The following is a 72,089-nucleotide window of genomic DNA, read 5'->3' on the forward strand; positions in this document are numbered from 1 at the left end:
GGGTGGATGGCGCGGTGGTGGAGGCTCGGTGATGGGGCGGCAGTGGTCGTGGAGGAAGGAGGGGAGAGGGGAAGGAAGAAGAAGGAAGGAGAGAAGGGGGGTGGTTCCGGGGAGGGTGGTGCGGCGGTCCTGGTCGGCAAGGGTGGTGGCGGCGGTGCTGGTCGGCGAAGGTGGTGGTATGGTGGTTGGGGGGCGGAAGAAGAGAGGTTGCAGAGGAGGGTTGGGGGAAAAAGTGACGCAGAATGGGTAGGGTTTCACGTGGGTGGGTGTTAGTAATTTTGAATCCACGCGAACGCGTGAAGCACGCGATCGCGTGATTAGAGCGAAAAGGGAAATGACACGAACGCGTCAGTGACGCGATCGCGTGAGTCAGGTAAAATGTAAGTGACGCGTACGCGTGAAGCACGCGAACGCGTCGCTGAGAATTATGCTAAACGCACAGTTCCAGCGTCGTTTTGGCGCAACTTTCTGTTCTAATAGGGTCTATAAAATCCATGCGATGCGTACGTGGGATGTGTGTGGTGTAAGTGACGCGTTTGCGTCAGGGACGCGAACGCGTGGGCCAATTTGTGCTAAATGCACACCAACCGCATGATTCCAGCCCAACTTTCTGGGTGTTGGATCTTTACGCCGATTTTCAATCGACGCCCACGCGTGGCCTGTGCGCTCGCGTGGGGTGATATTTTTTTATGCAATTATGCAGTATGCAATATGCAATGATAATGTGGATGATATAAATAATTCCAGGTTCAATGAAAATAGAATAAAATAAAACTTAAAAACAAACAAAATGAAATGAAATTAAAATCGAAAAAGGAACGATCATACCATGGTGGGTTGTCTCCCACCTAGCACTTTTAGTTAAAGTCCGTAAGTTGGACATTTGATGAGCTTCCTGCTATGGTGGCTTGTGCTTGAATTCATCCAAAAATCTCCACCACTGTTTAGAATGCCAACATCCTCCGGGGTCCCAAACCAGGCATGTAAAGCCCTTGAGCAAATTCAAACAGGTTTTAAGGCTTCCGGGGTGCTGAATATTAGAATAGATTCCAGGATCCCAAACCTTGCTTTTATATCCGCCTTTGTCTTGATTTATATTTTTACAGCCGGGTGGTTTGGAAATTGTATTCTCACCAAAATGACGAAACATTTTCCGAGACCCATTCAATCGAACTCGAAACCAATCCTTACACTTCAAAGTGAAGCGTGGAACCTCATTGAATCTTGCATACCAGCTCTAAGCACGAACCATTTCCCTTTTACTCTTAAAGCTGCAAAGAGCTCTAAGCTGGCCATCTGTTTCAAGCAAACCATATTCAAGTGAAAAAGTAAAGATAAAGGCTAAGGATTTTACCCACTTGAATTTTGTATTGGGTGGTAATGGCCTTGGGATATGTGTTTCCAGTGGTTTTGCAAGCTCTACTCCCTTGTATTCTTCTGTGAATTCCTCCACTTCTTTGCAAACTTCTTTAATTTCAACCACATCTTGATCCAAGTCTTCTATATCTTCCTCATCACTCAAGTCATAAGTTGGAGGTTGAGAAAAATCTACCTCTGCATCATCTTCGTATTCACTTGGGGAAGATTCTTCCATCTGAAAGAGTTCACTTGCGGATGCAAGTTCATCACTAGGAGAGCTTGACTCGTGATTATTATCAAGGAAACTCGCTTCTTGGGTTGTTCCGTCCAGTTCTTCATAAGATACCTGCTTTGGGGGTTGTGCACTATCCTCCTTAGCATCAACTGCATTTTTCCTGACGGACTTCTCCATAATTCTGGATTCCCATGGAGGTTCAGCGTCTCCTAAGTCTTCAACCAATTCTTCTTCTTTGATAAATTTAGCTTCCTCCACTTGTTCTAGTACGAAATCATGCTCCTTATTGTCCATTAGAGTTTCTAGTATCTCCTTCATGCTGCGTTCTTCATTAGATTGCCCACATGAAGCCATGGGGGTTCTTTGAGTGTCCGAACGTCGGGAAGGTAGTCAATTTATCACTTGATTCAACTGGTGAAGTGTGGCATGAAATTTTTCTAATGTTTCCTTGAGTTGCTCCCTTGATTCTTGGGGTGATGGATATGGACATGGTGCATAGGAAAGTGGTGGTTCTTGGGAGTAATTGGGTTGGAATTGGGATGGATAAGGGTTGGAATCATATGGAGGTGAATGGTGGTAGTTGGCTTGTGAGTGTGGTAGTTCAAAGTTGTGTTGAGGAGGTGGTTCATAGGCATATGACGGGGCTTGTCGGTAATTACAAGGGAGTCCACCATATTTATCATCTTGGTACGCACCTCAGAATGGTTTTTGACCATAGTAATTTGGTGGGTGATGGTTGTCACGAAAGGGTCCACCATAACTATTGTCTCGACATGCATTGTTGAATGGTCGTCGTCCATGGTAGTTTGGAAGGTGTTGTTGCCTAAAGGGTTTATCAGATCCTCGTGGCTCCGTCCATCTCTGATTGTTTTGACCTTGATGCATGTTCCTGTTATAGCTTCCATTCCTTTCAACAATATTAGAACCAAACTCAAAGCGACGGGGGTGAGAACTCATAGTAACTAATGAAAATTAAAAACAAAAATAAAAACAAATAGACAGTTAAAAGAAAATATTTACAATAACCAATAATAAGGCACACAGTTGCAATTCCCCGGCAACGGCGCCATTTTGACGAACGAAACTCTCGCCCGATCTAGAATTTTCACAAATATAATCGCGTTGTAAGTATAGCTTCTAGACCGACAAGAATTCCTTTCGTACAAAAGGTTTGGTTGTCACTAAAGCAAACCCAATAAAAATAAATAACCGAAGTATTCAAACCTCGGGTCGTCTTCTCAAGGAATTGCAGGGAAGTATGATTTATTATAGGTTATGAAAAAGGTAGAATTTTTGGGTTTTTGAAATAAGGAGCAAGTAATTTAAATGGCAGCAAAATAAATTAATAATAATAAAAGCTCTTGGCAAGGTATAAGAATTGGAATTTCTATCCTAGTTATCCTTATCAGGTGTGATGGGAATTGGGTTTTCAACCCCACTTAGTCAACCCTTACTAAAGCAAAGGAAAGTCAAGTGGACTGATTAATTTAATCTTCAAGTCCTAGTCAACTCCTATGGGAAGACTAGCTTTTAGAGCGATCCAAATCAATCAGCGATTCTAATTTCAATCAACAGCTGAGTTTGATAACTCAAGTGTTACCAATCACTTAACCAAAACCAAAAGGGAAGAAAATCTACTTGAATGAAAATAATTTAGATGAATCAAAAACATCAATAACATAAATAGAATAAAACGATCTTGTATCTGAAATACCTCAATATATATTAATTAAGAAAATCCTAACATGAATGGTTCATAAGCCAAATTGAAAAGATAAATAACAATTAAAGTAATAGAATAAATAAAAGTAGAAAATAAATTAAAGGAACATTGAACCTGTGATTGAAGAGAAGTAGCCTAAACATAATAGAAATCCTAAATCCTAATCCTAAGAGAGAGGAGAGAACCTCTCTCTCCCTAAAACTACATCTAAACCTAAAAGTGTGTATTATCCAAGTTGTAATTCATCTTCCTAAGTTCTTATTTGATTTCCCCATTCTCTGGCTTATATTCTGTGTTTCTGGATTTGGAATTAGGCCGAAAAAGGGTCCAGAAATCGCTGAGGGCGTTTTCTACAGATTCTTGTATGTGGCGTCTGTCACGCGTTTGGGTCATCTGGGAGTTTTTCTGGTCACGCGTACGGGTCAGTCACGCGTACGCATCATTTGCATTCTGCTCAAGGCACGCGTCCGCGTCAGTCACGCGTTTGCATCGATGCCATTTCGCTTAGGCACGCGTTCGCATCGTCTATGCGTTCGCGTCGCTGCCTTTTCTTCAAAACTCCAATTTTGCACTTTCCTTCCATTTTTGTATGTTTTCTTTCTGTCCTTTAAGCCATTCCTGTCCTATGAGACCTGAAAATACTTAACACACAAATCACGGCATCGAATGGTAATAAAGGATAATTAACATTAATATTTTTAAAGCATAGGAATCATGTTTTTCACATATATCATAAAATAAGGAAGGGAAAGTAAAACCATGCAATTCATATGAATAAATGGGTGAAAAATTGATAAAAACACTCAAATTAAGCACAAGATAAATCATAAAATAGGGGTTTATCAATTGCCGTTAAAGCTTGCAGAGTTTAGTGAGGCTGTTCGTCAGTGTTTGGATGAAGGATCAAGATTTTTGGGGATAAGCAAATCAGAGTGCGGTAGCGGAAGCGCCCTGAGTGGAACAACATTGGGACTACTACACATTGAGATAAGAAGGACTCGAGGATTAACCTATGACCGAGGAATGGAGGGTGAGAATGTAAGGCTCAGGCTATAACATATTGACTCAGAATAAGGGATTGAGGAATTGTGTAGTGATTGAGACGGCTAAAAAAATTGAAATTGATTTCATTTAGAGAGAACCCTTGAAGGGTAAGGAAGTTTGTATTCGTTCAGAAAGTTAGACGAAGCTAAGAGTAAAACAAATGGGTATAGCTTAGGCTTGAATTTGGTTAAGTTTATGATCTTGTACCTGAGAATGGGAATGTGATTAGTATTTGAATTTTGTTGAAGAATGGCAGAAATTGGATGTGAGATTTATTTGGTGTTGAGAGAGCGTATATGAAGATTTGAAAGCAAATTTTCGAGGGCGAAAATTTCTGCAAGGGGGCTGAATGTAAAACCCGAGAGATTAGTAAATAATTAGTTAATAATTATTTATTAATCAAGAAAATTAGAAATATAATTTTATAGTTTAATATGATAAAGAAAATTAAAATGAGAATTTCGTCGCTAATTTTAAAGAATTTGGTCTAAGATTGGGCCGAACGGGCTAAACCGAGCAAACCGGGTCCGTATTGGGCCCGTGGCCCAACCCAACCTATATGAAGAGCATCAGCTCTTCTCCTTCCCCAAGTAATGAAACACGTTGCTGGTTGCATGAGGAGAAGGAAGAAAACTCCATAACCCTAACCTCTCATTCAACCACACATAACTTTTGATTCGGAATTCTGATTAACGAGCCGTCAGTGGCTACGCATTCGTCTCGGAATTCTCTACAATGCCCAGTAATCTATTAGGTAAGAAAATCACTTTTCAGCTTCGATTTTCTCCTTCCCCAGTTTCAAAATTCAATGTAAATGCATGTTGAATTTTGTGTAATTTTGATGTTTAGGGTCGAATTAGCTTGCGCGTATTGTCGGGTTTAGCTCATTAAAGCTGTGGAAAAGGTAAGCACCCTCAAACCCTTTGTGAGATGTTGATTTAGTGAATTCTATATTGATTATAGTGATAATTGTGATGTTAGATTGATATTGATTATCGGTTGGAGTTAATTTGAGAAATTGGGAGCTAGAGAATTAGCTTTAGAGGCTGGGTATCGTTGGTGCGGGGGCTGGAGGTATGAAGCTTGTGGTTCGAAAATGCTTGAGGTGTTCCGGGTTATCGGAAAATTTTTAAAATATGGTTTTGGTTTCTCGTAATTAAAATATAATGTGTCGTGAAGACTTAGACTAGTCGATTGTATGATAGGATGAATATGTGAATTGTTGTGATTAGTAAATAATGAGGATAATTGTTGAATTTGATGTATATGAATGTTGAATTAGTTGGTTGGATTGATTAGTTATTGTGTGAGCATGAGATGTGGATTTTGATGTTTAATATTGAAATTAATAATGAACCAGGATGATGATAGCTTGATGAATAATGAGGTATGTTATATAGATTACGGTGCACTTGAGGTGAGAATGATGATAGTTGGGTATATGATTGTGAATTGAATGTGAATTTGAGGTTGAGTTTGGTTAATTGTGAGTTAAAATTGTTAAGCTTATAAGGGTTGTGTATTGGGGTACTATGGAATGAATTGGGCATTGGAAGGTGATATATATATATATATATATATATATATATATATATGATAAATCTAGCCTTAGTAAATGGTTTTGAATGATTATGAATGGATAAGAATGAATGAGTTATAATGAATTTGAAAATGAATTTGTTTTTAGCTTGACCTGGCAAGGTTCGTGGTGGTTTACCGCTTGTCCAGTGTCGAGATGTATGTGGGGTTCGTGGTATTGTACCGCCCACATATTTTTAAAAAAGAATGTAATGTGGGGTTCGTGGTGGTGTACCGCCTACATATTTTTTAAAAGAAAGAGAATGTTGTGTGGGGTTCGTGGTGTTTTACCGCCCACATGTGTGTGTTGTTTTTCCAATTGAAGATCTTGTGAGGTTCGTGGTGGTGTACCGCTCGCAATAGTGGGGTTCGTGGTGGTGTACCGCCCACCGGTTTTCAAGAAGACGATATTCGGGTTAGCTACCGGATGTATCGGGTTCTAACAAAGTAACCGACACGTGAGCTCACGGCCAGTAGGAAAGGCATGCATCATATGCATTTATGTGACTTGTTTGGTTTTGCACTACTTGGGGTTTCTTACTTGAATATCTATGCTTATTTGCCGTATTTGCTATATTTGAATATCTACTTGTGCTTGCCTTGTCTACTTTGTCTGTCTGTGCATCGGTATTTCGGAGGATTGGAGAAAGGGATGACGAGCTTAGGGATAAGTTAGGATTTGAGATGGAACTAAGAAACCTTAGATACCTCACCCTATTTATGGTTTAGATGTTAGTTTTAAGTTTGAATCTATTGTCGGAGTTCTAGGATTGCATTTGGCTTTTCCAGGACATTATATGTTAGTTATGTGGACACCGTTACCATGCTGAGAACCTCTGGTTCTCACTCCATACATATTTTGTGGTTTTCAGATGCAGGACGTGAGACACCTCACCGAGGCATGCTGGGTGCTTTCTGAAGCAAAGAACTGTTCTTTTGGGTGTTTTATTTTGGTAGAGTTATTATATAATTGTATCTCCATTGTATATATGTTTGATGTTTGTCTCTCTTAGAGTTTGACTTGGAGAAACAAGTTTTATGAACAGTATTTTGGGATTCTTTAGGTATATATATGTATGTACGTATATATGCTCTGGCCGGTTTAACTTTGCAAGCCAGGTTAGGAGCTTTGATATCTGTATCATTGGGATTCTTTTCCTATGTATATGTCTTTCACTCATATCTCGTCGGTTTACGTTTATCACTTACGCGAGTGATGCGCTTTTCTGTTTAACGCTTTGTTTTAAACTTTTCTTCAAAGGCTCCTCGTATAAAATTTCTTTCAACTATTATTATGTATATATTTTATTTTTAGAGGTTGTAATACCTCGCCATCTCTGCTTTACGACTCGAGCGTAAAGTTCTGTGTGGTAGGGTGTTACATTAGCCTGGTTCATCATTAATTTCAATATCAAACATCAAAATCCACATCTCATGCTCACACAATAACTAATCAATCCAACCAACTAATTAAACATTCATATACATCAAATTCAACAATTATCCTCATTATTTACTAATCACAACAATTCACATATTCATCCTATCCTACGGTCGATTAGCCTAAGTCTTCACGACACATTATATTTTAAATACGAGAAACCGAAACCATACCTTGGCCGATTTTCCGATAACCCGGAACACCTCAATTGTTTCCGAACCACAAGCTCCACAACTCCAGCCCCTCACCAACGATCAGTGACGGACCCAGAAAAATTTAGTTGTGGGAGGAAAAAAATAATAAAATTTAGGTATAGATATATTTTTTTTTTGTTTTTCACAATATCCAATAAATTAAGAACTAATCTATCATAACTTTGAGTTTTATTTAAGAGGGTCAATGAATTACTACACACACGAAATGAAATTCGAACTCCCAACACTTGTTTAAGCGGACGATTAAGCTAATCACTCGACCAACCCAAATTTATTTAGATATATTTAAAATTTTAAATTAGAACTATCTATACATATTGATAAGAATTAGAAACATATACACAATCACTTATTATAGTATTTAAAATAAAAAAAAAATAATTTCACTCAGTATAATATTTAAAATAATAAAAAAATAATTTATAATGACTTTTTTTTATTTTTAACATGACTAAATATTATTTTTCTATATATGTTCTTAAACAATTATTTTACTTTTTATTATCTCATATTTAATTATAAAATTTACTTATTATAGTTTTTATGGTATAAATAAATTTTTTATCCAAAATAATTACTATAACAAGACTATTTTAATAATAAATATTAATAGAGTATATTAATATATAGATAATATGTTTTTTATGTTAAATATTTTTTAAAAAGTCACTAATAATTTAAATTGTATTTAATTAGAAAATTAAATTTTAATTTAATTATCAACTAATTAACTAATATAATAAAATTAATTATCACTATTTTTTGAGTTTATTTATTTTTTATTTTTTATTTTTATACTAAATCAAATTTAACAATATAATTATTATTAAATGTTAAGACAAAATATTTTTTTAACATAAAATACAAAAAATATTTATATTTTATTTTAGATAAATATAATATAATAAAAGGCATATATATATATATATATATATATATATATATATATATATATATATATATATATTAGTTTTTTTTTTAAACCCTGTAGGGGTAAATTCCCCCTCCTTCAGTGTAGGTCTGTGCCTGCCAACGATATCCCTCCCAATTTTTCAAATTAACTCCAACTAATAACCAATTTCAATCTAACATCATAATTATCACTATAATCAATATAGAATTCACTAAACTAACATCTCACAAAGGGTTTGAGGGTGCTTACCTTTTCCACAGTTTCAATAAGCTGAACCCAACATTACCCGCAAGCTAATTCGACCCTAAACATCGAAATTACACAAAATTCAACATGCATTCACATTAAATTTTGAAACTGGAGAAGGAGAAAATCGAAGCTGAGAAGTGATTTTCTTACCTAATAGATTATTGGGCTTTGAATGAGAGGTTAGGGTTATGGAGTTTTCTTCCTTCTCCTCATGCAACCAGCAACGTGTTTCATTACTTGAGTTGGGTTGGGCCTCGGGCCCAATACGGACTCGGTTCGTTCGGTTCGATCTGTTCGGTCCAATCTTAGACTAAATTCTTTAAAATTAGTGTCAAAATTCTTGTTTTAATTTTCTCTATCATATTAAACCATAAAATTCTATTTTTTAATTTTCTTAACTAATAAATAATTATTAACTAATTATTTACTAATCTCTCGAATTTTACAATTATCATTATAACTAATTTTGTTATCAACAATATCCAGACGAACATATTGATCTTATTTCTAACAATACATACTAACAATACAATTAATAAATAGGTTTACCCTACACATATGTACGTAAAACACACGTAATTAGTTAAATGTTAACACAAACACAGACCCTAAATAATAATTATCTCCAATAGCTTAATTATTAATATTATAACAATAATTTGTTCAAATTGCTATCTATTCTACCTTATACAAATATAATTTATACACTAAACTAAGAATTTTAATTTATATTCTCATACAATCTAAAATAATTAATCAAATTATCCACAAAATAAACTCTATTAATTTTGATTATTAATAGTGCTTAATTAAATTATGTCATTAACAATAAATAAAAACTACCAAGAATCCTAATATCAATTGTGAACATTAAATAAAAACTACCAATAATCCTAATATCAATTGTGATCAATAAAATTAACTACTAAACTAAATTCTAATTACCATTCTACTCTAACAAATACAATTAATAAACCTATAGCATAAATCTAATCATGTCATAACAAATATAATCTCATTTTTTCTTTGCCTACAGATTATTATTATATATATACTAACGTAAACTAACTAACTAACATTGTAAACATATATATATGTAAAACTAACAATTATCTACAAATAATATAGGTTAATACTACAATTTATTTACTATAAATTATTAAAATTACAATATAATTATTTTCATATTTATATTAAAAAAAATTAAAAAAATACTTACATAATGAAGTTGATTAAAATAGTTAACAATATAAAATTCAGAATGATATACTTTTTTTTTCTTCTTAGCCATTGTGGTTTTTATTTAATGTTAATGTTTGAGTTTGGTGGTATGAAAGATGGGGGATGGTTGCTAAGAGTGAACCAAATGAGGTTCAAAGGGATGAACGAAAAGAGAAAAAAGAGATGAGCCTCGTAATTAATTGCCATCAACCCCACTCTTCCATGTGCATGCGTTACACGTGGTTCTTGACCACAAATCGGAGGTTCAGAATTGTGGAGCATCTATTCATTGTCGATCTCCGATCTCCGATCTCCGATCTCCGATCTCCGTTGATATATCTCTGTCTGTCGAATTGACAAGAGATTAAATTTGAGGCTCAAATTTCGGACATCAAGCAATCACTACTAAAAATGGGATTTTTTTGGACGAATTTTGAGACGGAATTGAAATAAATTTTGAACAAATTAGGGACAAATTTTTCTTTTAAATAAAATTGGGACGAATTTTTTTTATCCCAAAAAGCCTTGTTGTTAATTTACATTTTGTCTGAAATTTCGTCCGAAATTTTTTTCAGACGATTTTGTGACAAATTTTGAATAGGCATTTATCTGCTAGATTTCTAACTATTATGATGTATTTTAGACGAATTTCAGACAGATTAGCCAACATAAAGACAACGTATTTCAGACAAATTTTTTTCGAACAAATTTTAGACAAATCAAATATTTCTTTTCAATTAAATTTCAGACAAATTTAATTTACATGAATTTACGTATTTAAAACAAATTTCATACAAAACAAAAAATTATTTTCGCACAAATTTTCTACAAATTTAATATAATATTTCAAATAATTTTCATACAGAATAATTTGCTATTTAATATATAAATATTTTATAAAATAAATTGTATTCGATTTGCTTTCTATATTAAGACCATCATAATCATTTTTTCATACTACATCATCGAAATTATAAACACATAATAAAGTCATGAAAAAGCCAATTACCATAAAAAGATTAAAAAAATATTTATTATTAAAATACTTGTAAATAAATGTAATCAAACTAAAATAAAAAAAAATAACTAAACTAAAACAAATAAAAAAAGCCTTTAAAAAGGTCAAATATCATGAATAAAATAAAATGTACTAACTAATTCACCTAAAAATTTCTTAATCTAAATCAGAAAAAACATATACTTTAGACATCAATCACTCATGTTATCATCTTCATCATCACTAGAGCATGTTCCAAGCTCATCATCCGCAAGAACAGACATGGTTGAAGGAAGTGGGAGATTCAACTTTTTATACAAAGCATGAAGTGTCTTGTTGAGCTTTTAGTTGACGTCCTTGATCCTTTAACTTATGCTCAGCATCATTCAACTTAACCTTTTGCTCTTTATTGATCATTTCTTACTCATTTGCCTTTTCTTCCCACATATGAAGTTCTTGCTCAATATTTAGATTGTCTTTGGATGTCTCTGAGCAATTTCTGGAATCCAACTTTGAATAAAGATCTAAACCAAAAGAACCTAAACCAAAAGTAGCTTTCTTTTTCTCCTTTGTCACAACTTTATTCCAAATAGTATAATCATCTGGTATATCTAGACCTTCCTTAGATGCCTCAACATCTCCCTCATTATCCAAGGATAAAGCTACTTGAGAAAGTTCTGTCTTTCGCTTTTTAAATTCGCCTTACAAAACCAATTAATTTTAATCACAACTAAATATGCCATGAACAAATACTAACATATAGTGCAAATTATTTTTGAAAACGACAAAAGAAGAACAAACTAGCATCACATACAATGACTTTCTCAGAAGTGTAAGTAAAAATTGCATGATTCTTTTTCTCTGTTATTATTAAGACATGAAGTGTGTTTGGGAGTTATGAGGAAAGGAGAGGTAAGGTTAAGGGTAAGATGAATTATACTAGGGATTAACATGGCACTTGTTTGGGAGTTTAACATAGACTAATGTTGGGTTATGAAATCTCCACTTTGAGTGAACTCTAAAAGTAATTAGATGGAAATTGTTGGGGGAAGTATAAGCCTTCTTCTCTCTCTTCTCTTAAATCTTACTTACAAGCATACACAGCCTAAGGAATGTCTTGTCTAAAGCAGAAAGGCCACTGATTGAATTTTTAAAAAGAGGACTGAAAGATAAGCAAAAGATATGAGAATAGATTGAGTGAATTAGATGAGTGAATTATAAGTAACAAATTTTAAGAGCAAATCAATATAATTATATTCACAAATAAATAGATTGAATGACTCATTGAAAATTGTATTTTTGAAGGACTTTAAACCTAGGTAAGAAAAACAAGCACTCTGTTTTTGTTAGCTTGTATTGGTAAACATGAAAAAATTCTTAAGTTCTGAACTCCTCAAAATTTTGGAGAAAAGCCAACCAAATTCAAATAATTTATTATGTGATTAGTTTTAGAACATAATATTAGAATTGGCAAAACAAAATGTAATCATAACTAGTAAAGTAACCAACATGACTTTATTAAAATTGAAGTTAATCATTAAGCAGATAACTTATCGAAATCGGTTATCATCGTTCCATTCTTCCTAATAAAAATTAGAAATTGAGCACAAGCACCACTTTTGCATTGAGCTGCTAGTCCACTTATATTGAAAAATTGTATTTGCTGCATTTGTGTCCTATTGGCTATTAATGAAAGATTTTATAAACCACTTGTAATTCAAAATTTTCATTCTAAAAAGCTAATTAGCACGAGAAAATATTGATCAAATTTTTTTCTTAGTAATGGCTAGTATTTCTTTCTTTCTTTCTTTTTTTCTTTCTTTCTATAATCATGTTGATTAATTCAAAATGTTAGGGACATAATACAAGCACAAATCAAAGAAGGATTTAGAACAGTGACACAGATTGAAACTATTAGCCATGTTTGTCAAAGACATGTGAATTTCAAGTTAAAAGTTTTTATGAAAAATTTGTAGCAGCATCAGAACTTGTTCAGCAGATTGGCCAATAAAAACCTTAATAATAAATACATAACATTTCTTAAACCTCAAACTAAATCTAGTAATCTACTATTAAATATTAATAAAAAAATAAATTTCATCATATTAATAAGTTTAAGACTCACTATTAGTCAAAAGGGAGAATAATAATATTTTGCTGGGAATAAATTTGTTACTTATAATTCACTCATCTAAATTGAGATTTGCTCTTTACTAGTGAAACCTCATGGGTCTTATGTTATTGAGATTCGGTGATGAGTGATGACACCGGAATATACGAGGGGTTTTAAGCCATTATTCTTAGATTTTTACTACAGCAAATTTTAGGAAATTTATTAGTGTTCAAGCTATTTAATCTTTAAGTAGCTACAACATATAAATCGAATACAAAGCATTACATAGGCATTCAATCAAACATGTGGTGTGCAATTCAGAAATTTAGCATAATCAAGCAATTTTCAGCAGCATTCAACTCATAAAAGCCATAATCCAACATTTACAAGTTAACAAAGATCTAATAAACTAATCCTAACCTATCTTAACCACTTAAATCCACTAACAACATGAAAATTCTAACTAACTAACTAATTAAAGAAAATAGACTAGAAAGCAGAGCAAAGAGAGAACCTGAGGTGATGATTAGGGTTCTTGAAGCAAAGACAGGGAAAAAGAACAAAACTGAGTAACAAATACTGTTCACAAAAATTAGAACCCTGCAGAGGACGCACAAAGAGAAGAGGAGGCACGAACAATCTAGCAAAGGGGCAGTGTCTGAGGCTGGCAGGGGCGCGGGTTCTGAGACCGGCGGAGGCGAACACATGCAGGAGGCGGAGCGGTTGTTCAGAAGTGAAGGCTGGTACCTGGGATTGCGATTGACGATGTCGGAGGTGGTCTGAGGTGCGAGATTGGAGGCTGGAGTCGTGGATGTCTGAGATCAGAGACAGGAGGCAGAGCAAGAGCAGCCAAGCACGAGCGATAACGCACAGACAGAGGCAGAGTACGCAGAAGGAGCGCGAAGCACAAGTGGCAACCACAGACCGGAGGCAGAGCACGGACAACGAGGGAGAAGGAGATGAAGAACTGACCACGAAACGGTGAAACCAAAAAACAGTTCTGATAAAAGGTTTAGTTTTGGGCAACTTAACCTAGGTATGTTGCTGTGATACGAGGGAGAAGGCACTCAAAAACTAAAATTTCCTGAACCTAAAAGGCGGTTTTGATAAAGTTTTAATTTTTGGCGCAAAGTAAATAATAAGTGGCATTGAAATAACTGTGTATAGCAAACTTTTTAAAATTAAAATTATATCTAATTTCTAATATCAAATTAAAAAGGATAAAATTACAACAAAAATATATTCAATAAGTTATAGAATAGAATATTGATATTTAAAAGATAGATATTTTAAAAAATTATATTTAATAATAATTTTAAAATATTTAAATTTTGAATTATTATAATGTAAATAATTAAAAAAATAAATTAAAAAATAATATGAGATAACTAAAAAAAATCAAAATTAAATATAAGATAGTATATAAAAATTTGTATAAAAAATTTAATATTAAATATAATAAAATAAAAGAATAAAAAAATAAGAAGATAGAATATATAAAAAAATAAAAAGATAGAGTCTTCCAAGTTTAACTAAAAAAAATATAATATAATATACAATGATATAAAAAAAACTAATAAAAATATAGTCAATTTAGTTCTAAAATTTAGGATTGGATAAGTATATTTGTTAAATTTTTTTATTTAGTACTGAGTATGTACTACCTGAATTAAAAGAGTTATGGTGAATAATAGATTAATTTACTAGTTTTATATTTTAATGGTTGATCTATAATGATTCAATTAATTATTTTAAGATTGTAATTTATTTCATATTTGATATTATATAAAAATAATTACTAACTTAATAAAAAATTAAATAATTTTTTATTTTTTAATATATTAAAAAATATATTTTAAAAATAAACCAACTAAATTTGATGGTAGCCCACCAAAAGTACCCATTTCGTTGGCGTCAAGCACACAATGGCTTTCCCCACCAGAAGTTTCAATTTGTGTGCGCGCCTCCTGAGATGATGACTAAATCCATTTCGCGGGTGCTTTACGAACAATGGTCCTGCGCGTTTTCGTAAAGCTTTCTCTGCATGCGTGTTATGGAAATTAATATATTTTATTTACTTATTTATATATAAAAAAACCTGCATAAATAAGCTCTAACGTACCTATTAATTCAATTTTTAAAAATATGTATAATAACAAATAAAATGTTAATTGGTATGATGATTATTTCATATTTTGATTAAAAGGTTTTGGAATTGAAAGGTGCAACAAAAACAGTACCTTTAGTTATATATAATTAAGGTTATTTTAGGAAAAAGAAACTTTATTTTGGAATAGTAAAAATATTTGGGACAAATCATAGACTAGTTTAAAATATAAATAATATTTTTATACTAAATTTTAAAAGTTTTCAATAAATATTTGAAATCTATTTGAAAATTGATGAACTTTTAAACTGATTTTACAAATGATGCTATTTTCGTCCCAAATTTGTGAGAAAAAATTTTGTCCACTTCGAAGGGTTAGTTATAGTAAAAGCATTTAAGACTAATTATAGACAAATTTGGGATAGAATTAACATTTTCAAAATGCGTCCCAAATCCGTCTGAAATTATTGGGCATATTCAGATGGAATACGGACGAATTATAGTTTTTGTCCAAAATGTGTTGCTAATCTGTATGAAAATTTTGGCACCATCTAAAAAAAATTTGGCGCCAAAATTTGGGACAAAATTTAGACAAATTTAGAACAGAATATATTATTCCAATATCTCCACTAAAAATTGTTCAACATTTGTCTTAAATTTGTTCGAAATGAAAAAGTCATTCAGACGGAATAAATTTCGTTTGAAATTTTCGTCCGAAAAAACCCTATTTCTAGTAGTGAATTACCGTTTGATCTTCATTTGGTCATCCCTAGACGTCTGATTGTATGTTGATCAAATCTGAGGGTTAGTTCGATTTAAGAAAAATTGATCCTTTGATTTGCGGGGCTATATATTTGAGCCTCAGATTTATCTTATGTTGTCGTCCACACTTGAGGAATAAACATACCTTGCTAATAACGGTGAAAAACACTATTGCATTCTCAGTATCCAAATTTAAAAACCTAAAACAAAGTCCTAATTACTAAAGATTCTGGTAGTCGTCGTTGTCGTCATTTTCGTGGTCCTGCTAAGACGGCGGTCGGCGGAAAAGATGGTAATATCTCCCACTAGCAACACTGCTGTCACCAACAAAACCGCTGCCACTGGTGCACATTTAAATCTAGTACACTGCTATCTGCTGCTTTATTCACTGAAACTACTCTAACTACTTCCTTCACTTCGGCCTAAGATTCCGTCACACATGTGAGAATCTCTTAATATTTTTTTTTAAGTCTAAAATTTATAATTTAGGATAGTCTAAAATTTAGTATAAACAAAATAATTAAAAAAAGTTGATTCCTTAATATTATTCCAATTTTAAATATCTCATTGTTTTTATAAGATGACATTTTGTTCTTTTATTCCTTCATAGTACATTCATAAACCTTTATTTCCCTTATATCTTGTTGTGATGCTGTGAAGATGAGTAGATGACCCTTACTTCGCAATTCAGCGGTGGACCTAAACTTTTTTCTTCATAGAATACGGATATTATATATTGGGTAATGCTACGGTGATGATACTATTTTTTTTCCTCCTGTGATGAAGTGAGTTGGCATACAACGGATAGCTACACGTTATGCTTTTTTCTTGGAACTCTTCTACTCTTATAAAGGGTGTGTCAGGTTTGGATTTAGGATAAGTAATCCATACCAATCAATATAATTAGGACTTTTCTTTTTTTTACCACACTTATTAATTATGGGAGATCAAATCCCTTTTTTGTTGGATTTTTATGATACTAGTTTAGATTTTAAGCAATAATCAAATTCAAAGATTAATACCTAAAAGACAAAATCAATCCAGAAAAAGATAATAATAATAATAATAATAATAATAATAATAATAATAATAATAATAATAAAAAAGTTTAATTACTCTATTGGTCCTTATAGTTTCGTAAAATTTTTAATTAGGTATCTGTACTTTTTTTTTCTTTTAATTGAGTCCTTACACTAATTTTTTTTTAATTGGGTCCTTATACTTTCTTTTCCTTTTATTTAGGTCATTGTACCAATTTTTTTAGGTAGATCTCTATAAAATTAAGTCAATTACTGCTAAGAAAAACTTAATTGAAAAAAAATTAGTGCAAAAACCCAATTAAAAAAAATATAAAGACCTAATTAAAAATTTTGCAAAACTATAAAGAACAACAAAATAATTAAACCTAATAATAATATAGAGTAAACTTCACTTTGAACAGAGTAGTTTTAGAAGTTTCACCTTTTTTTCCTAAATTGAATTAAATCCAAAAAGTAAGATGTGTGAAGTTTTTCGGTGTGAAAATATTCATATTATCAATAATAATAATAATAATAATAATAATAATAATAATAATAATAATAATAATTAATTTAGAGTTTTTTATATATAAATATAATACATATTTTATTTATTAATATATATAATTTTAAGAAAAATTATATTTTTACACTTTATTATATATTTTATTTTTAGTGACAATGACATAAGTATGAATATATATCGAGTATAAATAAAATAAATCAAATTTTAATTGACTAAATTTGGTTTGCAAATTGATATCAAGAATTTAAAATAAAATAAAAATATATATTTTTTTAATCGTAACTTGATATATATATAATTGGACCATAAAACAACTAAAAGAATTAGTATTTACAATATAATTTATTTCATTTGTGTTGTAAATAAGATAACTAATACTTTATAAATTAATAAATATTTCTTAAATTATATATATTTTTAAATAAAACTTTAATTAGTTTTTAGTATTCTAAAACAGAAAACATTTAATTAATTTATTTATTTAATAAAATTTTTTTAATTTGATACTCAATTTATTTTATTGACATCACCTACGAAAAAAATTTACGCACATATATCTAAACTTATTTCATTTCATAACCGATATATATAATTACTGGCAAAAATTTTAAATATTGAATCACCACAAAATTAAAACAACACAAACTGAACCTCCAATATCCATACCATAGTTACAAAATTAAAAATTAAAAATTATAAAAATTATTAATTAAGATGAGCTAAGCACATAATTTGATGACAAAAAATATGATTTTTTTTAGATAAAAACACATACTTTATCTATTATTATTATTATTATTATTATTATTATTATTATTATTATTATTATTATTATTATTATTATTATGCAACGGTGATTATAGAAATTATTATTATATTATGTGTTACGAGGATTATTTGAATTATTATTAGTATTATTATGTAACGGAGGTTATTATTATTATTATTATTATTATTATTATTATTATTATTATTATTATTATCTTTTTTTGGGTTGATTTTGTCTTTTAGGTATTAATCTTTGAACTTGATTATTGCTTAAAATCTAAACTAATATCATAAAAATCTAACAAAAAAGGGGTTTGATCTCCCTTAATTAATAAGTGTGGTAAAAAAAAAAAAGTCATAATTATATCGATTGGTATGAATTACTTGTACATGGAGTAAAAGCCTTGCCTAAATCCAAACCTGACACACCCTTTTGTAAAAGTAGAAGAGTTTCAAGAAAAAAGCATCCATTTCCTAACGTATAGCCGTCTGTTGTATGCCAACTCATTTCATCACATGAGGAAAAAAAATAGCATCATCACCATAGCATTCACCTTATATATTTTGTTAGAGTCCTACACGTATAATTATTGATGTGTAATTTTTTATCAATTTAAGTATTTAAAAAAATATTTTTAAAATATAATATTAAAATCTATTTAATTCAATTTTATTAGTCTATTCATCTGAAAATATTTACGCTCTATATAAATATTTAAGAGTGTAAAAAAGATGTATTATAAATCTCACATTAATTAAAAGAAAATTTTAAAAAAATTATAAATATAAAATATATTTTATTCTATGAATTAATTTTTGAAATTAAATTAGATTCATTTAATCTCGATTCTAATATATATCAGCTTAATTTTTTGCTAAAAGTGATTTCATGGAAAAAAAATTTTATGAAGCCCACCATTGTAATTTATAGATTCCTTCTTCTTTTTTTTTTTTTTATGGCGTATTGTTGGTGTCAAAAGGCAGTCTTATTGGATAAATAAAACCATTCAGTCAATATCAGCTTGCAGGTACATGCCTTATTTAATTGTCTGGGTATCTATGTATAAAATTGACTATAACTCCTTATATTGTACGTCTCTTTCAGATTATGGCAACTTGATCGGAATTTAGCCTCCGCCGCGCTACTATGTGGACGATCATTTCTTAAATATGAGTGAATTATATAAAAAAAATTTTAAAATAATATATAACTTATTTTTTTATGATATGTCAATTTTTAATTAGATATTATTTAAATTGGATAACTAATTATTTGTAATTTGAATTATTTTAATTTAATGAGAGTTAATATTTTAATTATTATTTAAAATGAATAATTATATAATTTTTAAAAATATTAATATTTAAATTTTTTTTTTCTTTTTCAAATCATACTTTTTTAAAAAAACTTTTAAGTTTTCGTTACAGTTTTATTTAAAACACATTATCACTCCTCAATTTTATCTTCTTCTCATAATTTTGTCGTCCTTCTATGCATCGTTGTCGCCGTTATAACAAGCAGTTTCAATGTCATCACTATCTTTTGTCATTTCACATGATTTTTTTTTCTATCGTGGATCGTCTTTAATGATGTCTGTCCAGTTATAATAATTATTGTTGTTATTGCGGCATGTAACTATTCATGCTAAAATTTTAATTTTATTAGATGAAATCGATATAAAAAATACTATAACATTGTCAAAAGAGATAATGGAAAATTAGATAGAAATAAAGACTTTATGAATTTATCTTTGTCAAAGTGTGTTCAAGCTAAGTTAATTACTTGTTGTGGTGAACGATTTTGTATATTATTTAAAAGGTAAATTTCGTTGTAAAATGTAACCACAAGGTGTAAAATAAAAATGAAAATAGCTTTCTGTAAAATGTTAATTAATCTTTCATAACTGCATGTGTTTTATTTTTCTTCTATTTTATTTACTGAGTTCAATGATCTTGAGAAAGTAGTGATTTATAATATGCAACAATAAATATAAAGGAATGAGAAGGAATGAAAGTCATTAAATAAAGAGAATTAGGAGTATTAAATTTTTAAAAAAAAAAAGAAGTTTTTCAATTTTTTTTCTGTGTTTTTGAAGAAGAATGATTTGGGAATAATAAGATTTAGTTATTAATATTTTAAAAAATTATATAATTATTTATTTCAAATAATAACTTAATTATAAAATAGTTTTATTATGGTTAAAATATTAACCGTGCTTTAATTAAATTAAAGTAACTCAAGTTATAAGTATAATTAGTTATTAAATTAATAGAGTAAAGTATCGTTTTTATCCCCAACGTTTGGGGTAAGTTTCAAAGTTGTCCTAACGTTTCAAAATTGACTCAATGTTGTTCTGCTGTTAGGGATCCGTTAACAGAATTGACGGCGGGACAAAATTGAGAAGATTTTGAAACGTTAGTGACTTAAATGGGACGAAAACGTTAGGAACAAAAACGATACATAAAAATAAATTTTAATTTAATTTTATCTTTTAATAATATTATTTTTTTACTGTACATAGTATTCAATTATTTTTTAATTACATCTAAATAAATTACATTTAATCACATTACTTTCATTTTAAATAAATTAATTTTTTTATAATTTTAAAGAATTTTGATACATTAGAGACAAAAGATATAATTTATATTTTATTGTATATATATTATTTTTTTCTTTTCTGCAAGTTTATATACTAGTCATTCTACAAACATTTCATGATAATTAAAAGTCTTTAAGAGTAAAATTAAAAAAAAATTAATTTATTTAAAATAAAAGTAATATGATTAAGTGTAATTTACATAGATGTGATTAAAATATAATTAAATACTATGTATAGTAAAAAATTGATATTATTGAAGTATCATTTTTGTCCCCAATGTTTTCGTCCTATTTAAGTCCCTAATGTTTCAAAATCGTCTCAATTTTGTCCCGCCGTAAATTCTGTTAACAGATCCCTAACGGCAGGACAACATTGAGTCAATTTTGAAACGTTAGGGATTTAAACAGGACGATTGAAATGTTAGGGATAACTTTAGGACTTACCCCAAACATTTGGGACAAAAACGATACTTTACTCAAATTAATATAACATCTAAATAAAAGTTGACATATCATAAAGAATAAATTAATGTTATTTTAGAAAAAATTAAATAGAATATTTCAAAATAGTTATTAATTTCTAATATCAAGATTATATTAAGCAATCTTTCTAATATGGTCTTTAATTTGATTTTAATAATTAAATAATTATTTTTAAAATTTATAGAATAAAGAAATAAACTGATCTTTACTTTTCATTTGAGTTTTAAATTGGTCAATAAATTTTTAATTAATTCAATTTAGACCTCAAAATTTACTGTATTATTATTATTATTATTATAATAACGGTCATAAAGATATTTTTAAAAATATAAAGGTACAAATATTTTATAGATAAGTAAATTTTTATACATTTAATATCATTTTAAACTCTATTTTTAGTTAAATTATTTTGTTAGTCTCTATCATTTCGATTTATAATTGAATTTGTACACTTGAAAAATTTTTAATTGAATTATTACACTATTTTAAATTTATAATAACATCCTTTCTATTTTAAAAATATTTAATTTAACTTAAGAAAATATTGAAGCATATTTATTAGTAGTGTGGGATGGATGAAAATATTTTGGTAATGTTTACTATTAAAAAAAATCTAAAATTACAAATTTAAAATTCGTGTAAAAATTTAATTAAAAATTTTTAAAATATAAATACTTAAATACTTAATTATAAAGACGGATAGAATAATTTAAATTTTTGGATTCTTTCTCCTTTATATTCTTAATAATATTATAGTTTAAATTGCTTGTTAACAAAATGCTAAAAATTCTTATTTTAAAATCAAGAATAAAGTGATAATTAGATTTGTGAGAATTTCGATCTTGAACTAATTAATCATAAAAAAAATATTAATTAGATCTTCCACGATAATAAATAGTGAACATGTATGTTATTTTGTCAATGAATAATATGAAATAAAATAGAATTATCTATAGTGGTATGTGTTTTTTATTGTTATGTGAACTTAGAAACAATATAATTTTATATCATAAAATATTTATCATTTTTTAAATTTTCATATATAACATTTATCAATTACTTTTTATCTATTATGAATCCTATTAAAATAAGTAAAATTTTATTTCAAAAATTATTATTTATATAATAATTTTTTATAAATAAACACATCATAATAAATAACCGTATATATATAAATACCACTTTAAATTTTATATGGTGAACTAATAGAAAAACAACACATATACGGTATATCTATGATTTGTTATTTTAAAAAATTAAATTAATATTTTTTTATAAATTAATTAATCTAAAATCAAAATTTTTAAAGACCTAATTATGACTTTATTCTAAAATCAAAAGAGTAATTCGATAGTTATAACTCGGATATAATAAAAAAAAAAAATACCAAACCTAAAAAGTAATAAAAGACGTTGGAACTTGGAACCTGTTAAATGTCGTACTATAAATAATTGGGTAGCAAATTGAAAGCACAATAATAACAATCAAGTTGCGCATACCAAAGAAGAAAAAATGGGAGCAGTAGGTATGGGGTACTCTCCATTGTTCGAGACAAATAAAGGAAGAGGGAGAGTGATCTATAGGCCCTTTGCAATCTCATTATTTGTGGCCATATTCTTCATTTGGGTTTATAGACTCACCCACATACCTTCAAAGGTTGAAGATGGCAACATCTGGGTATGGCTTGGTATGTTTGGTGCAGAGTTATGGTTTGGTCTTTATTGGCTTCTCACTCAAGCACTCCGATGGAACCTTGTCTTCAGGCACACTTTCAAGGACACCCTCTCTCAAAGGTCACACCACTCTATTATCATATACTAATTATTTTCTGCTGATTATTATTACTTGCTAAAAATGTTTAAAATTTAATATTTAATTTAAAAATACAATTTTAAATATTTAAAATTTTGAGTGAATACCTATCCGACTCCTGACAATTATTTTGAAATGACTACGAGTCCCACAAAAAAAAAAGTTCAGCGTCAGATTGAGTTTTTTTTGTTAAGAGCCTCGTTGTTTTTCGAGGTAATTATCAGGGACTGTTTAGAGTTTTTTTCCTAAAATTTTTATAAAAAATAAATTAAATAAAAATTAGACACTAAGTAATAAGTATTATATATAGAATTAATCTTATTTTTTTCTTTCATTTTTTTCAATTAAGATTGTGAAATTAGAAGCCAATGAGTAATAGTTCAAATGGTATAGTCTCCCCATATTCAATTAAGAGGTTTCTCCTATCTTTGATAAAAAAAAATTGTGAAATTAGAACATATATTGTCATTTTTAATTTAATAAAAAAGTATAATGAATCAATTTTTAATTAATTAATATTAGTTATTTTTATTTTAGAATTTATAATTTAAAATTTTCAATTCACTTCCAATTCATATAGGAATTTTTTTTTTTATTTTCCTTTTTTCAAACGTGAGCAATGCACATAAATATCTATTTATGTATTTCACTAAAATTATCCTACATTTTTTTATCCTAAAGACAGAAAAAAATTAATTAAATGCGTGAATTGGTTTTATATGAACAGATATGAGGACAAGTTGCCAGGAGTGGACATATATGTGTGTACGGCAGATCCAGAAATAGAACCAGCAATGATGGTGATTAACACAGTTCTCTCTGTAATGGCTTATGACTATCCAACTCATAAGCTTAGTGTCTATCTCTCTGATGATGGCGCTTCAGATATTACTTTCTATGCTCTCTTAGAGGCATCTAATTTTGCTAAGCATTGGTTGCCATTTTGCAAAAAGTTCAATGTTGAACCAAGGTCTCCGGCGGCTTATTTTAATAACATTTTCTCAATGGCACACCAAAATAATCAATATGATGATCACACTCACAATATAGAGTTGGCGGCTATAAAGGTAATATGTTAAATTAGAGTAACCAATCAATTTTTGTTTTACAAAAATGTGTCATAACAAAAGTTTAAATTGATAAGAGAAAGTAATATTAATGGTTCGGATATAGAGTTTTGATATTATATCATGAAATCACTCATTCTAAAAATTTAAGTTTATAGTAGAATGTAATATAAATGGTTATATCTCTAATAAAATATTTGATAACAAAAAGATATTAGCATAAAATTGTTAAAATTTATTATTTTTAATTTTATTTAATATACTTTTTAATAAATAAATATTAAATAAGGTAAATTTAGAGTAAATTAGGTTGATTGTTGTTTGTTTTTTGTTTAGGTTGATTGTTTGGTTTTAATGTTTGATGTATTATTATTGTTAGTGTTATTCTTTTGGTAGGTAAGCAACCTACCGTTTACTTTTTTGTTTAAATAATTATAAATAAACGTTAGGTACTAATTCTTTATTTTTATATTATTAAAATTTAGTATTTAAAATTTAATATAAATATATTTTATTTGGCCAAATTAAAAATAATAAATTTTATTACTCATTCAACATTACTCATTATTATATGTCATAAGGGTAGTCTTATTTCTAAAATGGGTTGAAACATTTACTAGAGTGGGTTAGTTTCAATTTTTTTTTTTGGCAATTTTTCTTTTATGAAAATAAACTTTTTTACAAATTTTGAATAGTTCAGTTTTTGTTTCTTTTGAAAAAGACCAAATTTTGAATAGTTCTGTTCTTACCATTTTTTTTAGCTATATAAAAAATTAAATTGTAAAATCAGTGATCTTTTATATAAAGTCATTCTAGAAGTAGATGGTGGATATGATGTATATATTATCAATTTTAAAAAAATGTATATTGTTAGAGATATAGAATAAGTATGTATCTGTATGTGTTGTTATTTAACAATTTAAATTATTAGTAAAAATATTCATCCATAATATGATATCATATTTTTCTATCCAAATATTGGTCAAGATATATATAAAAATTTGTTATTTTTTTTTCTAGGGACATAATATTATATTATGTACAATAATCACAGTTTTGTGGTTCCACACCTTGCATTGGGACATTGAAATTGTTCCATGTTGTAGAAATTATACGACGAAATGGAAAAGAGAATTGAGGACTCGACGAAGATGGGTGAAGTACCCAAAGAAGCACGTTTAAAGCACAAAGGATTTTCTCAATGGGATTCATATTCTTCTAAACGTGACCATGACACAATTCTTCAAGTAATAATATTGCTTGTTTTTCTTAGGCATCAATGCATCATATATATGAGCTTATTTAATCTTATGATAATTTTATATTTTTTTTCTTTAGATAATACTTGATAAAAAGGACCCAAATAATTCGAAGGACATAGATGGGATTGTTCTACCAACTTTGGTGTATTTGGCTAGGGAGAAGAGACCCCAACATTCCCACAACTTTAAAGCTGGAGCTATGAATTCACTGGTATTCATATTTTTTTTTAAGAGGAAAGTGACGAATAAATTCTTAAAAATTTATATTTTGAACAAATTAATTCTCAAAAAAAAAATCAATAAAGTTTTTTAAAATAATAAATGTGGACAAGTTAATTTAAATTTAGATCTTTTACTTTAATTATAAGGACTAATTTAAAGGTATTGTGTTCACATCTGTTATCTTATAGGATTTTATTGATATTTTTTTTAGGAACTAATCTATTTGAAGTGTAAATCCTCAAATGTTTTTTTGTCATTTTACTCTTTTTTGATAAATATTATGAATTTGGATTTTTTAAATTTTGAATTTTCACTTTAGAAGGTAAAGTGTAATCTCTCACTCTTAAATGATTTCTCTTTCATCTTTTTTCTTGGTCTCACTTATGAAATAAATGGTAGGAAATCATATTTTTTCCTCTAAAGTAAAATTCAAAATTTAGAGAATCCAAATCTAAATTTTATTTTAAACAAAGTCTGAATGGATGGACTGGATATACATCTTTAATTAATTAATTTGGTTATTCATATGATTATTCCTCCTCAATTTTGCACTCTAGATATGTGTTTAAATTTCCCATTTTAAGTTAATTCTTTGATTGGTTCTAATTAAATGCAGTTAAGGGTGTCTTCTTCTATTAGCAACGGGAAAATAATTCTGAATGTTGACTGTGATATGTACTCAAACAATTCAGAATCGGTGAGAGATGCTTTGTGTTTTTTCATGGATGAAGAAAAAGGCCATGAAATTGCTTTTGTGCAATTTCCACAGAATTTTGAGAATGTCACCAAGAATGATTTATATGGGAGTAGTCTAATAACAATTAGCCAGGTGTGTTAATATTTTTTAAATTTGAAATTAAACAAATTAAATAAGAATTTAGTTATTTTATGTTTTAAGAACATATTTTAAGAGTATAATAATAAAAAATTTCAAAATTTTCATATATTTTTTAATGTATTAGAAATGTAAAAGAAAATATTTTTTAATAAGATATTTTTTATAATATTATTAAAATGTATTCTTAAAACACATGCCAGCAAGATTTATTAGAGAATTTTGTTAAAAAATACAAAATTCTATTCAACACAGAAGTATGTATAACTGTTTTCTTATAGTTCAAGTAATTAACAATGTAGTATTAAAATATATATATATAATAGTTACTTATTATTATGTTGTCTGAGTTTTGTATAATATTAAAATTTAATTATATAATAATGTATTATCTTTTATGATTATGAAGGTAGAGTTCCATGGTGCAGATGGTCTTGGTGGCCCTTTGTATATAGGGACTGGTTGCTTTCATAGGAGAGATACACTTTGTGGAATGAAGTTTAATAATGGCCAAAACAGGATTAATGATTGGACTAAAAATGAAAATGATCAAAGTCTAGAAGAAAACTTGGAAGAATTGGAAGAAAGATCAAAGGTCCTCGCAAGTTGTACCTATGAGGAAAACACATTATGGGGGAAAGAGGTATCATATATAAGTTTTTGTTTTAAACTTTCATATGATTAGTTTGCCCTTAGTTTTAAGAGTTTAACTATTTTCTTACATTATAAAATATAAGGTAAATTACGGTTTTTGTTCTTAAAATTTGTTACAAGTTTTTAAAATATTTATAAATTTTATTTTGTTTTAATTGTATTCTAAAATTTTTTTATTTGTATTAAATATATTATTAACAGCTAAATTTTTAAAAAATTTAAGACTAATTGAGTAATAATACATGATAACTATCTCTAATTTATTTATATTATATTGATAGTTGCTCTTATAAAATTATTGATGAATTTGTTCTAAATTTTTTTAAAAATTAGCCATCAAAAATATATTTGATACAAATTGATAACTTTTAGGACAAAATTAAAACAAAATAAAATTTAGAAATATTTTTAAAATATTTAATAAACTTCAAAGACAAAAAATATATTTTATCATAAAATATATAATATAATAGTCATTTAATTATATACACTTTTTTTTAAATAATTATTTACATAAAATTTGTCAAAAAATTTTATTGATGTGATAATATATAATTAAATACATACGTAAATTTTTTATCTAAATAGTACATCAAAATTGTTTTTCTAAAAAAAAAAAACTAGCTATATAGTGGCTTTATCATGTGTTTTAGCTTAATTTAGTTAATATAAGGGAAAAACACATGCATAAATTAAATATATACCAATATTACATGTATCTACGGGTGTACATGCGCCGGACCATATCAGGTTTGGTTTAACCTAGACTCGACCTAAAATATAGATCGGGCCTAATTTTTAAACCCTAACCCGATCCTAGACCCGATAAAACCTACGCATCTTCCGGCCGTGTAAAAACTGGGTAAAAACCAAGTGAAAACCGGGTCTTTAGCATGTAAAAATCACCTAATCTCCAACTATTATTTCACAATTCACATAGTAAAATTCACTTAAAAAAATATAACAAGAACCAACCATTCTCTAAAATTAAAGCATAACCATAATCAATACTAATATTGTCTAATAACACCAAATATTTAAATCAATACAAATAACACAATATTATGCATTAGTCTAAAATCTTATGCATTTTAAACATAAAACATTAACTTATAATCTTATAATGACTAATAACACAAAATATTAAGGTTTACAATATTTAAATTTTACATAAAAATAGCCATCATCCATCACTAATAACACAAAATATTAATTGTGTATGATGATCGAACTGAGTTCGGGTGACCCGAGCTATGGCCCGGACTCGACCCAAAATAATAATCGGGTTTATTTTTGAGACCCTTACCCGACCCTAGACCCGATGAAATCACACTAAATTAGCCCATAAAATGTTCGGTGCCAGGCCGGACCGGACCATGTACACCCGTACATGTATCTTTCAAAACAAATAACGTTTTATAAATGTTTTCATTCATACTTCTATATAAACCGAATTTATTGAATTCGAATTACACATTATAGTACTAAATCGAAATAAATGTGTTCAAATTAGTAAGGAACATTATAAATCGAAGTAAGTAATTTCGATTTACCAAGGAGAATAAAATACGAAATGCCCATGGTATTATGGCACAGTAATTCGATACAAGTTGATTTGATTTAGCTCATGGTAATGTGCCACATAATAAATCGAATGATATAAATTCGAATTACACCTCATAATTCGAATTAACTTCGAATTATGAGTGGTGTCGTGCTCTTAGTAAATTGACACATATAAATTCGATTTAGCATAAATATCCCTATATATAAAATTTGAATTCGCTTGTTTCGAATTATATTTCACAATGCTAAATCCACCCAAAACGAAAAATTCAGAGTAACTAAGAAAATCTGTACTAGAAAATTCAAACTTCGGAAATGGAAGACGACCCGAATTGAATCTATCGATTGGATGGAGTCGCTCATATTACTGGTAGCGTCCATGAAGAAGTTAGTGAATAAAATTTAATTTAATTTATTTTTTTAAGAAATAAAGAATTGTTAGTGGTATTAAATTGCTTATAACTTGATTATTAGAATTATTAAAATTTTAAACTTCCAATAGTAGTTAGAGTATTGATTTAGGGTAGCAGTTTGTTAGAACATTGAAACCACAAATGCATGTTATATGAGGGATAACTAAGTGTGTTGACGAGTAGTGATAACCGATTTGGTTAGAATTTGTAAATTTTTAATGTTAGACGTTTAACGTGATTAAAAATTTTGTTAGAGTTTAGTTTAATTTAATTTAACTAGATATCGATGTGGCCAGACAAGTATGAAGTCTATTGTACCGTTTTACCTCTCAAATACCTCTGCGCTGGCGGAGTCTGATTCGAATCAACCATATGCACCCGTTGCCAAATTTCTTACACTTCCCATAGTACTTGCGATGATTGGATTCCAACACTTTGTACTCAACCATACGATGATGCTATAAGTCTTCACGTCTAAGATGACCTCCTCTTTATCTTGAAACTGTTGACCAACTTAAAACTCAACTAGCCCTCATGTATCCTGTGTATCTTTGACTCCAAATCCAACAGGTACTCCCTGCTGTGTCATGTCGTCCATGTCCAAAGTTGAAAAGTACGGGAGTACTGCTGAGTTCCTAAATTAGATGTTCCACTACCCCCAACTAGAATACTCCTCGCTATGTCATCATCACTATCATCAGCAATTGTGGCGGGCTCCAGATCATCATCATTATTATCTTGTAGTACATCCTCGACACCATCAGGTGTTACACCCTCTCTGGAAATTGAGACCCTAACAAGAGTATCGGCCATCGCAATTGCAAGCTCACCGAAGGGTTGAGTATCACCTATTTCTCCGTCACGATTACAGTTTAAATCAGTTGCGAAGGACGGAAATGCAACCAAAACTGCCTCAGGTGTAATCACGGGCACAGATAATGAGGCACCAAAAGATATTGAACTAGAGTAGGTTGGCATTGCTGAAGATTGAGGATTCCGGTTCGAACCACCTGAACTACAGACCACATCTGCAAGCTTAGCCAATAGCTCAGGGTCCTAACTTCAGAAAATTGACGACGATAATGGAGCAGAATTTGTAAATCTTTGTCATTGTCTATGTCGAAGGAATCGTACTTCACATCATCACGCAATATGAAAATCGGAATTTGATAGAATAACTTCTCCATCTGTTTCACGCCTTGCATCCGATCCCCAGTTTTTGGATGATAGTATTCTAAAACTCGGTGAAACTCGTTAAAGGTTTGAGGAAAATACTCATCGAATTCTGATCAGTAAATTTAATTCTAGATCGTATTTTTTTCTTAATCAACCCTTTATAGTGCACCAGAACTAAAAAACTATCATTACTAACTATTGTGAATCCCACTATGATGAGAAATTCACGTTCAACTCGTATTTATATACGTTAGTATGATACTAAATCGAATTAATTCAGCTCGAGATATATATATATATATATATATATATCTCAATCCATACTAAATCAAATCTAATGGGTTTGATTTACCACTAGCCACCATTGAGTATAAATAGAATTTGTTATATTCGATTTACTAAGGAATTGTAAGGGAAATTGACTTAATTCGATTTAGTAGTGAACCATGTAATTCGAATTATATTGATTCGATTCAGTCCTGCAACGACTAATTCGAATTCAATGAATTCGATTTATACTTAAATTCGGTGCACCATGTAATTCAAATATATTTGTTTCAATTTAGTACTATAATGTGTAATTCAAATTCAATGAATTTAATTTATATAAAAGTATGAATGAAGACATCTGCTGAATGTTATTTGTTTTGAAAAATTCATATAATATTGGCATGTGTTTGATTTATGTATGTGTTTTATTCTTAATATAATAACATTATCTTGTTTAATTTGGTTAACCCAAATTAGTTATTACCTTTCTAATGGTAATCTATCTTATAGGATGTGATTATTACCACTTAGATATTAATTTATTAAATATAAAATCATTGATATTTCTTTACTTAATAGCTTAAGTTTTTGAAATTTCAAAGTTTGAAACAAAACCAAAATTTAATTTTGAAAAATGCAGATGGGTTTAAGATATGGATGTCCAGTGGAAGATGTAATAACAGGATTGGCTATACAATCCAATGGATGGAAATCAGTGTACTACAACCCAAAAAGGAAGGCCTTCTTAGGAGTAGCTCCAACAACATTACATCAAACACTTGTACAACATAAGAGATGGTCTGAAGGTGACTTCCAAATTTTGCTTTCTAAGTATAGTCCTGCTTGGTTTGCACATGGTAGAATCAGTTTGGGCCTTCAAATGGGGTATTCTACTTATTGCTTATGGGCCTCAAACTCTTTGGCAACAGTATACTACTCAATTATCCCTTCGTTGTGTCTCCTTAAAGGCACTTCCTTGTTCCCAAAGGTAACAATTGCACTCTTTCTTTTTATCTTGTATAGTTGTCAAAAGAAGTTGTTTGCATTGAACAATGCTACATAACTATTAAATATTGTTATTTTTGGTTAGTAATAGTTTATATTTATATTTATAAAAATTTTACACACAAAAAATATATAATTTATACTTACATTTTTTTAGAGTTTACATACATAAATTAACAAAATTTATTTATTAAAGATAATTTAGATTTTATACTAAAAATTGCTGCTCTCAACAATTTTTTCGTTTGGATAGTATTTTCTAAGCTGAAAGACTCCAAGTGTTTAAGATATTTTAATAGTTTTAGTTGTTATATATATATATATATATATATATATATATATATATATATATATATATATATATAATTAAAATTAATAACTAAAATTAGTAAAATATCTAGAATACTAAAACATTTGAAATATTTTTTAAACTATATATAAAGTAACTTTGTTTTTTTATTTAAAATTTATTATTTTTTTATTATTATTAATATAAGATTAAGCTTAATCCTTACTTGAAATGAAATTCATAATCCATTTTATAGCGATAAAGTGAATTTCAAATAATACATGAAAAAAATCTCACATACATGTCTTCCGTAAAAACAAAAATATATATTTTGTAAACCACGTTTTGGTTTTTTCTTTTATTTACAAATTTCATTGATTTGTTTTTCAATTTCATATATACGTGTTTATATTAGTACTTAATATAATTAATCAGTTCAATATAAATATAAAAAGCACCAAATTTATCTTGTAATAAACTAGCACTGCATATACTTTGGCTACATCTTGTCCCACACTTAAAATAATTAACCCTCAACACATCTTTATACCCGCTCTTAATTAATTCTAGTTAATGTTCATCCTAGACCTTTTTATTTGGTTAAATTATACAATTGGTCCTTATACTTTCAGTAAAATTATAAATTTGTCCTTATATTTTAAAAGTTTGAAATTGAATTTCTAAAGATAATTAAAATTTGTAATTTAGTCTCAATCGTTCAAAAAGTGTTTGATTTAATAGAATATTCTTAGTATATTCTCTATTTTAACAGAATATTTTCAACATATTCTGAGAATATTCTATTAAATCAACACTTTTTGACCGGTAGGGATTAAATTGCAAATTTTAATTCTCTTTAGGGATCCAATTACAAAATTTTAAAATGTAGAGACTAATTTACAATTTTACTAAAAGTGTAGGAACCAACTGTGTAATTTAATCTTTTTATTTTTAACGGATTAACAATTCATTCTCTCCCAATAAATCATCTATGTATGTATTATGGATTGAGCTTAATTTGGTTCAATTTCTCCATTTATGCACCCACACAAATTAAAATGTGTACTTTTATGCATCTGATTTGGCTTAGAAAAATGCACAATTCGTTTTAATATCATGCATATTAATTGGTTATTATTGGGTCTCTCAGATGTCAAGCCCATGGTTCATACCCTTTGCATATGTTATTATTGGGGAAACAAGTTATAGTTTATTGGAATTTTTATTCTCTGGAGGCACAATTCAAGGTTGGTGGAATGACCTAAGGATATGGCTATACAAGAGAACAAGTTCATACTTGTTTGCCTTCATTGACACCATCTTAAAGCTTTTTGGAGTCTCGGATTCGGCCTTTGTAATCACGGCGAAAGTTGCCGAAGAAGATGTGTCGAAACGCTACGAGAAAGAAATCATGGAGTTTGGAACCTCCTCTCCAATGTTCACTATACTATCAACACTTGCATTGCTCAATTTGTTTTGTTTTCTTGGGTTGTTGAAGGATGCAATGTTGAGGGAAGGTAGCACTCTTGAAGCATTTGAGGAAATGTTTTTGCAAACTATATTGTGTGGCTTTTTGGTTCTTATCAATTTGCCCATATACCAAGGACTTTTCTTAAGAAGGGATAATGGAAGATTACCAAGCTCTCTTGCCATTAAATCAACAGCATTAGCTCTAAGTCTGATTATCTTCTTCAGAAGCCTTGCATGAATATAATTTGATTTTCTGATCTTATATTTGAAAGAATAATGTAATTTTATATGTCCTCTTTTTTGGGTATTGCATAAATAAGATGTAATTCTGTCATCATTTTTAATCATGAAAAAAATATTATAAAAATATAACTGTTACGGTAGGTAACCGGAGATTAATGGGCTGGATGGCGTTGGTTGGCCCAAACGTATGAAGGAGGTGGCTTTCGAGTGAATCTGCTACTTGGTGTTCCCCCGTCCGACTTGTACGTGTGAAAGAATGGGGGGTGGTACTTGCAAAGACACTCCGATGCCTAAGTTAGCAAGAGTGTGAGCAGGTTAGAGAGTATTGGAACTTAGAGATACCTGAATGGTGTCAGTGTATTTATAGTGGTGAACCAATAACCACCGCTGAAGTAGTGCCACCTTTTTAGGTGGATAACCGTTCCCATATCTTAGGGAGGTTAAGATATGGCTCTATGAAGTGGTTAGAGAGTTTCTAGGGGCAGTTATTCATTCGAATGAGTGTTATCTGCCAGCTAACCCTCGTATCCGACTTCTTTGGAGCAGGTCGTGTTCAGTACCGACTTCTTGGGATGAAGGCTGGTACTGGGTGAGGGCCAACCCTTTGGGTTGGGCTTCTTTGCTTGGATCCTGGGTCTTTATTATTGGGCCAGGGTATGAACAGTGCCCCTACTCGAGCCCAATTTCTTTTTAAGATTTGGGTTCGAGTATTCTACTCGGGGTCGTAGCCGATTTGTAAGAGGACCGACGTGATGGTTTGAAACCGACGTGACCTTTCGTGACCTTTTGGTTCTGACAGTTACGTCTAATCAAGCGTCGTGTCCGTTAGGGGTGTGCGTAGGGATTCAATAGCCTTGGTAACGGTGCATCTTCATTAATGACTGCCCCTATTTTACCATTATGCCCCTAACGTTCTTATAAATACTTTCCCTCTCTTTCATTATTTCGTTTCTGCGATCTTTCAAATTTCCCTTGCATTCGTTCGTACTGCATTCTTGTGCTTTCGAAGGCTTTTGCTTCCAACCCTCATTTCCAGATAAAGGTTAGTTCTTTAATATGCCTTTGTAGATAAATTTGATTTGCAGACTTTAGTTTCGCATCCCCCTCCCTTTAGAGACCGTATTGGTGATTTTTCTTTTCCCCTTGTAGGTTTTGTCACCCCTTTTTTAGAAAAAGAAATGGCTTCTGTAGATGCTCTCTCTCACTGGGTTGATGTCACAGTCTTAGGGGAGGAACCCTCAGTCGATTCTGAGTTTATCACCCATCTTCGTACTTGCCACAGAATTTGTTCTTCTGAGGAGGATGAGCCGAAGTATGAGTTAGTGGCCCCGGGTCCAGAAGACCGGGTTTGCTTTGGGAGGGCTAATGAGGCGGCCTCCCATTTTTTCTTTATGTATGAGTGTATGATCACCCGTTTGGGTGTTTTTCTTCCTTTTTCAGACTTTGAGATGTCTGTTTTACGTCATTGCCGAGTCGCTCCTACCCAGCTTCACCCCAACTCTTGGGGTTTTTTGAAAATTTATCAATTCATCAGCCAGGCTTTAGAGTTCCCGACTTCTTTAAAGATTTTTTTCCATCTTTTTCATATGACAAAACCCTTTAGTGGGCTAAACAATAAACAACAGTGGGTATCGTTCCGAGCCATACAAGGTAGGAGAATTTTCACCCTTTTTGACGAATCCTTCCACAACTTCAAAAACTATTTTTTCAAAGTGCAAGCTGTAGAGGGTCACCACCCCTTTTTCCTGGATGATAATTCTTCCCCCCGCTTTCCTTTATACTGGTTGGAGGCCTCCCCTTGTGAAAAATATGGTCTTGACGACCTGGATGATGTGGAGGCAGCCATTGTGGGGTTCCTCCGAGAAGTTTGGGGGAGGTCTCCATACTTGGACACGAAAAAGTTTCTCCAGGGGTCTCCGAGTTTTATCCAGGCGCAACTAGGTATTTTTCATTTGGTTTTCCAACTTGTCTGATTAATTCTTCCGACTTGTCTAATCTATCAATTGTTGCTTTTTTCAGAGATGGCAAAAACAAATGCTCAGGAGTCTTACCAAAGAGTTCAGGAGGCCAAGGCGAGGTCTCGTGCCAGGTCTGGTGGTGCTAGGGCGGTTGTCTCTCCTCCTCCTCCTCGGAACGTCGGGACTCCCTCCCAACCTATTGTGATTTCCTCTTCTGCTTCCTCTCTGCCACCCCCTCCGTCCGACCTACTCCTGAACCAGAGAAGAAGAAGCGTAAGACCTTAGAGTCTGGCGCTTCTGGTGAGGCGGACGCTCTTGCGTTCGTCCGAAAGAACATTTATCCCCATGCTCGTATGAGCATGGATGATGTTTCTGTTCGGCACTACCTCACTGCTGTGGTTGAGGAGAGTCTCAAGACGGCGGGAGTTTGTGGCAAACTCTTAGATATATTTGAGAAGAATCCTCTCAGCTCTTTAGGGATGACCTCGAGGGTCGAGGAGCTGGAAAGCAGGCTTCGCATATATCAGGAGCACGAGAGGGAGTTGGAGGGGAAAGTCGCCAAGCTGAAGGAGGAGAGGGATAGCCTCCGGGAGAAGGAGAAGAAGTTGCAAGCCCAATGCAACATGGAGGTGGATTTGAGGAAGGCAGCGCAAGCCAGCTACAACAGTTTATTTGATGATCTTGTGTCTGTAAAGAATGACTTGCTGAATGCCCGGAAGGCCTATACCGAGTTGGAGGACTCTATTGCGGATGGTGCTGATGAGGCTTGGAGGGTTTTTAAGGAGCAGGTCGGAGTCATTGCTCCTGACTTGGACCTTTCTCCTTTAGACCCTGATAAGATTGTTATTGATGGTGCCATCGTGGATCCTCCTGTCCCCGTGGTGGAGTCCGAGTCCGACTCGGGGGCAGAGGATCATAGAGTCCCCTCCTCGCTCTAAGGACGCTCCGAGCTCTTCTACCGTTCCTCCGACTTTCTCTCCAACTCCTGGTCCTGGTGGTGGTGATCCTTCTACTCCTCTTGCAAAGAAGTAACCTTGTGCGCGCATGCTTTTCTATTCGTGGTTCTTTTGATTTTTTATCTTTTTTGGAAGAAACCTTTTCTTTGGGCTTGTCTGCTTTTCTGAATCTTTTTTATCTTCAGGGCAGCCTTATAATCTTTTCTTAGTTTTTTCCTATCTCTTTTTGTTATTCCTAGTACTCAATTTCGGTTCATTGAGCTTTTCGTGACTTAGGCTACTTTTGAGATTCATTTTAGTTTTACTCGGTTTCGCATTCCGACTTATGAGTCGGACTGCTCCCGAGTTTATCATGATCGACTTCCATAGCCTCTTTACGCCGACTTGTACCTCGTCGTTTTATCCTGACGACCATCTAGGTCGGTTCATGGGATTTTCAAGTTTTGTCGAGCTTAAATCGGCGCGTTTCGTAGAAAGATAATAAAAAAGGGAATTTAAAAGAGATATTAAAATGAAAGAGATCTTTATTAATTGAGGAGGTACCTTATTGCTACTAAGGGCTTTTGACAATCTATTTTCCCTTAGCCCCTACTGTGATGCCTCGTTAAAAACCCTTCTCAGAAAAAACCCTTTGATTTTGGGAAAAAATCATGAAGTTGGAAAAAGAGTACATCAGGGAGTAGGGTTCGCTTTTAGCTGTAGTACCTTTTCATATTACAAGCATGCCATGATCTTGGTAACTCGTTGCCGTCGAAGTCGGTTACCCTATAATAGCCTTTTCCTAAGACCTCGTTGATCTTGTATGGTTCTTTCCAATTAGCAGCGAGCTTTCCTTCCCCAGATTTGTTGACTCCAATGTCGTTTCTGATTAGGACCAAGTCATCTGGGGTGAAACTCCTTCGAATGACTTTTTTGTTGTATCTTGAGGTCATCTTTTGCTTCAACGCTGCTTCTCTTATCTGGGCTTCTTCTCGGACTTCGGGGAGCAAGTCGAGCTCTTCTTTGTGCCCCCTGTATATTCCCGATCTCGTCGTGGAAAATCACTCTTGGGCTTTGCTCATTGACCTCTATTGGGATCATGGATTCTACGCCATAAACTAGTCGGAAGGGTGTTTCTCCAGTGGCGGATTGGGGGGTTGTTCTGTAAGCCCATAGTACTTGTGGGAGCTTTTCAGCCCAAGCTCCTTTCGCATCTTGTAATCTTTTCTTCAGCCCTGCCAGTATGACTTTGTTGGTTGCTTCGGCTTGCCCATTGGCTTGTGGGTGTTCCACCGAGGTGAACTGGTGTTTGATGTTCATACCGGCTACCAGGCTTCTAAAGGTGGAGTCGGTGAACTGGGTTCCATTGTCTGTGGTAATTGAATAAGGTATCTCATACCTTGTGATGATATTTTTGTAGAGGAACCTCCGACTTCTTTGTGCAGTGATAGTGGCCAGTGGTTCTGCTTCTATCCACTTTGTGAAATAATCTATTCCCACTATTAGGTACCTGACTTGTCCTGGCGCCTGAGGAAAAGGACCTAACAAATCCATTCCCCATTTTGCAAAGGGCCACGGAGAAGTGATGCTAATGAGCTCCTCTGGAGGAGCCACGTGGAAATTTGCGTGCATTTGACATGGTTGGCACTTTTTCACAAACTCTGTGGCATCTTTCTGCAAGGTTGGCCAATAGAATCCAGCTCGGATTACTTTCCTGGCTAATGACCTTGCTCCGAGATGGTTTCCGCAGATTCCACTATGTACTTCCTCTAATACCTCGGTGGTTCTGGAGGTCGGTACACATTTTAATAATGGCGTTGATATCCCTCTTCTGTAGAGGATATTTCTTGCCAAGGTGTAGTGTTGTGCTTCCCTTCGGATTTTCTTGGCCTTCTTTTCCTCCTTGGGGAGGATGTCGAATTTCAAGTATTCGACTAAGGGGTTCATCCATCCGAGGTTTAATCCGACCACTTCGAAGACTTCTTGTTTGTCTTCTATTTTTACCACTCAAGGTTCCTGGAGAGTCTCTTGAATCAGGCTTCTGTTATTTCCTCCTGACTTGGTACTTGCTAACTTGGATAGGGCATCTGCTCTGCTGTTTAGATCCCGAGTTATGTGTTTCACCTCGGTTTCTGCAAAGCGCCCAAGGTGCTCCAAAGTTTTTTCCAAGTACCTCTTCATGTTTGGGTCCTTTGCCTGATATTCTCCACTTATTTGGGAGGTCACCACTTGGGAGTCGCTGTATATCATCACCTTTGTAGCACCGACTTCTTCTGCCAGCTTCAGTCCTGCGATCAAGGCTTCATACTCTACCTGATTATTTGAAGCTGGGAATTCAAACTTGAGGGAAACCTCTATCTGGGTTCCCCTTTCATCTACCAATATTATGCCTGCACCGCTTCCTGTTTTGTTGGAGGATCCATCTACATAGAGTTCCCATGTAGTTGGTTTATCCTCTTGATCTCCTGCGTATTCTGCAATGAAGTCGGTGAGGCACTGGGCTTTAATCGCTGTCCGAGTTTCATACTTCAAGTCGAACTCGGAGAGCTCTATTGCCCATTGAACCATTCTTCCTGCAACATCCGTCTTTTGGAGGATTTGCTTCATGGGTTGGTTCGTGCGGACTCTTATTGTGTGAGCTTGAAAGTAAGGCCGTAGTCTTCGTGAGGCTACCACTAAGGAGTAGGCAAATTTCTCTAGTTTGTGGTACCTTAGCTCAGGGCCCTGTAGAACTTTACTGATGAAATAGATTGGGTGTTGACCGTCCTCGTCTTCTCTTATCAAGGCTGCTGAGACAGCCTTGTCTGCCACGGATAGGTATAGGACGAGGTCTTTTCCGGCTACAGGTCGGGTCAAAATAGAAGGTTGGCTCAAAAACTTTTTGAACTCCTGGAACGCCTCCTCGCATTCGGGAGTCCATTCAAACTGGCGTCCCTTTCTCAATAGGGAGAACAGTGGAAGGGATCTTAGTGCTGATCCTGCCAAAAACCTGGAGAGAGCTGCAAGTCGGCCGTTAAGTTGTTGGACTTCTCTTAAACAAGTCGGACTTCTCATTTCCAGGATAGCTCTACACTTATTGGGATTGGCTTCGATCCCTCTTTGCGTTAGCATGAATCCCAGAAATTTTCCTGCCTCCACCGCGAAGGCGCACTTTGCAGGATTTAGTCTCATCCCGTGCGACCTTATGGTGTCAAAGACTTGTGAAAGGTCAGGCAAGAGGTCGACTTCTTTCTTGGTCTTTACCAGCATATCGTCGACGTATACTTCCATTAAGCTCCCTAGGTGAGAGGCAAACACCTTATTCATCAACCTCTGGTAGGTGGCTCCTGCATTTTTTAATCCGAATGGTATGACCACGTAGCAAAAGTTGGCTCTGGGTGTGATGAATGATGTCTTCTCTTGCTCTGGCTCGTACATCGGGATTTGGTTATACCCCGAGTAGGCGTCCATGAACGACAAGTATTGATACCCCGAGCTAGAGTCTACTAGGGCATCAATGCTTGGTAGTGGATAAGGGTCCTTGGGACATGCCTTATTTAAGTCGGTATAGTCGACGCACATCCTCCATTTGCCATTTTGTTTTTTGACTAGCACTACATTGGCTAGCCATGTTGGGTATTTGACTTCTCTGATGAAGCCAGCTTCCAGGAGCGCCTGTACTTGCTCTTCCACTACTAGGGCTCGCTCTGGGCCGAGCTTGCGTCTTCTTTGTTGCACAGGTCAGGACCCCGAGTAGACCGAGAGTTTGTGGGACATGAGCTCGGGATCTATCCCAGGCATGTCGGAGGCCTTCCAGGCGAAGAGATCGGAATTATCTCTTAGGAGCTTAGTCAACCCTTGTCTTAGGGTTTCCCCTAGGTTGGCTCCTATGTGGGTGGTTTTTCCTTCCTCTTCGCCGACCTGAATCTCCTCGGTTTTTCCCCCGGGCTGTGGTCGCAGCTCTTCTTTAATCCTTGCTCCACCGAGCTCTATTGTGTGGATTTCTTTGTTCTTTCCTCTCAGGTTTAGGCTTTCATTGTAGCATTTCCTTGCCAACTTCTGATCTCCCCTCACCGTTGCTATCCCCGCTGAGGTCGGGAATTTCATGCAGAGGTGGGGCGTCGATACCACCGCTCCGAGTCGATTAAGGGTAGCTCTGCCAATTAAAGCATTATAGGCTGACCCCACGTCGATGACTATGAAGTCTATACTCAGAGTCTTTGATTTTTCCCCCTTTCCAAAGGTGGTGTGGAGGGGAAAAAATCCTAGTGGCTTTATTGGCGTGTCGCCTAATCCGTACAAGGTGTCGGGGTAGGCTCTTAACTCTTTCTCATCTAATCCCAGTTTGTCGAAAGCGGGCTTAAAGAGGATGTCCGCTGAACTTCCTTGGTCTACTAGTGTTCTGTGGAGATGGGCATTTGCCAGGATCATGGTAATTACCACTGGGTCATCGTGCCCCGGGATTATTCCTTGCCCATCCTCCTTTGTGAATGAAATGGTAGGGAGGTCGGATGACTCCTCTCCGACCTGGTAAACTCTCTTGAGATGTCTTTTACGAGAAGATTTTGTGAGTCCCCCTCCCACAAACCCTCCTGAGATCATATGGATATGTCTCTCCGGAGTTTGTGGTGGTGGGTCTCTTCTATCCATATCATCTCGCTTTCTTTTTCCATGAATGTCCGACCTTTCTATGAGATATCTGTCAAGCCGACCTTCTCTGGCTAGCTTTTCTATCACATTTTTAAGGTTGTAACAGTCGTTTGTGGAGTGCCCATATATCTTATGGTACTCACAGTAATCACCGCGGCTCCCCCTTCTTTTATTTTTAATGGGCCTGGGGGGAGGCAGCCTTTCAGTATTGCAAATTTCTCTGTATACATCCACTACAGGAACTTTTAGAGGAGTATAAGAGTGATATTTTCTTGGCCTATCGAGGCCGAGTTCTTCCTTCTTCTTGGCTTCCCTCTCCCTCTCTTTTGTTGAGGGAGGGTGACCAGGTCGCCAACTCAGGTCTCTTAGCTTAGCATTTTCTTCCATATTGATGTACTTTTCAGCTCTTTCCCGTACATCACTTAAAGAGGCGGGGTGTCTTTTTGATATGGACTGTGAGAAGGGACCTTCTCTAAGACCATTGACTAGCCCCATGATGACTGCCTCGGTGGGCAGGTCTTGAATCTCCAAACATGCTTTGTTGAACCTTTCCATATAGGCTCGTAAGGACTCCCCGACCTCCTGTTTTATTCCCAGGAGACTCGGTGCATGTTTTACTTTGTCTTTCTGGATGGAGAACCTCATCAAGAACTTCCTTGAGAGGTCTTCAAAACTGGTAATCGACCTCGGAGGGAGGCTGTCGAACCACTTCATCGCTGCTTTTGACAAGGTTGTCGGAAAAGCTTTGCATCGCGTAGCATCAGAAGCGTCAGCCAGATACATCCGACTTTTAAAGTTGCTCAGATGATGCTTTGGATCAGTGGTTCCGTCGTAGAGGTCCATATCGGGGCTTCTAAAGTTTTTCGGAACTTTTGCCCTCATTATGTCCTCACTAAAAGGATCTTCCCCCCATAAGGGCGAATCTTCTCTACCGTCGTGGGAGTTCTGACCTTTGAGGGAGGATTCTAACTTTAAGAGTTTTCTTTCTAACTCTTTTCGTCGCTCCATCTCCTCTTTTAGGTTCTTTTCGGTTTTCTTTTGTCGCTCCCGTTCCTGTTCTAGCTGCTCGAGACGACTGTGGACTAATCCCATGAGCTCAGTTGCATGGGATGATCCTTCTTTTTTCTGATTCGCGTCCCTCCGAAGAATTTACCTTCGGGTTTTTGATTCCGGAGGTGCCTTCCCTGTGTTGATCATTGGCTTCCTGGTGAAGGGTCTGGTCTGCCTCATTGTTTCCAGTGTTCAGATTCTCTTGTTCAGAATCTGTCTCCACATGACCCTCTTCAGGGGATCTATCCGCCATCACTGGTTGATCTCTCGGGTCCCCGGCAACGGCGCCAATGTTACGGTAGGTAGCCGGAGATTAATGGGCTGGATGGCGTTGGTTGGCCCAAACGTATGAAGGAGGTGGCTTTCGAGTGAATCTGCTACTCGGTGTTCCCCCGTCCGACTTGTACGTGCGAAAGAATGGGGGGTGGTACCTGCAAAGACACTCCGATGCCTAAGTTAGCAAGAGTGTGAGCAGGTTAGAGAGTATTGGAACTTAGAGATACCTGAATGGTGTCAGTGTATTTATAGTGGTGAACCAATAACCACCGCTGAAGTAGTGCCACCTTTTTAGGTGGATAACCGTTCCCATATCTTAGGGAGGTTAAGATATGGCTCTATGAAGTGGTTAGAGAGTTTCTAGGGACAGTTATTCAGTCGAATGAGTGTTATCTGCCAGCTAACCCTCGTATCCGACTTCTTTGGAGCAGGTCGTGTTTAGTACCGACTTCTTGGGATGAAGGCTGGTACTGGGTGAGGGCCAACCCTTTGGGTTGGGCTTCTTTGTTTGGATCCTGGGCCTTTATTATTGGGTCAGGGTATGAACAATAACTATTTATGTGTTTTTTTTATTGGTCTAAATTTTTAAGAGAAATTGTATTATGATATAATATATATCAAAATTTTTATGACAAAAAAATTTAGAGTTTAATCATTGTTATCTTTTTTAAAAAAAAATCAAATAAAAAAAAATAAACTTATACAAAAAATTCACACAAATTCTATCCACTTAAATTTTTAAGAAGTAGAATCATAACATGCAAAGAATGTATAGACTAAACTATGAAAAAAAGTTGAAATTTTATTTGAAAGACAAAAGAACAATGTGTATCGTAGATATAAAATAAAAAATTATGTTATTTTCTATTTTGTATTATATATCATGTTACTATAGTGTCAATGCTATAGTAGCTTATAGTTATGGTATCTTAAAAAGTATTATATATTAAAATTAAAATAATATTTTTTAATTATTTAACAATATTTTTTAATTTAAAAAAAAAAAGCATTATCAAAAAATTGATGACCAACTGGACCGACTGGACAGGTCGACTGTGCCTATCGATCAGACTGATCACTCCGTCATACTTGGTCAATTGGACATGCCGACCGGGCCAGTCAACTATTTTGACCCAGTAGCTCGGACATGATTGGCGAGGTTAGCCTGGAGCTGGGACAAATGCAATTGTTTGTCGGTTCAACTGAGTTGTTTGGACCATGCCAATTGACTAACTGTGATTATTGATGGTGATAAAAAAGTGTGGTAAATAAATAGTTAAAAATGAAAATATAAAATTAATTTATTATATCAATTTTTAAAATCAAACCGTTTCTGTTTTACATTATTAATTCTAAACACAATAATTCCTTTCAAATCAAATTAAATCAATTTCCTAAAATTTTTGTTCTAAACTTTGTTACCCTTACAGAAACATTGAAGTAAAATGTTATTCAGCATGACACACATGCACAAATTCTATTTAGCTTTATTGGTTGAATTTATATTGGAATTTCTTTTTTTCCGTTTTCATGGTTTATATATATTATATGCTGGATCTGTTGCTCACTCTGCATTTATAATTGTCCTCCATTAAAAAGAAAGTATTGTGATAAGTCCCAAAAGATGCCCATTTTTTCTATGAGATATGAAGCTCCCAAGCCAAAATGATAATAAATGGAGCTTTGAATATTTGACTTTATGTATCTATAAAAAGAGGTTAAGCCGTCAATTTTATACAACAACAACAACTGAATATTATTCTCTCTCCCTTTATACACATAGCAATAATAAAAGCAAATGCTATTTTCTCTTTCTTTATTTTTTATACTCCTTTTTATCTTTATATATATATTTATGCAATTTTCTCTCTGTTTACTTTTTATACTCCTTTCTATCTATCTATATATATATATATATTACAACATATAATATTATTATATATATATATAAATTATTATTGAGCTAATTATTTTAATACTAGAGTCTTCTATTTATACATCTTTATTTTATATATATTTTATTTTACAACACGTTATCAACACGAGACTCTGATCAAATTTTTAGGAAGACTCAGGTAACAAATTTTTCATTATGTCGAAACTCTCTCATCTTGAATTCAATGCTCTTGATATATCTGGAAACAATTATTTATCATGGATATTAGATGCTGAAATCCATCTTGATTCAATGGATCTTGGAGATACCATTAAGGCTGAAAATAATGCATCCCAGAAGGATAAAGCTAAAGCCATGATTTTTCTTCGTCGTCATCTTGACGAAGGATTGAAAAATGAATATCTTACATTAAAAGATCCTGCAGATCTTTGGAAAGACCTTGAAGAAAGGTATAATCATCAGAAAACGGTGATACTTCCTCAAGCCCGGTATGAATGGACGCATTTGCGTTCACAAGATTTTAAATCTATAAATGAATATAATTCTGCAATGTTTCGAATCACCTCACGAATGAAATTGTGTGGGGAAAAATAACTGATCATGATATGTTGGAGAAAACTTTCTCAACCTTCCATGCCTCGAATGTGCTCCTACAGCAGCAGTATCGAGAGAAAGGGTTTAAAAAATATTCTGAGTTAATTTCTTACCTTCTTGTTGCTGAACGCAACAATGAGTTGTTATTGAAAAATCATGAAGCGCGCCCAACTAGCACTACCCCATTTCCTGAAGTAAATGTGGCAAATTACCCCAAAAGAGGTAAATGGCAAGGTTTTAATAATCAGAAAAATTATGGAAGAAAAAAGAATTATGTTCAAAAGAGAGGATCTCACCAGAAGTGGGATAAAGAAAGGAATATCGGGCAGAATAAATCAACAGAGGATAAGTGTTTCCGTTGTGGTGGAAAGGGCCATTGGTCACGTACCTGTCGTACCCCAAGGCACCTAGTCGATCTTTACCAGGCATCTTTGAAAAATGACGACAAAGGAAAGGAAACAAATTTTGTTTCAAATGATGCTGAGAACTCCACCACTCATTATGATGTATCTGATTTCTTTGAGGATCCTGAAGGAAATATTGGTCATTTGATCAATGATGGAATAGTTTAATATGTAGGATTGTGAAGTATATATGTAAATAAATAATGTAAAGAACTTATTGTTAAGTTTTATTTTCTATGTATTTAAGTTTCAAATGTGATGTACATAAATAATGAAATATTAATGTTTATGAATTTTGAAATTATTAAATGTGTCAAATTTTAAAATAAAATTTTAGTATATGACATTATTTTATGTACAGTGTTTTTTTTTTAAAATGATTATGATCAAGTATTCAATTTAACTGTGCATACTACTCATTTTATTATTATTTGTTTTTGAAGAGAATGGTAAGGATATGTAATGAAGATGTATGCCTTGCGGATAGTGCAAGTTCGCACACTATTCTCAAAAGTGATATATATTTTACCCATCTTGTGCCAAAAGAGGAATATGTTAATACTATTATTGGCTCAGGCAATGTGATAGAAGGCTCCGGAAGAGCTATAATTTTGTTTCCTGGAGGAACAAAATTTATAATAAATAATGCACTGTTATCTACCAAGTCTCGAAGAAACTTGTTGAGCTTTAAAGATATTCGCCGAAATGGATATCATATTGAGACTATGAATGAGGAAAATCATGAGTATTTATGTATCACAACTCATGATTCAAATAAGAAAGTTATATTAGAAAAATTACCCTCACTTTCATCTGGGTTGTATTATACCAAGATTAGTGCAATTGAATCATATGCCATTGTAAACCAGAAGTTTACTAGCTCAAATGAGTTCATAACTTGGCACGACCGATTGGGTCATCCGGGAACAACCATGATGAGGAGAATTATTGAAAACTCCCATGGACATTCACTAAAGAACCAGAAGATTCTTAAAACTAGTGAATTTTGTTGTGCTGCATGTTCTCAAGGGAAGTTAATTTTAAGGTCATCACCAGTAAAGATTGGATTTGAGTCCCCTGAATTCCTAGAAAGGATTCAAGGTGATATATGTGGACCTATTCATCCACCATGTGGATCTTTTAGATATTTTATGGTCCTAATAGACGCATCTTCAAGATGGTCACATGTGTGCTTATTATCTTCTCGCAACCTGGTATTTGCGAGATTATTGGCTCAAATTATTCTATTAAAAGCACAATTTCCAAAAAATCCAATTAAAGCAATTCGTCTTGATAATGCTGGTGAATTTACTTCCCAAGCTTTTGATGCTTATTGTATGGCTAATGGAATAAGTGTTGAACATCCAGTAGCTTATGTTCACACACAAAATGGGTTAGCAGAATCACTTATTAAGCGCCTCTAATTAATTGCTAGACCCTTGCTTATGAGAACAAATCTCCCAACCTCGGTTTGGGGCATGCTATTTTACATGCCGCAGCACTTATTCGTTTGAGGCCAACGAGTTACCATCAGTTCTCTCCTATGCAATTAGCTTTTGGCCAGCAGCCAAATGTTTCCCATTTAAGAATATTTGGGTGCGCGATATATGTTCCCATTGCGCCACCTAATCGCACCAAAATGGGACCCCAAAGAAAATTGGGGATATATGTTGGATATGATTCTCCCTCTATAGTGAAGTATCTTGAGATACAAATGGGAGATGTATTTAAAGCCCGGTTTGCGGATTGTCATTTTGATGAATCAAAATTTCCAACATTAAGAGGAGAGAATAAGCTTCCTGAAAAGGAACTTAATTGGAATGCATCATCGTTGATGCATTTAGATCCTCGGTCAGGGCAATGTGAACTAGAAGTTCAAAAGATTATACATTTGCAAAGAATACCAAATGAATTGCCTGATGCATTTTCCGATACAAAGAGGATAACGAAATCTTATATACCAGTGAAAAATGCCCCAATTCGAATTGATGTCCCAGTTGGACAAATTGCCACCGAAGCAAATACACGCCAGAAGCGTGGCAGGCTTGTCGGTTCCAAAGATAAAAATCCTCGAAAGAGAAAAGAGGTAAATACTGTTCCTGTTGAAAAAGATATAGTAGAGACACCTGTAGTGATCCAAAATTCTGATATAGTTTTAACGTCAGAAGACGTTCAGGTACCTGAAAATTGTGAAAATGATGAGATCTTAATAAATTATGTCTTTACAGGAGAGAAATGGGACCGAAATAAGACAATTGTCAATGAAATATTTGCATATAATGTGGCATTGAATATCATGCATGAAAATAAGGATCTTGATCCAAGATCAGTCGAAGAATGTCAACTAAGGAATGATTGGCCAAAATGGAAAGAAGCCATGAAGGCTGAGTTAGACTCACTTGCAAAACGTGAAGTCTTTGGACCTGTAGTCCGTACACCTGAAGATGTAAAACCTGTTGGATATAAGTGGGTATTTGTGAGAAAACGAAATGAGAAAAATGAAGTTGTGCGCTATAAAGCCCGACTTGTGGCACAAGGTTTTTCACAAAGGTCCGGTATAGATTATGAAGAAACGTATTCCCCTGTAGTGGATGCGATAACATTGTGTTATTTGGTCAGTTTATCTGCATATCATAAACTGCATATGCATTTAATGGATGTGGTAACAACCTACTTTTACGGCTCATTAGATCGGGATATCTATATGAAAGTCCCTGAAGGACTAAAGATATCTAAACCATCTAGTGAATATTCGCAAGGGTTATACTCAGTCAAATTGCAAAGATCTTTATATGGTCTGAAACAATCTGGACGAATGTGGTATAATCGTCTTGCTGAGTATTTGGCCAAAAACGGATTCAAGAATGATGATATCTGCCCGTGTGTTTTCATAAAGAAATCTGCATCTGGATTCATTATAATTGTTGTGTACGTTGATGATTTAAATATCATTGGGACTCCTGAAGAGATTCCAACAATTATAAAAACTCTAAAAGAAGAGTTTGAGATGAAAGATCTTGGAAAGACTAAATTTTGTCTCGACCTGCAGATCGAGCATACAAAAGATGGGATCTTTATTCATCAAACAACATACACAGAAAAGATCTTGAAGAGATTTTATATGGATAAGTCACATCCATTAAGTCCCCCAATGATTGTAAGATCTTTAGATGTGAAAAAGAATCAATTCCGTCCTAAAGAAGAGAATGAAGATATCATTGGTCCTGAAGTACCATATCTTAGTGCCATTGGAGCGCTAATGTATCTTGCTAATAATACGCGACCTGGCATATCATTCGCGGTGAATTTACTAGCAAGATATAGTTCCTCTCCAACCAGAAGACATTGGAGTGGAATCAAACAAATTTTTTGATATCTTCATGGAACGGTTGATATGGGATTGTTTTATCCCTATGGATCCAAGTCACAACTAGTTGGCTATGCAGATACTGGATACCTGTCTGATCCACATAAAGGGAGATCTCAAACAGGATACTTATTCACATATGGTGGTACAGCTATATCATGGAGGTTCACGAAACAAACGATAGCAGCAACCTCCTCTAATCATGCTGAAATACTGGCGATTCATGAAGCTAGTCGCGAGTGTTTTTGGCTGAGGAGTCTGATTCAATATATTTTGTCATCATGTGGACTGATTGATCATAAGATAGCTCCAACTGTCCTGTTTGAAGATAATACAGAATGCATTGCTCAACTTAAGGGTGGATACATCAAAGGTGATAGAACAAAGCATATTTCTCCCAAATTCTTCTTCACTCATGATCTTCAAAATCAAGGGACAATTGATGTCCAACAGATCCGCTCAAGTGACAATCTGGCAGATTTATTTACAAAGTCACTCCCAAAATCCTCCTTTGAAAGATTCGTATATGAGATTGGGATGCGCCGATTCGGCAAGAGGGGGAGACTGTACTCTTTTTCCCTTGGTCGAGTTTTTTTTTCCCATTGGATTTTTCTTGACAAGGTTTTTAATGAGGCAGTCCCCATTACTAAAGGATTTTGTACTCTTTTTCCTTCACTAAAGTTTTTCCCACTGGGTTTTCTTTAGTAAGATTTTAATGATGCATAATCCTAAAATGATCATCCAAGGGAGAGTGTTGTGATAAGTCCGAAAGGACATGGATGCCCATTTTCCCTATGAGATATGAAGCTCCCAAGGCAAAATGATAATAAATGGAGCTTTGAATATTTGACCTTATGTATCTATAAAAGGAGGTTAAGCCTCCGTCAATTTTACACAACAACAACAACAACAACAACTGAATATTATTCTCTCTCCCTTTATACACATAGCAATAATAAAAGCAAATGTTATTCTCTCTTTCTTTACTTTTTATACTCCTTTCTATCTTTATATATATATTTATGCAATTCTCTCTCTCTTTACTTTTTATACTCTTTTCTATCTTTGTATATATATATACACATTACAACATATAATATTATTATATATATATAAATTATTATTGAGCTAATTATTTTAATACTAGAATCTTCTATTTATACATTTTTATTTTATATATCTTTTATTTTACAACAGAAAGATATTTGGTAGAGGTTTTTCTTTTTTATTTATATTTGGAGTTAGCTAGTGTGTAATATGTGACCCCCTAATTGGTGTATGTAATCGATCCACTTAACTTGATAGGAAAAAGATTAATCTTTCTATGAATTTTTGAAGTCAATGATGACTTTCGATCAATGACATGTGTGTGGTCTATGTATGGTAAGAACAATGAGTAGGCAAAACTGGTCTATTAGTCTAGCTAAAAGATTTAATGTCTTGTCTGTTGCCTTATGAAATGCTAAAAATCTTGATTGAAATTGATTGATTTTGGGGGTCAAACTCTCATAGTTCTTGAAACTTTCCTCTTGGAAGAATAATTAAGCCTAAAGTGAAAATTGATGTACATTTATTAGTTAAAAATTATCAGATAATTTAAATTTTTTTATTAAATTATTATTTAATAATTTTTAACTATATGAAAATAATTGTATACAAGTCTTTGTCTAAACGTAATTATTAATGTTCAAGATTAAAGATGTGAGAGCATAGTTCCTGGTAAAATGTCTAAAATGTTTTGGTCCCTGGTAACCTTAAACATTTAGGATTATTCTTATGGGTGATGCTAGGTAGCTAAAGAATAATTACAATATAAAAATATAATGTAAAAATTTTTATTCTCTTGATAAGTAAGTGATATACACTTTCTTATTACTTATTCTCTTTGTCATTTACCATTTTTGTTGCATGTTTGGAGTTATTAATATTCTTTCCAAAATCAATTTCAGTTTCTCCCAAATTAAATCCCTAACATCTCTCAATCACATTATTATCTATTAAAATGCAATAATTCTCTGTAAAAATTATGAAAATTAAATTAAATTTTTTTAACAACTTCTACTATATAATTTATATTTTACATATAGATTATTAAAAAATAAAAAATAAAATATAAACAAAAATTAAAAAAATAAATTTTTAAAAATAATTATTAATTCATCATATTAAAATCAATAAATAAGCAGACATACGAATATTAAACAAAAATATTAAAATAATTAAAATCATAATCTATTATTACACATATGAGATAATTTGAAGAATACAATATGACGTATAGTTTAAAGTTTGATAATATTAATTATAAAAAATTATTAATTATAGACATCATATGTATGAAATTATGAATATTATGAGTACAAAATTATGGATGTTATTAATATAAAAATATGGATGTTATGTGTATGAATTTATGGATGTTATGAGTAAATTTATCATTTGAATAAATTAATTTAAGAATTTGACATTTTTTTAAATTCAATTATGATAAAATTTAAAAACATCTGTGTTAATTTTATAATTACTTATGCAATAACTAGAAAATGATATGTGTATGAATGTAATATCTAATAAACATGAATTTAATTTTTAGATGTTAGTTGTATATAATTATGGATGTTATGTATATAAACGTATAAATGTTATGTGTATGAACTTAGTTAGTACAATATAATTATAAATACACATAAAAACACACACAAAAAAAATTAAATTAGTTTATGACCATACCTCATCAAAACTAGTGTAGTTTTTCATATTCTAGAAAATTGATTGACTGAAAATAACCTCGTCGGGTGAGTCTATCTGTTATTCAAATTTTTCGTCACTTTCTACCATAGGTACCGTATTAAAGTCGAATTCAAATATCATACTATTTGTAATGATAAAGATGATTTCTTGCAAAATTCTTTGACCTATTCTAATTGTGCTTGTAATAGTATTAGAGTTGTGAATTTTGAATGAAAATAATTGAATTAACGAAAACAAAATCATATTAGGGTAACATTCAGGTTTTGTATCTTTCCATTGAATGATGATAAATGACTTAACAAAAATAGAAAATTAATTATAATAAAAAACGGTAATGATAATAATAATAAAGCAAAAAAATGTTTATGATAATAATTAATTACAATTATTGAATTTATGTAATATTATCGTATTTCTATTAGGTGAAGGAGCATAACAAGAATCAATTACAATGATAAATCATAATCGTTATTAATTATTATTATTAATCTTTATTATATTCTTAAATATAAAAATTAAATTATAAAAAAATATTAATTATTGATTACAAGAATGCCTAATAGTAAGGGATATGATATTATAATTAATATCGTTAATAAGTGGAGTTGATAAGAATACGATAAGTGGAATGATAAGAAAGTGGACTAAAAAATAAAACTATTATAAAATGATGTAAATGAAATATATTATAGAAAATTTTGGCTAATTAAAAACTTTTTGGTTACCAAACTTTTTCCTATTCTTATTCTATCATTATTAATTAATTACTGAATTAAATTTAAGAATAACTGGTCCTCTCGTTACAAATAGCAAAGTCTATAAATAAAGGATCAAAATTTTTTAAAATTAAAAATTAGTAAAATAATAAAATAAAAAATTAATTACTGTTAAATTAAGATAATAAAATATATATTTTATAATAATTATAAATTTAATAATAATTAATTTTTTATTTTATTATTTTATTAATTTTTTTAAAAAAAAATCTAAATTCATAAATAAGGACAATTTAACCATTAAAGACACAACCTTATAAATGAGATTGTTTTTTAGTCCCTCGGAGAATATTTCACCTTCAATTATTCATTCAAATAAGCAGGAGAATATGCTGCATAAACGCAGACCTAATATCTGATTTCTCCTGCTTTATGGAAAATATAATTAGGTTACAATGAATAGGGTCATAAGATAGAGTTCAAGTTTCATTCTAACTATATTCGTGTTAAATCTCTCAATTCGAATTTTATGAATTTAAATTTTTTTAAGTGAAAAAATTGATAAAATAATAAAGTAAAAAATTAATTATTATTAATTTTATAATTTTTATAAAATATATATTTTATTATTTTAATTTAAAAATTATTAACTCTTTATTTTATTATTTTATTAATTTTTTATTTTAAAAAATCTTAATCGAAATTCTATTACATCTTAAAATTTTCAACTCTATACTATTTGAACCAATTTATAAAAATTAAACTCATCTTTACTTAAATAAAATATTTAATTCTTCTATTTTCGGTGCTAGACACGGTAGATTTTTTTTTATTAGAAAAGATCTAATATATGTAGTCATGTAGACTTATTCCTCCGAGTTACGAGAATTTATTAGACTTCTATTTCACTACGTAATGTGTTGAAATATGACACTTGAGAGTTGAGACTTTTGAATTTAGACTTTTTGTGTGTAGCTGTTCAAATTTTTATATACATTTTTTTCTCTCTTTTAATTATCTTTTTCTTTCTTTCTTTAATTTCTTTTTTTTTAATCTTTTCTTACATGAGTATTTGTTGAGGGGGTTATAGCTAATATATATAATAGTATTTATTTATTTTGATCCTCAAAAAATTTCAGACAAAATATTTTAGTCTTCAACTAAAATTAATTATTTGATTGGTTCTTAACAATTAACTCCGTTAATCACTTAGATCTTTTACTCTATCAACTCTAACGGAAGACAAATAATCCCTGACAACTTTAATAGAAGACAAAATAGTCCCTGATCTCCTCTATTTGAAAATAATATTGTTTTCTTCCAATTTTCATCATATCTTGCATAACTCTAACAGTCTAACGTTGCAACTTCAAACTACACAATACACACTCTGTAACTTTAATGTGCATAAGAAGAAAAATCCTCAACTTGTTCTCAACCAATTCATACTCAGGAAACTAATGATTATGTCTCTCAAGTAATTGTCGTTTTCGATGAATCCCATGAATCTAGACAGCAAGTCTGTGATAGAGTTGAGTTAGCCAAGTGAAGTTAGCTAGTGCTGTTAGTAAACACAGTTAGTTAGACATTACTGTTAGAGTTAGCTTTTGTAATTGTAGCACGTGTTAGAAGTTAGTTATGACAGCTGGATTTACCCTTTGTATATATATAGTTAAGTCTCAAGCCAAAACGCTGAGCTAGATGATTCACTGTTCACAAAATCAAATCAATACAGATTCAGTTTTTCTCTCCTTCTCTCTGCTTTCTCTGTTTCTGCACTCTCAATCTTCCCTCTCCATTTCCTCTTCTTCTTGATTGAGTCTGGTACCTCTACATGGTATCAGAGCTCAGATCTGTTATCGCAATGGCAGAAGAAAACCTAGTAACCGAGCATTCAACAAATGTATCGCATGCAGCTCCAAGTTTCACCTCCTCACCGATTTTCATGAAACTTGATGATGATAACTTCCTACAATGAAAAGATCAAGATGAGTCTACAATTGAAGGCAACGATTTGCTTCACCACATCACGGGTGAAAGAATACCGACAAGATTCGATAGATCTGGAAGAGTAACTCAAGAATTTGCAGCTTGGAAGAGGCAAGATGCTCTATTGAAGTCCTGGCTTTTTGCTTCAATGACAAAACCGTTTACAACTCGCATGGTGGGATGCATCTACTCGTACGAAATCTGGAAAAGGTTAGAAGACCACTTCTCCTCTCAAATTAAAGCTAAGATAGTGCAGCTGAAAAACAAGTTGAGTACAATTAAGATAGGCAGTTCAGTTAATGAGTATGTGTTAGCGATTAAAGGAACAATTGACGCCTTGGCCTCAGTAGGGGAACCTATGCGGGAAAGTGATCATGTCAATGCCATCTTGAATGGTTTAACTGAGGAATACAGCACAGTTATCACCTCAGTGGTAGGAAGACCAGTAAGTATCGCAGTTGGAGAACTAGAGACACTCTTATTGACTTATGAAAGTATGCTGGAAAGGTTCAGAAAGTCAGACTCATTCATACAAGCAAATGTGGCCGAAGGTGGAGGATATTCCCAAGGCTACAACACAAGAGGAGGATTCAGAAATGACTATAGAGGCAGAGGGGGCAGATCAGCCAGAGGAACTCATGGAAGCAGCAATAATTTCATATATGACAGGGGCTATTATAATGGACAAGGACAGTTCAGGTCCAACAATCACAACTACAGGTCTGATAGGAGTGACAACAATTACAAATCTGATGCTCAATTCCATGATGATGTGAGGTTTGGCAACGGTTCAAGATTTGGGAATGGCTATGATCCCAGGTTCACTAATACTGAAGAATCAAGATTTGTGAGAGAAAGACCAGTTTGCCAAGTTTGTGATAAACTTGGACATACAGCAAATACGTGTTGGTATAGGTATGAGAGAAATGATAGTCCGAGAGGTCAAGGTGACAGGATAAGCTCCCAGCCACTCCAAGAACCATAAGCAAATTTAAGCAACGTACTGAACACACCAGCAACATTGCAAGATCAGAATTGGTATCCAGACTCAGGTGCAACGCACCACATGACTACTGATCAACAAAACCTTATGCAAAAAGAGAATTATGAAGGGACAGACCAGGTGGTTGTAGGAAACGGATCAGGTTTACACATTAACCTTGTTGAAAAATCTTATTTTAAAACTGATTTGAGTAATAAAGAGTTTTTGCTACACAAGTTACTTCATGTCCCTAACATCATCAAAAACTTACTCAGTGTATATCGATTCTGCTGCGATAACAATGTTTACTTTGAATTCCACTCTAATGGCTGTTGTGTAAAATCTTAGGGAACTAGAGAGGTTGTCCTACATGAAAAAGTTGAAAGAGTGATGTACAAATTTCTGAACTTCACCCCATCAAATAAGACAGCTGCCTTTATCTCAGCTGTGTCCACACCTAATCCCTTTCTTCTATGGCATAATCGATTGGGTCATGCCTCTAATAATATCGTCTCTTCTGTTTTAAAATCATGTAATATTGTTGCTCATTCAAATAATAAAAACCTGTGTGATTCTTGTTGCATTGGCAAATCTCATGCTTTTCCTTATCCTCCTTCAACTACTGTCTATATTGCTCCTTTAATGCTAGTTTATTCAGATATTTGGGGTCCTGCACCCATTCCTGACTTGAATGGAAATTTTTACTTTGTCAATTTTGTTGATGCTTACAGCAAATTTACTTGGTTATACCTTATTAAAACTCGCTCTCAACTCAAATCTGTTTTCAAGTATTTCCAACAAATGGTTAAGCTGCAATTAAACTCTAAAATCAAAATGTTTCAATCTAACAATGCGGCTGAATATGTGAGCCGAGCTAAAGATTTACAGGTGCAAGGGATCATGCACAGGTTCTCCTGTCCACACGAACATCAGCAGAATGGCAGTGCAGAGAGGAAATATAGGCATGTTGTGGAGAAAGCCTTAGCTATCCTGGCTGGAGCTGGCATGCCAATGCAGTATTGGGGGGAGGCCTTTGTCATGACAATACACCTAATAAACAGGTTGCCTACTCTAGTCTTGAAAGATCAGTCACCCTTTGAGAAACTATTTGGAAAGAAGTGTGACTACTCCAGGTTGAAAACCTTTGGCTGTTTATGCTTTCCGTATTTGCGACCCTACAACAGACACAAACTTGAGTTTAGATCAGCAGCCTGTGTGTTTTTAGGCTACAGTGCAGTTCACAAGGGCTACAGGTGCCTTACTCCACAAGGCAAAATAATTGTTTCCAGCAATGTAGTCTTTGATGAGTCTCAATTTCCCTTCAAAACTGGAACCTTCATATCCTCCCCTAACCCAGAAAAAGCTCCATCCCATATTCATTTGTCTCCAACCATTCCACTTATCAAGAGATGTCCAACCCATCTCCCACAACCTTCCTTATCAAATACCTCAAACCAACTCAATCAGTCACAAACACCAGCAGCTATACAGCTTCAATTATCCTCACACTCTTCACCTACACAAGCAGTCTCAACAACACCCTCTATCTCTAATACCTCTAGTCATTTTGCTTCCACCTTCCCTGCACCCTCAGCTCCCTCTGACACAGCAATTTCAGTCCCTATTTCTGACCTAGAAATTGTATCTGACAATCAACCAGATCTCCAAATCCTACCTCTAAACACTCACCCAATGATCATAAGGAGTAAGAATGGGGTGTTCAAACCCAAAGCTCTCCTAGCTGCTACTGAACCTAGGACAGTGAGAGCTGCCTTGTCTCACCAGCCTAGAAGGCTGCTATGGATGCAGAATATGATGCTCTAATGAAAAATCACACATGGAAGTTAGTCACTTTACCTGAAGGCAGAGAAGCTGTTGGGAGTAAATGGGTGTTTCGAGCCAAGTACAATGCAGATGGCTCCCTGCAAAAATACAAAGCTCGATTGGTAGCTCAGGACTTTTCTCAAAGGCCTGGCTTTAACTTCACTGAGACTTACAGCCCTGTGGTAAACCCTACCTCAATCATAATTGTGCTCACACTAGCTCTATCCAAAAGCTAGAAAATTAGGCAACTTGATGTAAATAATGTCTTTCTGCATGGTGACTTGGCCGAGGATGTCTATATGAAACAGCCAAAGGGATATGAAGTTGGTGATGGCAGCTTAGTATGCAGGCTCACAAAGGCTCTCTATGGCTTAAAGCAGGCACCAAGGGCCTGGTATCACAAGCTGTCCACAGCCTTGCAACACTTGGGGTTTAATGCCACAAAATCTTATGTCTCTGTCTTCATCAGTTTTAGGCATAACTCAGTGGTAATTGTATTGGTATATGTAGATGATATACTCATCACAGGGGACTCTGATGAAGCAGTTTCTCAAGTAATTCAGCAGTAGAACAATCGGTTTGCACTAAAGGACATGGGTGAACTGCATTATTTTCTTGGTGTTCAAGTCACTAAAACTGCTGGGGGTGGTCTAATACTCTCACAAGAGAAGTATGTCAGAGACCTACTCAAGAAGGCGGATATGGAAAATTGCAAACCATGTCAGACTCCTTTGCCTTCTTCAGTAAAGTTCTCTGCATTTGGTGGTTCAGTGTTCAAAAACCCAAAGCTATATAGGTCAGTGGTGGGTCGCCTGCAGTACCTAACCATCACTCGACCAGAATTAGCCTATAGTGTTGGCAAGGTGTCTCAGTTCATGCAAGCACCTTTAGATGAGCATTGGAAGCCGGTAAAAGGATGCTTAGATATGTAAGTGGTACAGCAAGTTTTGGGTTACACTTGCATAAAACTACCATTCACAACATTAGAGCCTATAGTGACTCTGATTGGGAAGGAGATCCGGATGACAGAAAATTCACTGGAGGCTTCTGTGTTTTTCTTGGAGAAAATCTAATTTCCTGGAGCTCAAAGAAGCAAGGTGCTGTTGCCAGATCCAGCACTGAAGCTGAATATAGAGCTATGGCTGATCTTGTGGCTGAATTAATCTGGATCAATAGTCTCATGATTGAGCTTCGTGCCAAAATCTCAACACCCCCTTCAATGTTCTGTGATAATCTAAGTACTGTATTGCTTGCTGCCAACCCAATTCTGCACTCAAAGTCTAAGCACTTTGAAACTGATTTGCACTTTGTTCGAGACTATGTGTCTAAACAGGTAGTTCAAGTTAGTCATGTCCCTGGTACAGTAAAACTAGCTGATGTGTTGACAAAGCCCTTGCCAAGTGCTGCGTTTCTAGCATTCAGGTCTAAGCTAATGGTAGAAGACTTGAAGAAGCTCAATGTTGCTGGACTCAATCAAGAAGAGTCAAGGGAGGAAGCAGTCAAGGAGCATCCTAAAAACTCAAAAAGGAATAATGAAGCAACAACAGAGAGACCAATCAGCAGGGGTCATGATGGAGTTGTTCAGTTAACAAGTTTGAAGCAACAACAGAAAGGCCAATCAGTAGGGGTGATGATAGAGTTGAGTTAGCCAAGTGAAGTTAGCTAGTGCTGTTAGTAAACACAGTTAGTTAGACATTACTGTTAGAGTTAGCTTTTGTAATTGCAGCATGTGTTAGAAGTTAGTTATGACAGCTGGATTTACCCTTTGTATATATATAGTTAAGTCTCAAGCCAAAACGCTGAGCTAGATGATTCACTGTTCACAAAACCAAATCAATACAAATTTAGTTTTTCTCTCCTTCTCTCTGCTTTCTCTGTTTCTGCACTCTCAATCTTCCCTCTCCCTTTTCTCTTCTTCTTGATTGAGTCTGGTACCTCTACAGTCCGATTTGTTAAAACCCGCCGTCGTTGCTATCTCCCTCCTCCTCTACCCTATCATCTCCATGGCCACGTTGTCCACCTATCACTCTAATTTCTTCCTTCATTTTTTTCTCCGAACCAATGTTTAGTAATCGCTTTAGTTTCTATATGAGCAGCGACGGTGACATTGCTCGCTGTACTGATAGTTTGGATGCGAGGTCGAAGCTATCTGCCAACTTAGTCTCCGGGAGAGAAGGAATGAAGCACTCGAGGTCCATTTCGAATGAGAATTTTCATATGATGTCGAAGGAGAATCTTCTCATTATGTCATAATGTCGAACAATCTATATTGCTTGTCGAAGAGTGCAGAAAGGCATACCCTTGGGGTAGTTGTGAAACTTGGTCTTGAGGATGTAGTGGATGTTGTCGGGGTTGGAGGTGATACTGTTATTGAGGACGTAAAGGTAGATGCTTCTGGTAAGTGAAGTGCAGAGAAGGCCAGGTGGGTGTACCAATCACAAATATTTGAGAAGTGTGTGGTTCATGATATGTGGAGGTAGGTACGACACGTGTGGCAGTTACACCATGACTTAATCTTGGAATTGAAGAGAAAAAAGGAAAAGATAGAAAAGACTATGAAGGTGAAGAAAGAGAGTATGAATATTAGTATTATACAAGATACGATAAAAATTAAGAGAGAACAGCATCATTTTCGAATAGAAGAGGCAAGAACTATTTTGTTCTCTGTTTGTTAGAATTGTCAGAGACCATTTTATCTCCCGTTAAAATTGATAGAACAAAAGACTCAAATGATTAACGAAATTAATTATTAAGAATCAATCAAATAATTAATTTTAACTAAAGATTAAAGTGTATGATTCAAAATTCTTTGGAACTAAAATAAATAAATACTCTCTCCATATATATTACTTTAGTTATTCTTTTCGCGTAGCTTTAATTTTTTTTATATATTCCTTTAATTTGTTGGCTTTCATAATCTCCTTTCTCTAAATATGTTTTGGGTCCCTTCAGCACAAGAAGACATTAAATCTCTTATGTCATGCATGATGCATGGCTATATATATATATATATATTCTTTGGCGGTAGTCACTTTTATGTTTTTCTTATATTATGTTTTTCTTTTGTTTCCTTTCTCTACTACGGATAGTGTCTTTGGACTTAGGAGTTTTATGGATATAGATGAACTTAGAGCTTATTTCAGAATTATTAAGAGTTTGTTCGGTGAGTTTTTATTAAAAAATTAAGTAATTTTTTAAAAGGATTTTTTATATAATAATTATATTTAAATATAATAATATAAAAATATTTTTTGTGTAAATAAAAATAAATTTAAAAAAATATAAATTATAACTTTTAAAAGAATATGTTTTTTTATTTTTTAGTATTTTTATTTTTATTATTAATTTTTTTAAATATATTAAAAAATTTTTAACAACTTAATTAATAATACCTAAACGAGTACTAAGTCATTGAAAAAAGATCTTATTTTAATAATTTTTATTTTTAGTATATTTGATAAAATTTTTAGTAATAAAAATAAAAATATTAAAAAAATAAAAATATCATTTTTTAAAAGTTATTATTTATATTTTTTATTAAAAAATTTTTTTAACATAATAAATAAACAAAATAGTATTTTTGTATTATTATATTTAAACATAATTAATAAATAAAAAATATTTTATATGAGATATTTAAATATTAAATTAATTTTATTTTTTTAAATAATATATAAAAAATAGTTTAAAAATTTTTTTTTAAAAAAATTTACCCAAATAAATCTTTAATATTTTTAAATTTTTTTTTTGTCTTTTTTATGACAATAAATTATCCCATTGTTTATCCCTCAACCAAATATAACTTTAAATATAGTAGTAAAATATATATTGTCATCATCAAGCGTATATGAAAATCGGATATAATGAGACTTGCTCGGACGGAATTAAAAAAATAAAAAAATAAAAAATACTAAGTGTCTAAATTTTTTAAGTAACTAAATTTAATTAAGTTGTTAAAATTTAAAAACTATTTACGTGCTACTTTATCTTTCTTCGTCTTCCTTCTCTTTTTCTTCTTTCTTCTTTAACATTATCGTCGCTCCAGTTATTGTCGCGGTCATCACTGTAGCCACCGCTGTTTCTTCTTCTTTTTCTTCTTCTTTTTCTTCTTCTTGATGATGATGTTATCGTTGATGTTGTTATTGTTATTTAATTTATTCTTTTTTTTCTCCTCATCCTCTTCTATTATTATTATCGCCGTACTCATCGTCTTCATCATCTTCTTCTCTTATAAATATTTAGAAGATTAGAGCACAGAAATTTTGATACACAATACATAAATTTTGGTGTGCAACACACAAATTTTAGTATACAACATAAAAATTTTTGAAGAACCATATGTCCAAAACATTAACATCGAACTAATGAAATACGCACAATACATAAATTTTGGTGTGCAACACAAATTTTTGGAGGACTACATACCCAAAACATTGACTCATTCATGAATGAATTTTTGATGGTATAGAATTTCACAAATAAAATCTCGTTGCTAGTATAATTTCTAAACCAACAAAGAATCCTCTCATACAAAAATTTGGTTGTCACAAGTAACAAACCCCTAAAAATAATAACCGAAGTATTCAAACCTCGGGTCGTCTCTCAAAGGAATTGCAGGGAAGTGTTCTTGCTATTGGTTATGAGTTATATCTTTGAGATTTTGATAAGAGACATGAAAGATAAATGGCAAAAGAATAAAACTAATGGCTAGGAAAGCTCTTGGCAAGGTATGAGAATTAGAAGTCCTATCCTCATTATCATCATCAATTATGACATCAATTGTCCATTACTCCCACTTAGTCAACCTCTAACTATGGAAGAAAGTCAAGTGGAGAAATTAACTTGAGTCCTCAAGTCCTAGTCAACTCCTAGGGAAATACTAGAGTTAGTGGAATTCAAATCAACTAACAACTTTCAATTATCAATTAACAAAGGAATTTGATAACTCAAGAGTCTCCAATTACTCAACCAAGGCCAGGAGGAGAAGAATCTACTCTAACATCCTTCCAAACATTTAATCAAACACTTGGAAGGCATCAAAAGAAAGTAAGATAAAATTGCAAGGAATCTAGATCTACACTACTCAATTGCAAGGAATTAAACAACAACAATTCAAATCAACAATAAAGGAACATGAATCATGAATTGCCTTAAAAGAGAAATAGAAGAAACAAGAGTGCATTAACATAAAAATAAAGAATTACAAGAATTAAGTGCTAAACTAGAGAGAGAATGTAGAAGAACAAGAATTGATAAAGGAAGAGTAAATCAAAGCATAAAATTAACCTAGATCTAAGAAATCCTAATCTAACCTAATCCTAATTCTAGAGAGAAGAGAGAGTTTCTCTCTCTAGAAACTACTTCTCACTAAAACTAGAAATTAAAAATGTGTAAAAGATGTGATCCCCTTCAATCCTTGGTTCTTTTAATCCTTTCCCGCCAGAATTCCACTCAGAATTGGGCCTGGAAACCCTCCAAAATTGCTGAGCACGATTTCACTAAAGAAGTCACGTGCGAGCGTTGACGTGTACGCGTGGGTCACGCGTACGCGTCGCTTGGCAATTTGCGTTCCATGCGTACGCATCACGTACGCGTCGTCATGCGACCTCATCGTTTCACGCATGCGTGTCTGCTGCGCGTGCGCGTGGAGTGAATTTCTCCCGATCCTTATTTTCCATGATTTCTTTATTTTGCATGCTTTCCTCTTCATTCCTTTGATCCATTCCTAGCCTTTTCAATTTGAAATCACTAACAAACACATCAAGACATCTAGTGGAATCAAAGGTGAATCAAAATTAACCAATTAAAGGCCTAAAAAGTATATTTTTACACTTAAGTACAATTTAAGGAGAAATTATGAAACCATGCTATTTCATTGGATAAATGTGAAAAAAGTGGATAAAAACCACCTAAATTAAGCACAAAATATATCACGAAATAGTGATGCATCACTCATCCAACTAAAAAATATATTTGCAGTAAAAATTTGTATGCTATGTATAAAAGTTTGTGTGCTATATGCAAAAATTTGTATGTTATATGTAAAAATTTGTATACTATATCTAAGAGTGTTTAAAAAAATTAGTTTAACCAATTTTTAGTATAAATGATTAAAAATCTTGTGTTATAGTGTTCTTATAAATGTATAATTTCAGTTTGATTAATACATAATCATATTAAAATGAAATATTTTATAAGAAAGAGGATAATAAAAAAAAAAATCTTTGTATCAAAGCATAAAAAAATAAAAATAAAAAATAAAATTAAGAAAGAAAAAAAAAAGATAAATAAGGGGAGGAAGAGAAAGAGAGAAGTTGGGAGAGAAAGAGAAAGAGAAAGAGAAAGAGAGGAGAGTGTGTGGAGAGAGAAAAAGAGGAGGAAAGAGGGGAAAGATGTTAAATATGATTTTTTTATATGTTAAAAACTAGTCTTAACATATAAACTAGTTTAAATTAGTTTTATTTTTATGAACTGATTTAAATTGGTGCACTACATTATAAACTGGTTTAAAATTAATTTCTATGTAAAAAAACTGAAATATGAACATCCTAACTATATTGATAAATTTGTGTAAAATTTCGTGTGCTATATTTGAAAATTTGTGTACGACGTTTCAAAAATTTATGTGTTATATACAAAAATTTGTGCTATTATATCGATAAGTCTATGTTATATTATGTGCAAAATTTAGTGTGTTATACTTCGAAAATTTGTGTGCTATTTTTTGAAATTTGTGTGATCTCCAATAAAGTGCAGAAAATTCAATACACACTCTAATTATGCGCTAGTGGAGCGCGTGTGCATGCGTGTTTTTTTAGAGTATCTTTTATTGGTAATAGACCAACTTTGTTAGACTTATTTAGAGTTAATACTCAAAATGACTCTCGAAATTTGGCAACCGACTGAATTTGACCCTCTAATTTTCAATTGACTCAATTTATACCTTGAAATTTTAAGGCGTGGCTCAAATTAACCCTTTCATCCAACTCCGTCACCCGGAGTGATAATGTGGCACCCAAACCTCACCACATGTCTTTCATTCTTCCTCTTACCATCCCCATCACCACCTCTCCTAACACTCTCTCTCCTCCAACAAATAACAACATTCACAATCCACCAACACCCACACATTTCCACCGTCGTCATAGTTTTGAAGAGCATAACACCTACACTCACCATACCTACACTTGCTTACCGTGACCATTCATCGTCATGCCGCAAATAACGGCACCCCAAGAAATAATATCCTTGTGCATAATCATGTTAAAAATCTTGAACCCCATTTTCATGTAATCACATTTAGCATACATGTTTTCCCCAAATTCGAAATACTCTCAGAAGCACCCTCACCCATTACACTCATCTTTGTGTTCTTATTAAGAGGGATCTAAAATGTGGTGTGTGTTTCTTTTTTTTTTTTCTATTTCTCTTCAATTTGTTAATGTTAGTGATTGTTAATATTGTTTGTTGAAGAGGAAGGATGTTGGTAAAGGAAAGATGGTGACGGTGATGGTGATGGTGAAAAAGAGAAGAATCGGATAATAGAAAAATCCTTCATAAGTGGTGGTGGAAATGTGTGGGTGTTGGTGGGTTGTGAATGTTGTTTATTGGGAGAGGGAGGGTGTTGGTAGAGGGGAGGTGGTGATGGCGATGGCGATGGCGATGGTAAGAAGATTTAGAGGAAGAAGGAGAGGCATGTGGTGAGGTTTGGGTGTCACGTACTCATGTCATCACTTCGATGACGAAGTTGGACAAAAATGCCAATTTGAGTTACGCTTTAAAATTTCAGGGTATAAATTGGGTCAACTAAAAATTGGAGGATCAAATTGAGTTGATAGTCAAATTTTGGGAGTCATTTTGAATATTAACTCGACTTACTTACCAAAAAAATTTGTACATGTAGTATTAAAAAAAATAATTTTTGAGTGATTTATCTTTTTCAAGATTTTTTAAAAAGTTAAAGTAATTTAGTATTTAGATATTTTATGCAAAAATATTTTTGTAACTATTAATTATGTTTAGATATTATAGTAATATAAAAATAATTTTTATTTATCTATTATGTTAAAATATTTTTTTCAAAAATATATTTTAAAAATGAGAATTATAATTTTTTAAAAAAGATATTTTATTTTTTAGTATTTTTATTTTTATTTAAAAAAAATTATTGAACACATTAAAATTTTAAAAAATATATTTTTTAATAATTCTTTTTTATCAGTTAATGACATTAAATACGGACATACACCGATATACAGATATAATTTTCTTTTGTTAAAATAAAGAGAGTATACAAATTTACCTGATGTCATTCATCACGAACCACGCTCTAATTCATTTTTACTTTTTATTTCTAAAATGCGTACTAACAAAATTAATTATATTATTTATGAATATCTTTGTAAACATTTATATATCTTATTCTTATCTATTAGAATGTTTGATCGATAAAGACGGATAAATCTTAGCTTTTCATTGTAAATATATAACCAACAAAATGCATACACACTTAATTAATGGGATAGTGCTGTGTGTATATTTACTTAGTAATATATGTATTATTCTATTATTTGGTGTTAGTTAAATCTCTAAATCTCTAAATTTATTTTCAAAACTTAAAAAAATAATAAAACATAGAACACTAGAAATAATAGAGTGATTATAACTGCCAACGAGTTATAGTTCAAATTGTATAATTTTTCTATTTTTACTTAAAAAATTTCGGGTTCAAATCTTATTCCTAATTAAAAAAAAAAAGGTCCAATTTAAAGTAAAAATTAGTTGTCAACAAACTACTAAAAAATAGTAAATAAATCAAATTGGTCTAATTATTTAGTAATTAATTAATTTAAAATAATAAAAAATATATAAACAGAATTATTTTAATAGTTTAGTCGAATTTTTGGATTAAATTATAAAAAATATTAAAAAAAGTCAATTTTTTGAAAAATTCAAAGAAAATATCACTCGTTAGCCAATAGACTAACTTATTTAAGCTGTTATTTTTTTGGATTAATTTAACTCGAACTATTTAACCTATAGTTTAAAAGATAAAAATCTATAAATAAATCAGCCTAACGAATTTAGCCTACCTTGACGGCTGATATCCGTAATCAATGATGTGGACAAAAAATATGTTTCTATATAAGATTATTATTGATGAAAATAATAACAGTATCCTCTTACCAAATGTCAAATCGTTACATTATTATATAGTAGACTAAACAACTAACACAGTTTGGACCTCGGCACCAGAAAGAAGAAATATGGGCAAGAATGAAGAGTCTCATCCATTGTTCGAAACAAGGAGAGCCAAAGGAATATTCATTCATAGAATATTCTCCTTCTCCATGTTTTTGGGAATTTTGTTCATCTGGGTTTACAGAGTGAGTTACATGCCAAGAAAAAGTAGTGAAGATGGGAAATGGGTTTGGGTTGGAATGTTTTTATGTGAGCTATGGTTTGGTCTTTATTGGCTCATGAGGCTTTCACTCAGATGGAACCCTGTTTTCCGACAACCCTTCAGCCACACACTTTCCCAAAGGTGATATATTGCTTTAAACTCTTCAATAAATATTTAGACTAAGATATTAAATAAATAATATGTTTTTTAAAAGTTTAATAAATATACACATAGATAAGTATGTATCTAATATATTTAGAAGCACTTGATTTGTAGTTTTAGCAAGCTTTCCATATTTCATTTTTTGGTTAAAAGGTTCGGCGAAATTTATAAAGTGGAAATTAGGTCACATGGTGAGTGGGAGCGTCCTTCATCAGTTAATTAATCCCTTTGGTTAATGAACCTGTGATCATGTCCGTGATAGATATTCATTGTTTTTTCTTAATCATCTATTTAACCTTTTATTCATTGAAATTTAATATATTTTAGATAAAACTGTCTTAGAAAACTATTAAACTCTTTTGAATTAGTGACGAATTTTTATGAATTTGTGACAGATATTGATAAATGAAGAAATTAGTGACAAAAAATATCTGCTAGTAATATTTTATTTTTTGAATTATTGATGACTATTAATATTTAAAAATATTATTTGCACATTAAAATTAGCTATTAAAGTCAATTATCATATATTTATATATAAATATATGTGTAGTTTAATTTATTTTTAATGTGTATTTTATATTGATAGTTGATTTCACTCGTATTTATATTTCAGGAATGCTATTTGTGCACTAAAATTAGCCACTAAAATTAGTCACCAATATATTTGTGTATAAATACATATGTAGTTTAATTTATTTTCAATGTGTATTTATACTCTAACATATATTTTATATTGATGACTGATTTTGGTGTACACGTAGTATAACCCTTTATATTTTTATCATATCAAATTTATTTTCTTATTTATCTTTGCCGCAAAACATTATTGATTTGAATTAACTCTGACCAGATATGATGATGATAAGCTGCCAGGAGTGGACATATTTGTGTGTACAGCAGATCCAAAAATAGAACCACCAATGATGGTGATTAATACAGTTCTCTCTGTTATGGCATATGACTATCCAACTCATAAGCTTAGTGTCTATCTCTCCGATGATGGAGGTTCGGATATTACGTTCTATGCTCTTTTAGAGGCATCTAATTTTGCCAAGCATTGGTTGCCATTTTGCAAGAAGTTCAATGTTGAACCAAGGTCACCGGCTGCATATTTCAAGAGTATTTCCTCAACTGCTTACTCAGATGATTCTATAAATTCCAAAGAGTTGGTCATCATCAAGGTAACATTATTATTTATAGGATTAAATACGATTTTAATTCTTAAAATATAGACTAAATTTTTTTTTTGTTCTAAACCTTTTTTTGCACACAAAATCATCCATAAAATTTAACTTTGTTTTAAAATAATTATTTTTGTTTAAATTTTAATTTTTATTACCAAATTATCCCTAATTAAATAAATTATAAAATAAAAAAAAAAGAAAAAAAATAGAAGAACAACGGATAAGGGGGAAGGGGAAAGGGAAAAGGGAAGGAGAGGGAAGGGAAGAAGAGGGGGGAAAGGGAGGACGGCACCAGCGAGGCTTGGAGTTGCCGTCGCCGTCGGAAATCAGAACCAGAAGGAGAGAGAGCTCGCGAGGGAGAGATGAGACCCACGTCTTGCCGCCGCCATTGAAGAGCTCGCGAAGAGTGAGAGAAAACGCACGCCAGGGAGAGGAAAAGGGGTGTCTCGTCGCCGTCACGCTCTGCCGCTGCCCTGCCGCCGCTTCGCGTTCTCGTCGTTGGTCCTCCCTAGGGTTCCGATTCTGTTTTTTATTTGTTCTGTTTTTTATTCTAATTTGTTCTGGTTTTGCTTCTTATTTGTTATGCTTTTTATTATTCTTTTGCTTCTCTTGATTCTGATTTTGATTTTATTATTTTTGTGCTTTTGATTCTTATTCTGTTTCTTTGATTTTATTGTTGTTGTGCTTCTGATTTCATTGTAAATTTATTAATAAATTTAAAATATAAATTTATTGATTCTTTGGTATTGATTTCTACTTCTTATTGATGCTGTGAATTGTAAAATTCTTTTTATTTCTACTTGTTGATTTATTAATTTTATTGTTCTTTCAAATGCAAATTTTGTTATTCATTTTTGCTTTATTTCTGTTTGTTGATTTAAAACTTCCATTGTTGTTTGCTGCTTCTTTGTTTGCGGATTCTGTTTTGAAACTTTCATTGTTGGAGAGTAGTTCTAATAGAGATGGCCACTGAACTAGTTGCTAGAGATATTGAGGTTGAGATTAGAATTTATTGTTCGTCTTTGTTTTTTTTTATGATTCTTTGAAAAAAAGAGAAAGAAAGAAGGGAGGGGGAGAGGGAGAGGGAGAGGAGAAGCCGAGAAGTAGAGCAAGATCGAGAGGGACAGGTGAGTGAGATGGTGATAGGGTGAGGCGAGGGTATAATTGTCCGAAAGACGATTTTAAAACCAAGTTGGACCTTAGGGACAATTTTGTATGCCAAAAAGGTTAGAAACAAAAAAATTTTCGACCTATATCTTAGTGACCAAAATCATACTTAACCCTTATTTATACCCTACATTATTAGTAAATATTATTATTTTTATTCAGTATTTAGTAGTAATAATTTACACCTATATTTATAAGAGATTTGTTCACCAAAAAACATATAATTTATACTTATATTTATCAGAATTTATATATAAATTAATATAATTTATATTCATATTTTTTAAAATTTGTATATACAAATTAATAAAGTTTATTTATTACAGATAATTTAGTATTTATATTGATTAAATAATAAAAAAAATACTAAAAATTACTGATTTGAAAAGTTTTTTTTATACCCTTTTGTTCGTTGTGTTTGTCCGTACTAAAAATAATTATTATACCAATTTGTGAAGAAGCAGAGCAACGCATGAACAGTTTTGTAATGCAGCAATTTTTCTATATTTGAATAGCATTACAGCTAAACGAATAAATATATTAACATTAAGCCCCCTCAAACGTTATGCTTAATTAATACGTCAAGATCTTACTTTGGTGTCTGTTGATACTTCATAGATTCATAGAGCAGGAAAAATAACCTGAGTTAACTTGTGGTAGCATTAATGGTGTGGGGACTAAAATGAAATTATTTTTGAATGGTCACTGACAGAGTACCAGTTGTAGGGAGGGTCAGCAAGCGTAGGATGGAACCGAATCCTCTAAATCTTTTTTTTTTCTTAATTCTTTTGTAAGCTGTGATCTTTTATTATTGAGTAGATATATATATATTAATTCCACTTAAAGAATATAAAATAAGATACTATATTTTATTGAATAATTAAAAAAAATAAGAAAATCTATTTTTGGCGTAGGACCACTCCAAAAAAAATTCTTATTTTTTCTTAATTGAAAGTAATTAATACAAAATTAAAATATCAAAATTTGAATAAAAAATTGAATTAGACTTCAAAAAAGTTTAGATAGGATATTTTCGTCTGTAATAAATTTTTATTCTCTATAAACTATTAAAAATTAATTCCATAAGATAGATTAGTCATTTTATCATTTTGATGGGAGAATAATTGTTTATAGTAATTTTTTGAATTTAATTATTTTATAATAAAATTTGTTAGAAACTTATTTATCCAACACATATATTTTAAAAATTTGAATGAAAGTGACAAAGAGACCGACTTATCTTAGAAAAAGAATTCTCAAAGTCTTTTAAAAAATAAAATTTATTAAAAATTAAAATATTTAATCTAAATTTTTTTAAAAATTAATTTAAATATTTATTCTTAAAAATTTATTTTTTATACTATATAAAAAGTTGTATAAAAAAGAGTACACAAAAAATAATACAAATATTCTTTTCTTCTTTAATTCCGGAACTCAATATAAGTAGTATGATATTTGTATCACTTTTTGTTTGTATCTCTTTTGTACTTTTTTTTATGATATAATTTTTTTCTCCTTTCTCTTTAATCACTTTTAATATCAATAGTAAAAAATATTAAAAAATATATAAAAATAATGTTTATATATTTTTTATGGATAACAATATCACTAGAACTTGTAGGTATCTGATTTGTCCCTATTCGTCCGAGTCGGATAAGTTACTTAGTTCAGTATGGAACAAATTTTGGCAAAATTAGAGTATAAATTTTTATTATCTATAATAAATAGAGACGAGACAAATTTTATACACACTATTGTAAAACTAAACGAGATCGAATAAGGTAAAAATGGATTTTTATCGTCAATGAACTATAGTTCAAATGACATAGTTTTTCTATACTTACTTAAGAGATTGCGGATTCGAATCTCTCTATCTTCGGTAAAAGAAAAATAAACGAATGAATTATAGTTCAAATGGCATAATTTCCTCATATACTATAGAATATTGCACTTCTAATTAAATAAACAAATTTTATTTACTTTCTATTTTATTATATTTCATATAATGGTTGATATTTTAAAAAATAACTTGCTAATCAAGTTAACCTTTTTTTAAACAAAATTCAAATAGATTACATATATTTTTTTTAACAAAAAGAATTAAAATTTTTAATCTACTATTTTATCAACCATAAAAAAAATAATATATATTTATACACTAAAATCAACTACTAGTATAGAATATATATTAAAATATAAAATATATATTAAAATAAATAAAATTATATATATTTATATATAAATATATGATGACTAATTTTAGTATATATATAATATTTTATTATTATATTTAAAAAAAAGTTTTAGGAACAAACATAACACCTCCAACATTACAACTAACATTTAATATAAGAAAAAGAACATCTAAAATTAAAAAAAAAAATCCGAAACATAATTAGAAAAAACATCTGTAATTTAAACTCAACAAAAACTTATTTTTAATAAAATTCATACTAAAATTATTTGACAACTTATTATAATATTGACTAAAATTAACTGTTATAGTATTAGTTCTATACTATTACTCTTTTATTTATTATCTCTAATAGCATAATATTTTTTCTAAAAGGTGCTGCATTTCTTACCTTACCTGGATTGCATTGGCATGCATTAACCATGAACATTCCTTTTTATATAACCACTGAACAACTAAAATTTACAAAGTTCTTAAACATCTACATTAAAAGTATATTTTTAGATCACTAAAGTAAATATGAATTTTTTTAAAGTCTTGTTGTATATAATGATAATAGGAAAATTGTTGTCCATGCATATATATAACATTATTGAATATTTAATAAATAGAACAAATCAATAAATATTGTTACTTATTATTATGATTATTATTTATTTTTACGTGTAGAAATTGTATGAAGATATGGAAAGTAGAATAGAAAATGCAGGCAAGTCGGGTGAAGTACCTGAGGAAATTCGCTCCAAAAACAAGAGATTTTCTCAGTGGGATTCATTTTCTTCTCGAAGGGATCATGATGCAATTATTCAAGTATGCCTCTTCTTCTTCTAACGTTTTCTTTATGCTTTTGCAGCATCTATGTAATATATCTTTCTCAATAAATAAACAAAAATACACATTCAATAAATGTAGAGAGAATAAAAATACATTTAAAATTGAAAATAATTTGATATATCCTAAAAATT

The 72,089-nt window shown here is 32.0% G+C and overlaps 2 protein-coding genes across 2 annotated transcripts in view; both read left to right on the plus strand.

Annotated features, from left to right (window-relative positions):
• The first annotated feature begins 22,730 nt into the window (after window positions 1-22,730).
• Window positions 22,731-33,682, plus strand: CSLE1 (cellulose synthase like E1). Its single transcript, XM_088500953.1, has 8 exons — window positions 22,731-23,148; window positions 23,895-24,234; window positions 25,341-25,481; window positions 25,573-25,707; window positions 26,335-26,547; window positions 26,963-27,196; window positions 31,273-31,620; window positions 33,077-33,682. The coding sequence occupies exons 1-8, from the start codon at window positions 22,868-22,870 to the stop codon at window positions 33,632-33,634; spliced, it is 2,250 nt and encodes a 749-aa protein (XP_088357079.1). The 5' UTR covers window positions 22,731-22,867; the 3' UTR covers window positions 33,635-33,682.
• A 32,502-nt stretch (window positions 33,683-66,184) lies between these two features.
• Window positions 66,185-72,089, plus strand: part of LOC107645456 (cellulose synthase-like protein E1) — a 13,691-nt gene continuing 7,786 nt past the window's right edge. Inside the window, exons 1-3 of the mRNA XM_088500954.1 lie at window positions 66,185-66,555; window positions 67,430-67,760; window positions 71,794-71,934. Of these exons, the coding sequence (XP_088357080.1) occupies window positions 66,278-66,555; window positions 67,430-67,760; window positions 71,794-71,934 (750 nt within the window). The 5' untranslated portion in view covers window positions 66,185-66,277. The remainder of the gene's footprint in view (window positions 66,556-67,429; window positions 67,761-71,793; window positions 71,935-72,089) is intronic.

This window comes from Arachis ipaensis, chromosome B1 (genome assembly GCF_059453495.1).
Source record: "Arachis ipaensis isolate K30076 ecotype BB chromosome B1, ASM5945349v1, whole genome shotgun sequence".
NCBI lineage: Eukaryota > Viridiplantae > Streptophyta > Magnoliopsida > Fabales > Fabaceae > Arachis > Arachis ipaensis.

Bases quoted from the DNA above. Each gene is read 5' to 3' on its own strand.
- CSLE1 (XM_088500953.1), top strand. From the start codon at position 22,868: ATGGGAGCAGTAGGTATGGGGTACTCTCCATTGTTCGAGACAAATAAA. The intron at 25,708-26,334 runs GTATTCATATTT...AATTAAATGCAG, and splicing joins CTGGAGCTATGAATTCACTG to TTAAGGGTGTCTTCTTCTAT. The intron at 31,621-33,076 runs GTAACAATTGCA...TGGGTCTCTCAG, and splicing joins GCACTTCCTTGTTCCCAAAG to ATGTCAAGCCCATGGTTCAT.